We start from the raw sequence: 58,499 nt of genomic DNA on the forward strand, positions 1-58,499 counted from the left end.
AAATTATTGGATACAAAGATGCAGATGATCAAAAATATGCGGAGTCCTTCTCAAATTCCAAAGTCCAAAATTGTCCAAAAGTTAAGCACTTAAAATTTGCCACCAAATGCCCAGAGTGCTCAGCCCCCACAGGTCCCATTGCCATTGGCGCTTCTACGAGTATATAGCATTTCCCTGGGGTTCTTCAGTGTGCTCATGTGTATACTTTCATTTTAATTCAGATGTTGGAAATTCTAAACAATTAATACAAAAAAATATGGCAGAAGGTAGGTACCTACTACAAGGGTACTTAATCCATGACCACAGTATAAATTACAAACAATTGTAGTTATGCTGACTTTTCTAAAACATTGCAGCAGGCAAAGGGTAAGTAACATTTCATGCCCATGTGTGTATAGATCACCATGTCAACAAAAAAGCTGGGGCAAGCTCTTTAAACAGGTCATGTGCTCTGGGCAGCCAATATGCTGTCCTTGGCATGCACTGTTGCCAGAAGCACCTGGGGAAAAACCAGGGGGTCGCTCACACTGCTGCTGGTTTTCCAGCAGAAGTGCCCCAATGAAGATGGCCCACAGCTCCCTTGTGGCAGCAAATAAGGACGGTAACCAGTCCACGTCAAGGCACCTCTCCACTCCACACTCTGAATCCAGAAAGTGGGACCCCGCAGAGCTTAAAAAAACACCTTGCCTATTCACAGGCTTTATTTTAAAACGTCCCAAGGTCACAGATTTCCAGGACTCTGGAAGGTAGACTGCCACCGAGTGAGAAAATACTCCCCTACCCCAAGAAGACACATTCGCATATCTTTCAGGGGGTACCCCAAGTTCTTAATTCCCCTTCAGGAGAGAGCTTGGACACAAAAACCTATAATTCAGTAGCTGACCAGTTGGTCTCAGGCCCAGGCTCCTCTCAGGGCATAGAAATCACATCAGTTGCTTACAACAGTGATTTATTCACAAAACAAGAGACGAGTAAATCATGATGTATGCAGAGAAAAATATTTCTGTGGGATTCAGCTTGGAAGTTACAGGGAGAAAATTACAAGTCAACAATACAAAAGAGAAAAAATAGCAGCCAACAACAAAACAAGATGATAAGCCAATAGTCCATCCCAATTTAAAATAAACAGACACCTGAATGCATCTAACTGTACATTTCCCTTGTACTTACACTCCGATGGCTGATTTTGCGACCGGTAGGATATTTTTGATTTTTATTCCAATTTCCTGGGAGCCATCTCCTGCTGGGTCTTTCTCCCTGCAGTCTGCAGAGAAGAAAAAAGGCCCTGGGAACTGCAATTATTCTCAGTTTAAACAGAATTACTTCACTCCCATTGGCTCACTTGGGATTTAGGTTACCTCAGGAAGATTAAACCCTTCCCTGCACTCATTCATGACAGCCCCCCAGGCTTCCCTCTCCCCCCATACTCTCTCCCACACGCATCCCAGCCTCCTGGCTTGACTCCTGTTCTTCCTCCCCAGCCTCCTGCTTTCCCCCACACGCTCTCAGCCCTGATCCCTGCAGGTCACTCACTCACTTACTCATACACGCACACACACGCACACATGCACGCACACACGAGTCCCCTGTGTTGGCTCCTGAAGCGTGCACACACACAGTCCCGTGTTGGCTCCTGAAGCTGCCCTTCACACTGCCAAGCCTGACGTTACCAGCCCACACAGTGGAAGACAGCAAGAGGAGGACAAGGAAGGCACTTCTAAAGATCAGTAGCCACTTAATTGTAAGTATGTTTTATTTTTTTTATCTGTTTTTGTTATAATAATGCAGTACGCCTCTTTAATGTGTGCTCAGGCATTTTAATGTTATTTGAACATTTATGCTGTATAGTTCTGATGGATTGCTAGTGAATTCACTTACCTCTGAGCAGTTTTACCTGTTGTCCCATATTTGGCATAGGGAAATGTGGTCACCCTCCCACTGGGCAAGCTGGGCCTTGAAGTAGGTCTTCACCCCAGTACTTGCCTGTGTTTGATTTTTTTGCCCAAGTCATAGGAGCTGTAAACCCTGGAGGGAACATGTGACTGAGATACATCATGTGACTGGAGACTGGTAGCTGGGGCTGGTGTGAAAGCAGTAACCTCTGAGGGGGCGGGGGTGAGGGAAGACCTGAGGCTTGACTTGGCCATGTAGAGTGAGCAGAGGAAGGCCTCGATATATTAGGAACCTGGGGCGTTGGGAGGGGACAGAGGTTATCTTGTAAAACAGTAAGCCTCAGATTTTCAGAAGAAGGTAGGCAGCCCTTAATAGCTTTGGGTCCCAGGACTGCAGTCTGTAGCAGGACGATTGTGGTGCCGTTTTGAGGTTTGATGTGGAACCCCTGTAACTCAGAGGACCAAGGATTATGATGCTAGCGCTGAGGAATAAAAGAACAAGGATCTAACCAGGGAAAGGTCAAGCAACTGTTTAGTCTAGTGGAAGCAGATGGTGAAGCCACAGAGATGAAGTTCCGTGGCCTAAGGAGGTTCAGAGATACATTTTGCTTTTGCAACTCTCTTTACCTTGGAAATGGGAGACTTACTACAGCTGAAGAGACAAAGTATTACGATTATCCAATCACCAAGAGCAGAAGGAGGACCCAGGAGTGGATTCATCCTGCTGCTGTGCCAGGTAAGCCACTGCTATTGCTTTTAGTATCTGATGGTGCAGTGTGGACTACGTGGCAGATAAAATGTTTGACTCAAATTCAGATCTCAGTTAAACTGCTGTAAATTTGGACCTATTTCCCGTACTTCAGTAGTTTCTCCTGATTTACATCATTGTAAATGGAATCTATATCAGACCCTTTATCTTAGTTTATTGAACATGAACAATAGTCTTAGTGTTGCTTTTCCATAGTTAAACTATTTTCTCAAGACAGGTAAAAGCTTTAATCCCTAAAAGCTTGACAAATGCTGTATGTGAACTGCCTAGATAAAATGGAATGGTACAAATCCCTTTAAAACAATGTTTGCAAAGCTATTAGTGGAGCTCTCATGCAGGTCATTAACAAGAGGCTTCCAGTAATATCTTTGCTGAACTGGTTGACTTAGAATCAAAATCTGTAATAAATGTGAGCTAAGTGATTATAGAATGTGTGTCAAGAGGCTAAATTGACAAAGTATGGGATTTATTTTCAGTTGAACTGGTTCGTTCCATGAAGATGAGGTACAGGCATACAGCGGTGAAAATGACTATAAAGTGCTTTCTAATACATAATAAGATAGGAGCCACCTATAAATCATTTGACAAGTGCACACAGTTCTTCCATTAAATGAGGCAACAACTTTAATGAACATCACAAATAATCAACTCTGGCAAGTTGCTAATATGCCTTCACCTGCACTTGTTCTCTGCCCTAATCTAAATGAGTACTCTCCATTTCCTTCTTGTAATCTCTACCATATTAAGAAACTTCTATATGTGGTTGTCGCTTTAGTACATTTGTATGCACACTTAGCCAGATACGCCTCCTAATTCTTGCTGCAAGATTAAAGATAACTTCACCTAGTAACACAGATGTGTTAGCTAGATGGTGTGGTCATTAAGCATGGGAAGGAGCTGGACCCAGTCCTATGTCTTGCTCCTACTGCTCTTGTAGTTTAGCTCCCTTGTGCCAGCTACATCAACCATAGTGCAAGCCAGGCAGGATCGTAGGTGTAGCTGGGCAAGCTCTAGCAGGTGGAGAAATGGGGAAGAAAGGATATAGACTCTGTCTCTCTCAAGGATCTTTCCTACCACCCTGATTAAAATGTATATGCAGAATTGGGTGTTTCTTGCAGAAGGGAAGAAAAGGAGAGTTTCCACACTGATTTCTTTGGACTGTATATGTCTGTGTCCACATGGCCACACTGCAGCCCAGACTCCAGTATTACCAAAAATTGGTTAATGTAAAAAGCAAACAGGAATGCTCCTACGTTCTGGAGACAGGTAACAGATAAAACAAGTTTCAGTTAACTGTGAAGCTATTTTTCTTGTCCTGAATTGTGAACATGGTTTGAAATAGTGTGACTGTGGAAAGTTCAAAAGCATTCAAACCAGAATCAGGAAAGTGGTAAACAAACCAGCTGCCAGCATTATGAAGTACGCATGCTGACAATGTTTGATTGAGCCATGGGGCAACAGAGTTTATGTAAATGGTACAGTGCCACATCTACGACACAAGTATCAGTCACATGGCCTATTCACTGTTAAAAAATACCTTGTTATCAGAGAAAATGAGGGCAATTTGCCTTCTGTTCATTGGTTTTTGCAGCTCCTTCTGAGAGGTCACTCTGCATTTTATGAAACACACACATAGCATTACTCAGGTCTTTAACTGAAGTATTTTTTTAAATAAACAAAATATGTATTTTTCAAAAATGAAGGTTAGAGTGAGAGTTTGAAGGGTGGGTAGAACAGAGGGTGAGCGGCTTGGAGCAGAGGGCTGCAAGGAATGAGGAGATTCAAGGCAGTGGGGGACTCAAGGCAGTGGGTATGGGTGTGGAAATAAAGGCATGTGGGAGGTGCAGCACTCGGGACAAAGGACAGGGAGGTGGCAGGGCAGTGCTTACTGGGGCTACCCAGGATGGTGGGGGTGGCACTGCTCCAGTGGCTAGGGCAGTGTTCCTCAGCCCGTGGTTCCTCCTGAGGGGCTGGGGCTGGGGCTGCACTCCCTGGACAACAGCTCCTCCTTGGGGAAGATGGGGGTGGATCCAGGGCTGAGTGCTGTTTGGGTGGTGGTTCAGGCTTTGCAGGCCAGCCACGCTGTCCAGCTACCTGCCCATCCTTCAGCCTGCATGGGGGGCAGTGCTCGGGGGGCAGCCCCCAGTCTTCTGCTGCTCCCCTACCTGCAGCTGCTCCAAGGGAGCCTTGCCTAGGCAATAGTTCACCCCATTCCTGCAGCCAGTTGAGGAGGGTGGCACTCTGCCAGCTGGTCCTGGCTTCCCAGCTGCCCTGCCACCCTGCAGCTCGTCTTGAGAATACAGCACTCCCCCTGGCTTCCAGGGCCCCCCTCCATCCTGCAAGCTGCTGGGGAGCACTCTGGGGGGGCTGGCAAGTCTCTGGAGACTACCTCTGGCTCCAGTGGCCCCCCTGTGGTCTAAGAGCTGTCAGGGGGACAGGATCCAGGAGCTGCCCCCCAGTTGCCCCCCCAAGGCCTGCAGGCTGTCTAGAGGGGGAAGCCAGGCTCCAATGGTGGCCCCACCCTCCAACAGCCCCTCTGCAGCCTGCAGACTGTCTTGGGGAGCAAGATTCCAGAGCTGCCTCCTCTTCCAGCATCTCTCCTACAGTCTGCAGGCTCTCCACAGCAGGGGCAGGCTTTGGGTTTTGGGCAGGAAGGCTACTCATCCAGTCTGGTGGCAGGCAAGATGGTGGTGCCTCAGCCCTGCGAGCTGCTCTCTTGGTGCTGCAGCTGCCCCCAGTGGCCACTCTCAGTATCATGTCTCTCTCTCTGTGCCCCTCTCTGCCCCCTCCCTTTCTAAGTTAAGGAAAACAGTCTCATTCCTGGCACTTCCCATTTTCCAGGCACAACCAGCCTCTGATCTTGATTTAAATTTGGGTAAGAGAAAGCTGCATATCAAATTGGGTGGTCCTAGCTCTTACAGTTTAGGTGGAGTTCTTGAACAAATGGACTCACAGATGCACAGATGGACTCAGACAGCCAGATGCATTCTAATACATATAAAATGCTGGTGATACATAATGCTGTTTTTATGCTTGTGTCTATATAACACCATCTATATTCATATGCTAGTTTGGATTTAATTAGGGGATGAATCACAATGAAATTATATGCACACTTCTGGTGCGATTGGCCATTGATAGTTCTGTTATGTATTTATCAGCTGGCTCCATTATTTACCCTGTTCTTTTAGTCACTGCTTTGGTACTCTGGTTACCAAGTTTTCCCCAGTAACGATTTTCCCAATCAGACCTTCTGAGCAGGTGCCACATAAATGCCTCTTCTTCCCCACCAGTTGTGGAATTCCCATCACAAAAGACGGGTGCCTGTTAGCTAGGGTGGGAAATACTCAGGCTTACACCCATGACAGGTTTAATGGCCTCCTGACCCTGTGAGATTCAGCATTGTCTTCTAGCCAAACTCTGAAATCATGACATTTGAATGTTCAAATAAAATAGTTTAGATTGTGTTTAGAAGCATTTTTTTCCCCTGCCACCTGGAGGAATTGTCAGTCCTGAGTTAGCCACCCAGGCGCCTCATACAATATGTGGAGAGAGTAAGAAAGGATTCTCAGAGGCCAGCAAAGTACAGGGAAGTTGCTGAAGCTGACCAAGGGCAAAATGCTAAGGAGAAGGGAACTGGAGCCTAAGCAACTGACATGGTGCACTTGGTTGATCCCTGTGCTTGAGATCCTTAGCTGCAAACCCTCATCTGGAATTAGGCACCTAAACTCGGTCAGACGCTTAGATAGCATGTGCCCTAGCATCTGAGAGAGAGTCTTTCTCCTGATCACCCTTGATACCATTCTCATGCTTGCCTTACATTTCCCTGTGCCTTTGGGCTTTTGTCTGAGTGCACTGGTGGCCTGCTCCTGTCTTTTGCTTTGGGGTCTGACAGGTCTGGATAGGGCCTATGGGAGAGATAAGTAGTCCCTATCCCAGTTTGAAAAGCCTGCTCAGGTGCTTTCACAGTTTCTGCTTAAGCTAGGGCTATGAGCTGCATGTCAGCTGTGGGGGGCGGTATTAGGACTTTTGTGGCGCTGCAAATGGCAATCACCAGAAATATAGGTGCCTAGAATCCTATTGGGTTAGGTGGTAACAAAAATGTCAGTGGCATCTAAATGGTGAATTCAAGAGGCCGATAGTGTGATAGCATGGTGTGATTCAGGACTGGGCTTCAGGAGACGTGTGATGGTACCGACGCGGTGCACTCTGGGACTGTGAGACTGCTGTACCCCATCTCCAACCTGGGCTGTAACTAAAAATGTTTGTCTCGTGATAAGCAGCAAGCCACTCCATGCCCTGTTATCAGTCAGCACAATAGCATGTGGAGCCCCACACCCAACTAGGTTGCATGAATGCTCTCAGCCATTCATGAATAACAGAGAGCAAAGGCCCCATATGAATCCTTCCATAGCTCCCAGCACTGCACCTCAAAAAAAATCATCTAATTTATTAATTGGTTTACCTCTTCATTATTGGAAGGAGGTATACACCAGCCTTTGTAAACTGGGTAGATACCAACACTTCAGGCAAACTCACTGGTAAAGATAAACAGTTACACAAATGAATTGATTGCAATTTTAACTTTTAAGTGATTATAAATGATAGGCAAAAAATCAAAGTAGTTACCAAATATATAAAAACACAGTCAAAACTTTCAACCATATTAGACTAGGCAACAATGGATTAAGCAGTTTTTGTCAGCCCTCACTGGATACTGCAGTCGTTAATTTACAAGTTTGTCCCTTAAACATGGGCCAGTCTCCCCTTTAGCTGTCTTCAGCCGTCTTCTTAGGGTCCTTGTTGTTTGCATCATAGGTGTGGACGGGAGAAAAGAACAAGCATGAGGCCCCAAGTTCTCTTTTATACCCTCAGTCCCATGTAGCATTGCTGAATCCCCAGGGAAGATTGAGCAATTCCCATGGTATGGTCTCATAGTTACTGCCTTGTAGCTTCTGTCTGTTCAGCACTCTCCTGAGTGTTGGTTATGTTGCTTGTCATGTCTCTGGAGAGTTAGTATTTGGTGCCTCCCACACCCATAACATATTTTAGTGACAACCATACAACACATTTTCATAACTTCATATGCATTAGTCTCATAACTTAACATACATATTTAGATAGAAAAATGACTTTCAGGAGATACCTTTCCCTGATACCTCATGTGGCATGGTTTACATGCAATATCACGATAATATAGAAAATGAGCAATATAGGGGTTACAGGGCACTCCCCGAATGTCACTAGATTGTCACACTATGTTCTAATCCTGTCTCTGCCAAAGGCCTGCTGGGTGGCCTTGAGTAAGTCTCTTCCCTGCTTTAAGCCTCAATTTCTGCCTCCGTAAAATGGGGATGATGACACTGATCTCCTTGGTAAAACATTTTGAGTATGCCTACACAGCAGTTATTCTGAAATAACACCTGCTATTTCAAAATAACTTTGCAAGCATCTACACAACGCAACTGCTGTTTCAAAATAATTTCAAAATAGTGGACAGCTTATTTTGAAATAGGCAAACCTCATTGGCCATGTCTACACTAGCCCCCTCCTTTCAGAGTGGGCATGTTAATGAGGCAGTTCAGAAGGTGCTAATGAGGTGCTGACATGAATATGCAACACCTCATTAACATAATGGCAGCTGCACACAAATTGTAAGTGCCGCTTTCTGAATGCACTCTGCCTCGGCAGACAGGGCCTTTCAAAAGGACCCCCCTGGACTTCAAAAGCTCCTTCTTCCAAAACCAAATAGGAACAAGGGGCTTTTGAAGTCAGGGGGTCCTTTTGAAAGGCCCCGTCTACATGGGTGGCGTCTGTTCCGAAAGCGGCACTTTTGAATTGTGTGTGGCCACCATTATGTTAATGAGGCACTGCATATTCATGTAAGCATCTCATTAGCATCTTCTTAACTGCCTTATTAACATGCCCCCTTTGAGAGGAAGGGACTAGTGTAGACAAGGCCATTGTATGAGGAATAGCTCCTTTTTTTGAAGTAAGTATTTCAAAATAGGGGCTATGTGGGCAGGGAACAGAGCCTATTTCAAAATAAGACATAGTGCATCCAATGGCTCTATTTCGAAATAGGCTAGATTGTGCGTGGATGCTCTATTTTGAGATAGCGCTCAGCTGTTTCAAAATGCCTTTTGTGTGTAGCAGCATTATTTTGAAATAAGTTATTCCAGTCAGAGTTACATGCAAGAGCTGAAACATTATGGTGGGCTGAGTGCTTTGTCCTGGTGCTGGACAGCTGCTGTCTGGGTGTTTTAGCTAGGATTTTGGTGATGCCTCTTGATTTAGAAGCACGGTTTTTAATGTTCTTTGGTTGCCATAGTTCCAAAGGTTTCTCACATTCACTATAAGAGTGATTTCTGAGAGCCTTTTAACTGATAACCTCAGTCTGGTGTTTGGCACACAGCACTCATTGACCGTAGTTCATAAATCTCTGTAGTAACTGAGAAACATTTCCCTCTCAGGAACAAATCCTGATTTACCTATTATTAGCACTGTGTGTTTAACAATAGCAGTTATACATGGGATCATTTCCTGTGTAGGTCAGGAGACTCTTCTTAGTTTGCATTTGTTCTAGACACCTGTCAGAGGTTTTAATTGATCTTTGCTTTATTTGATAAAGACCTTTCTTATCTTTCTGCGTCAAAGACACATACAGGAACTGATTGAGCAAGCAAACACCTCCAATCTCGTTCTCTACCCACCTCATTGAGTTATTTTGCCAGTAGCCTCCTGCTACCAGCAGCTGAGGACTTTGGGATTTTGTATCTCCCAGCACATTGCTGCAGGCAAAGAGAAAAACCTGAATGGAAAGAGGCAAAGTAAAAGATTTGGAAACTGCAGCAGACTGGCGGTGGCTTGACGAACAACATATGGACAGTCCGAAAGAACAGTCTGTCCTTGTGAGAATCAGCCCGGCGGTATAGATACCAGGTACTAATCTTGTTCTTTTCCTGCTGAAATCCCAGAAAGCACTGGGTTCTGCTCTTTCAATCGGACTTCCAGCTTGACTTTTTCTGTGATGGAGTCCATGTAGGCTGTAGAGTCAGTTACACCAATGCATCTCCCATTCTTATCTCCCAAGGAAGATGAGCCACATCTTGTATGCAGTGCTACATTCTCTCCTGGGCTTCTTCATCCCCTCAGCCAACCTGCTGGTAATTGCGGTGGTCTACAAACTAATGAAGAAGAAAGAGGGCAGAAGCTACATCTTCATCCTCAACCTGGCTGCTGCAGACCTGCTGGTGGGAGTGATGTGCATTGCAGAGGCACTGGATGATTTCCTGGACGGGGACTTTGACAAGAACTTAACCTATTGTCTCTTGCGGATCTGCTTGAGCATCACACCTTGCATTGGTTCCATCCTCACCTTGCTCTTGATTTCCCTGGATAGGTACTTGGCAGTGAAGCTCCCTCTCTATTATCCTACCCTCTTGAACAAAAAAACCACGGTCTTCTCCCTCACCCTCCTGTGGGCTGTCTCCATCGTGTTTGGGCATATGCCTTTGATTTCTCCCTCTCTGCAGCAAAGCAACTACTCGGGCTACTGTGGGATCCTGTATGCAGCCAAGAGTGACTACCTGTATGTGACCTGCTTTGGGATCTTCATTCCTTCCTTGTTGGTCATGACCTGCCTGCACATCTCCATGGGGAGGATTGCCTATTTGCAGCACAAGCGAATCTGGCGCACCTGCCTGCAGACAGAACCCCTCACTGCTCACCTTCGCCACTTCAAGGCACTGCGGACAGTACTTATAATGATCATTGGCTTTACCATCTGCTGGGGACCTTATTACCTGGTAGGCTTCGTGCAAGCTACTTGTGACTCCTGCAACCTGGCTGACCTGATGATGGATGCCTTATTTCTACTGGGAGAAATCAACTCCATCTTCAACCCTCTAATCTATTCTCTGTATAACAAAGATATAAGAAGCCAGCTGCCCAAACTGATGACCTGCAAGAAGAAAGACCAAGTAAAGCCTCTGGCTGTGGTTCACTTTAAAATCCAAGCCCTTGATGTTTTTTCCAATGGAGAGGCTAAGAGACCCAATTCATCTGGGCATCAAGTCCCTGATACTACTCTCTTCAGTAGCTCTAGCCAGTGTATAACAGTCTTCTCAGTGTCATGATCCAAGGCGGAAGAGAAGCTCTGGATGAACCACCAGCGAAGTGCAAATTGAGACTGACCGTTTTCTAGTGTAACAACCCAGCCACATGGACCTGAAGCCTACTGACTGGTATCCAGATTGACTACAGATTGATTTGACCTCCTCTGTGTGAAAGGAAGCTGAGCTGGCTGGAAAAAAAATTATAAATTCAAAACTTTGACAAAAAGATAGTGGAGTGATTGACTTTCAAAAATAGCCTGTAAGAGTTCTGTTTGGACAGCTAAACTCTGCAATACTTTACTACCAGTGTTATAAACCTCACATGCCCTGTGCTGTTGTCCACTCTCTCACAGATGAGTAATTCAAGAGCAACTTCTTTTGGTGTTGTATTCATCAGTGGCCACGAGAGTCTATTTGGACTTGTTTAGAAAGCAGGCAGTGAGCTGTAACTTCACTTTGTTTGCTGAAGTTCTTTTGTATCTTCCTGTGTCAGTCACATTTAGTGAATGAGTGAACTTGTCATCCCACCCAGCAGTTCTCTGCCTCACCAGGTGAAAGCGAGATTGGTCGGGCTCTGTGCTTCCTCTGCATCAAAATATATTGTGCATTAGCTTAAACAACACAATTCTGCTTTACCATATGTAAAATTTCTTTCCCCAATCTTTTAAAATATAGCGATGGTTGGAGGGCAGTGGCCAAAAGTTGCGGCCACCTATCAAACAACTGGTGGCTTATGTGACTCCATCTCAGTGGATTGGTGTCCAGATTATACAAGCCACCAAATGAACACCATCTGGCAATCTTTTCTGGCAGCTGCAGCAGAGGCAAGGATCAGGTCAGTATAGAACCTGAACTATCCCTAGAAGATATCCCTCCGAGTTAGGGGTAGGAATCCACAGGAAGGACAAAATGGGAAAGCCTATGCCGGTTACCTAACTATAGGAAACAAGATTAAAACAATGGACTGGAACTTGGGAGAGCTGGATTCAGTTTCTTGCTCTTTCACTGACATTTTGTGTATGAGAGATCTTGGACAAGTCACTTAATCTTTCTATGCCTCATTCCTCAGGGGTAAAATGGGAACATTAATTCTTCCTTTCTGTATATTGGTGGTAGGGTGTGAAGATAAGTACCTAAAATCCTTATGTGGGCTCAGCTATTACAGTGAGGTGAACAGTGGGTACAAAACAAGGCAAATATCTAGTCTCTGGCCAACTTGTCTCTTTGTAATACAAGGCAAGTGTAATTCATACTCAGTGCAGCACGAGTCTGTCAGGAATAGCTACATACTCCCCTCTGTCAGTACTGGTGTTAAACATACACTGTATTATTCACACAGAGCTTTCCAGTGGTGATTAAATGTTAAATATACTATTTATTCTGACAGAGGCTAAACACACTGGAATTTTACATTTCTGAAAAATGGAATAGATTTGAAACAACATGTATGTGGCTGGAGTGTGTTTGTTTTACAAAATGGTTCTATTTTCAATTAGTATTAGAAATGAACAAAGGCAGCACCTCTGACTCACACCTCAACAGTGTATCCTTTGACACAGTTAACAGAAACCAGTGCATCCCTAAAGGCATCGGTCCAAAACCACTTGCCGCTAGTTATAATGCACGAATAATCCCATTCATACTTATGGCACTACATAGCAGCATATGGTAGCAAGCATGGTGTTTGGTGGCAGGTGAGTTACTGGCCTCTCAGATAGGAGTTGGAGTAGCAGAAGGAAAAAAGAAGTGTCCTTAAATTCAACCTATTGTATATGATTCCTTTAAGCTAATTTTTGAATGGGTATAAACAGTGCAATTCTTCAGTACACACACAGGTTTCCCAATAGTTGCAAATATTCTTCAAAATACTTTAATAATTTTCTTTATGCAATGTGCACACACACATACATTGCTAGTCAGACAGGTGCATTTATTGTAGCCCTTATTGAACGTTGTACATCATCACTTATATCGGAACCCTTACAAAGGTACATTAGTTTTAAAGCCTGTGTTGCAAGGTAGGAAGGAGGTTTGATTTTGTCCCAGTGCGCAGTAGAGGAGAAGTTTAAACAGCCACGTAGTCTATCAAACAAACGCTGAATCCTTATTTTGCAGGCAAACAGCAGCAGTTCTTCTTCACATACATGTTTTGGTGGTGGAAGGTGATCAAGCTGCTGTACCTTGGAGGGAAAGAAGGAAGGCAGGAGGGTGGAAGAGAATTATAAAATGTTTCAAACAGCAATTAATAGTTCCTGGAGGGTCAAAACACACAAAAGCAGAGAGATACAGGAGCATAACTTGCCAGACACAGGTGCCAGTCAGTGAAGCAACACCCAGCAATGAGAGCCTGGCTCCCTCATTCAAACCTGTAAGGAAAAGGCTCTCTCTCTCGTCCTCTCTCATGGCAGGTTGCATGTCACAGACTCCTGCTAATTAAAGACTTAAATTGCTGGTCTTCATGTTTTTAATATCACAAGGCAGCAATATGAACCCTGTAAAATGCTCAGGAATTGAAATAAAGTATTTGAAACAAATTAAGATGGAGATGCTCCTCTGTCTGCGTCTTTCCTAACTCCAGTAAACAATAATGCCTGTCATAATTTAATCCATGCCCCATTCTCCATGTCTCTACATTCTCCATACCTCCCAGTGCATACTGGAGATGGGCTGTGCTTCACTGCTGTAGACCAATATATGGACTATTTGGGGATGAGAAGGAGTTAGCAGGTGTGCTTAGCAGGGCCAATTCTGGAAAAGGGAAAAACTTGCAGAAAGACAGTAGTTTCTGCATAAAGGGATAGAATGATCTCTATTTGGAAACATATCGCGTGTTCCTTTGAGTTCAATGTCCTTCTCTGGAATCATAAATTTCCTGATATACATAAAGATGTTTGCTGAAAGTTGTAAGGTTATTTGAAGAAGAGCAGTGCCAACAGAGCCCAGATCCATTACTTCCTGAGAAAACAAAATCTAAAAACGCATGAAAAACTATAAAGGGATCTTACATTGCAGAGCAACACAGAAGGTTTGTAATGGATTTCTGTGTAAAAAGGCTAATGGGGGCACAAGCTGAATTGTGGAGGTTTGTGGGTAGGGAAGATACCCTGAGGCATAAGGATGAGGTTCTATGGAGGAACAAGTTGACCACTATCATACCAAGCAGAGTTGGGAAAACAGCCAAAAATTTTACAGAAAATGCATACGCTGCTCTGTTGCAAACAAAAAGGAGAGAAATTTAATGGCAAGGAGACATGCAGGTGGGTGGTCCCATATTGTGTGTGTACGTACACAAATGCTAATGTACCTGCACTTTTGTTCCCACGTTGAATTTGGCTTGTTGCCCCATGGCAAGAAAAGACACTGCCATCTTGTCTTGTCCAACTATCCTGACGCCAACATGCTGGTTCAAGGATATAAAGATGGGTTTAAAAGAAACACGGGGGGTAGAGTTGATCAAACTACTCGGCCAGGTCCACACTCGCACCCTGTTGCCTACTTGGTCTGAATAATGTCCTCCCTGTATATTTATGTTTATCCTAAACAAAAAGGAGATCAATAAATAAAATGAGTGCTTTGCATAACTGCTCATGCACTGCTTTCACTAGTACGACCTAGGCTGACTCTTGCAAACTTTTACTGTCCTACAGGAACTGTGTTTCACCATAGGCCACAGACTGTGGAATTTGTTCTCTTGCTGAGATAGGCCATATAAAAGGGCCCAAAGCGCTTGACTATGCATGGTGTTGAAAGCGATCAGCTCTTCTGGGAACTGCTCATCTCTTATTGAAGGCAAAAGCAGCTCGGGGAGCTTGGCTCCTTAATACCCAGAAGCAGAAAAATGAGACACTTCCACCCCATTGCACTGTCTTCCCTTTAATCCACTGAACAGTTTCCAGGAAGTTATGTTTACTGACTTCACTGTAGGGTATTTTAGCCCAATATACTGTTTGTCTAGGTGTGTGTGTGAGAGGAGTGGGGGACAAGTAAAAACCAGAACTGATGTTAACAGTTTTCCCTATCCATTATCTCACTCCACGGCTTCTTAGCTTCCAGGAAAGAATCCCCAGTGCACAAAATGCAGAGCTACAAATATGGTGTATTTCAGGGATTGTTACGTAACTAGTTCAGAGGCAGTTACAGTTTTTATCCTAAGTCTTCACTTTTACTTTAGTTTGACTTTGGATGTTTTATACCAATGGGCCTTGATCTTACAAACATTTCATATGTGCTTTCACCTCAAAGGTCTTGCTAATGCACTCAGTTACCTGTCTGCAGAAGCTCGGCCGCAGAACATAAATAAAATTTCAAGTTGGGAAGCCTAAGCAATAGGGTGGCATTTTAATTTACTTAAAAGGAGTTATTAGAATACTCCTTTTTAAACAGGGGAAAATAACCCTTCCCAGCTACAGATGTGTCAAAGAGAAAACAAGGGTGAATTGATTTATATTAACATACCATACAGTTCCATTGGGATGATAGCAAGTACCTTTGCCACTGGACTCAAACACTGCTTGGATTGCTGCATTATTTGGCTTGTCTTCCTGTACTATACAAATATAACCCCTCCTCTTTTGCACAATGATAACTGCCAGATGGCCAGATGGATAGTTGTGTCCAGATAAGGTGTTCAAAGGCTCCTTGTTTGGCTAGCAGAAGCAATCAATAGTTTCAATATGTGCTTTAAAATAGAAAAGTTGTCACATTAGGGTGGAAATAGTTTCAAGCCAGGGAGACTAAGGGCTGCCAATGTTTCAACCAAGGGGCTCTGCTCAGGTTGGCCTTTAAGATAAGCTGGGCTCAGCCTTGCCTGTACTCTGGCCGCTATCCCCCAGGTGAGTGTGATGGTGACAATTACAGTGATTGACCCCAGCTGCAGGGAGGTCAGAGCCAACTGCTTACACAGAATAGGGAATTCAGCAGGGAGGGATCCAGAAGAGGAGTTTTCTCTTGGGAAGGCTTGGGGGAGACAGGATGTGACAGGCCCTCCACAGAAAAGGTAAGACTAATAAGGAGTTCTGTAGGACTTTGCAGACTAGCAGATTTATTAGATCATATGTTTTCATGGGGGGAAAACCCCCACTTGGCATGGCTCCTGTGGGGGCAATCCTGAAACAGAGCCTGAGAGAGTTCGGATGACCTTGATGGAAGCTACCAGGCTCTCCAGCATAGGGAGTGGAGGAGAACATAGAGGGAGGGAGTCAGGTTAAGAAATGCTTATTTAAAACCTGAGAGTAGTGCTGTTGCAAGGGGGGTGGGAGGAGGAGGCGGAGGTGATGGCGGCAGAGCCACAGCCAGGGCTTGGGCCTGGGCCAGGGCCAGGGCCAAGGCCAAGGCCCTCTCCAGTTCCCTAAGCATGGGGAACTTCTCCCCAACTCTGCCCCCTTATCCTCTCCCTGACCAACTGGGTTAGGTAGTATCTGGGGCAGGGTGCAGTGGTAGTGAGCAAAAGCAGGGGGTTGCCTCTCCTTGGCCACCCCCCTGCATACGGTACAAGTGGCAGCCTGCTTTGCTCTACCATACCATGCCCCCTCCATCAGCTGAGCCACACTTCTCTCCAGGTAGTGGGGAGCAGAGAGGCCACTTCCCACTGCTGCAGAGAAGGAAGTGCACAGCGTTGCGGAGAGGAGCAGGCTGCTGCTTGTTGTGCCTGTGGGGCAGCCGGGGGAGGTGACCCCCTGCTGCTGCATCCTGGTTTAGGTAATCCTCTCTCTTCCCATCCATAGGCTAGCTGGGGGGGGCTGTCATGGGGCCCCCTAAAGGCAGGGCCAGGGGTAGCTGCTCTAGTTCATCTCATGGATGGGATGGCTCTGCCTGGGAGTAGGGACTGGGCCAAGGAAAGAGACCTTCTGTGTAGCCCAAGTGTGGCAGAAGAAGTATTAGTTTAAATATTTATTTGGCCTTATAGTTGAACTGTATGTTCCCCATGAAAAGGACTGAACTTTTAAGAGATTTAGTGGTAGTGCCAAGTTACAAAGAAGACTGACAGACTGGCTATTTTGGAGCCAAGGATATGACCACCAGGGGGCATTAGAGGCCAAGTCCCTTGCAACAATGTGCCTTGATGTCAGAGAATGAATGAGGGTAAGAGTAATTGTTCATAGGTTTCCAGAAAAATGTATTAATGCAGCCTATGAAGAACCCTATGCACAGGTAATCTGTATGCAACTAGAAACGAGTGGTGAGGGATGGAGGAATCTATTAATGTGTCTCCACCTCCTCTTTAAACATAAATGACCCCTTGCAGCAGTAACCAAAGAGGCAGGTAATGCCACTTAGCACACTTATGCCCCAGACGCATTGTGGGAAAAATGTTCTGGGTATATTGAATCAACTTGTGTAACTAATGGGAGCAGTGAAACCCTGTAGGAAAGTCAGGGGCAGGATGCAGCCTTCCCACAGAAACCATCATACAAATACAAAAATCCAGCTAACCAAACCCCAAATGACAAAACCCAAATGCTTGGAGCAGTCTGAAAAGCAAAACGTTTTGCCCCAGGAATATCTTTATGAGCCCAGGGATAAGTGATCTCTGGTAGAATTGATTTAATGTGCACATTTATGGCACCTTGTAATTTGACGGTACTAATTAATAGCTCTAGCTGTAGGCGTGGAAGATGCTAGCAAAGGCAGGGAAGTTATCTCAAACTCATATTCTCTTTAGGGGACAGTATTTTAATAAGTCCTCTTTCGTGCATGACTGAGTCAAAAAGCTGTTGCTGCAAAGTAAAAACAACAAATGGATCTTAGAGTGTCACAATAGACAATGGTAAAGATAAGTTTCAGGACTATGGAGTCACTTGGAGATGTTGTGTCTAAACAGTTCTTGATGGCGTGTAAATTCATGGCTTGTAACTGTCTATAGTAGCTTTTGCACACTCCCCCTTAAATAGAGGACTCTTTTTCCGAAAGGTTAATTTTGGTTCTATCACTTAAACATCATTTTCAAGAACAGATACCATGGGTGGGGCTATATCAGCATAGTTGGGGTTATAAAGTCTTATTGTGTTGCCCCGAACACATAGAAATCCAATCTAGTTCTTCAAAGGGACATCCTCCTGCCATGAAATATTGCCAGGCAATCAGAGGCATGCGGGAGTGGGAGGGGAAGGGGTCTGAGCACCCTCCCCTAGGGGTAGGGCCTGATGCAACCTTCTCTACATTTCAGGCCCTGTCCTTCCCCTGCTGCTCCCTCCTGTCACCTCCAGCCCCTCAGGCAATGGGGCCCAGGCCTGGGCATGGTGGAGGCAGCAGGGGTTTGCCTCCCCTTCCACCCACACTCACCACACAGGCAGCAGGAGAGGAAGTCTGCTCCACCATGCCACCCTCCCAGCCTGCTGTGCAGCAGGGCACACCAAGATGTCACTCCCACCACCCATGTGGTGAGTGTATATGCAGGGAGGCAAGATGACCCCTGCTGCCTCCACCATGCTCAGCCCCAGGTAACCCCCATCCCTCCTGTCCATAGGATGGTAGGGGTGTCTGCCATGGGACCTGTTTATCCTATGGATGGGGACAGCTCTGCAGGCAGTGCTTAGATATGAATGTACGGTGTTCAAAGCTTGCACCTATCATAGCAGTAATACTCAGCACTTCTATACCAGCTGTAGGCCCTTGGAGAACACAGGAATTAATCCTCTGCCAGGAACAGTCTTCTCAGATTGAGACTGGCACTGTTAGTAGAACGTGCCTTTGTCGTCATAAAATACTAATTAAGCTCAAAAGCTTAAATTATCAAATGAGCAGTAATCTTTGGGTACCTAACTTGAGACACTGTGAGGGGTCCTGACATAAGTTTGGTCCTTCCTGAAAACCAGGGTCTCTTTAAATTGGTACCAGTTGCTCTTAAAAATCTGAATCAGTTTTTGGTTTTTTTTTTTAAATTAGTGTTTTGTTTGGGCTGGGGTAGCAAATGTGAGTGATGCATCAAGTTATTTGGAGTCAAAAGGAATTAATCTCCTAAGATGTGATCAAACTGCTGGACTGCTGTGGTACATGAGCCTGGTGAAGGATACAATAGTTGTGCTGTGCCATCTGGAAATATGGTAAGGAACTTTCCTCCATGTTTGTAGTATTTTTCCAGGAACTGTCGCTTCACTAACTACATAATAAAACAAAGGAAAAAAATGAGTTAGATTGTGCCTTTAAGAGTGAGGTTTGTGTGAAGATCCATCTCCAAGCTGTTCTTACACTCACTGACTCCCGGAAAGCTTGGCTCTTAACTTGGGAGTTTAAAAAAAATCAATCTTTTTTTTTTCCTTTCCTTCCTTCACACATCACTCGGACCTGTACCCTGAAGACCTTACAATCTAATGCCATGTCTACACTACCCCTTGCATCTTTACAAATTATATTGCTCAGGGGTGTGGAATAAGACACTCTCTTGAGTGACATCAGTTATGCTGATGGATGTGCCAACGTGCACAGTGCTGTTCTGAAGGGAGAGTGTCTCCTGCCAACACACCTGTCCTGGCCAGTGTTCCCTGTAAGCTGGGTGCTTGTGTAGCTGCTCAGCCAAGATTCAAATGGTGTCCAGATGATTAGTAGAGCACCCACACCTAGGTTTTTGTTTCTCCTTGTGGTGCACATTTGCATATGTCTCGGTGCACATAAAAATGTATTCTGCACATGGATGGAACCAGTTAGAGGGAACATAGACCACTACTTGTGGAAGTGGTTTTACTATGTCTACAGGAGAGTTCTCTTCTATCAGTGTAGGCCAGCTACCCATGTGATCTTACAGTGGTGCAGATACATCGATACAGCTGTGCTGCTGTAAGCTTGCTAATGTAGGCATCACGTAAGCCTATAACAGTACTGTGGAAATGGTGGCCACACAATTACTTAGACGCACACAGAGATGCTTGAAGTGCTAGAATTTGAACATAGATCCTAAACCACTGGTCTAGTGCTTTCATCACTAGATCCTGCTTCCCTGCCAAGTGTTAGAGGGCATTTTGTTTTTCAACCAAAGGACTGGGCTGTGTTCCCAGTTCAGGCACAAGCTAAGATGGAGGGGATTGCCAGGGGATGGTAAAAAGGAAAGGATATTAGGAAGACTCTGATTTTAAAGAAACAGCAAGGCCATGTCTACACAGATGCTCCTGCCAGCAGGGTCATGCAAATGAGGGCATGGGAAAATGCAAATGAGGTGCTAATTTACAAATCATGTGCCTCATTTGCATATTCTTGCATGATTGCTGTCCCAGCAGAGGTTTCTGTCACCGCTAAACAAGTTGGGTGGACAAGATTCTGTGGACCACATCTCCTCTTCTTGACAGCCCCTTATCCCTGTCGAGAAGGGCAGTTTTGGTCCACAGAACCCCATCTACCCGGTTTGTTTTGTGACAACAGAAGCCTCTGCTGGGACAGCGATCATGCAAAAGAGGTACACCATTTGTAAATTAGTACCTCCTTTGCATGACCCTGCCAGCAGCAGCACGCTGCGTAGGTGTGGCACAAATATTAATGTTACTAAAATGATATCAACGGCCGCTGGCAAAGCAATGGAGGAAGTTCCTTTGCTGTCCATAGTATCTCTGATCAAGGAGCTGACAGAACATGTGTCAGAATATGGGGAAGATGGTGACAGCAAGCTCTAAAATCAATGTTTGAGTTCCTCGTCTCTTGCGCACTGGGCATGAAAGTCACCCCAGTGACCAGGGCAGTGAAAGACTTAAATTCTTAAGTTGTCCAGGCCCATGGCCAATCAGAGGGGGAGCCAGGTGGGCCATTTGACCTTGGCATCAAGCTCAAAGGGGGCTTCAAATTTAGACACTTGTTACTTTATTGGCATTTGATAACTCTTGCAACTTATTTTTATGCACATCCCTCAATATTTAGTGCACTGGCACAGAAAAAGACTAGAAAAGCATTTATTTATTCGATTCAAATTATGCCTGTCTCTCTCTTTAGTGCCTTACTTTGTTCTCAGGTACCACCCTTTTTTTTATTATGGCGAGTGGCCTCAAGCTGGAAGTGGCCTGGGGCTGTATGGCCCTATGCAAGGAGGTGTATGTCACCCACTCTTGGGAGTCTCCCTTCCATGGTATCGATCACGGGGAAAGTACAAGAGCTGTTACCTTCCCACCAGCAATAGTAAAGTCACAGCAAGTAATGGTGTGGTTAATTTCCTCTTCCTCTACTCGTTCAGCTGCCCCAAAAGGCATGAGCGTCCAGCCTCCATGGGAGGGTGGCTCACGGGAGAGCTGATATGAAATGGTTTTGAGTTGCTTTGAATCTAAGGAGAAAAAGAAGAGTTATAGATGTAGAAGTGGAGTGTTAGCAGCACTATCTATTATTGAGTTTGCCCAGCATTTCCCATTAGAAGACTGTTTTCAATTGCTTATGGACACTTCAACCATTTGGCCTGAAATTTTCCATGCTGGGTATTTGCCTTGACTTGAAATGTTGTGGACTATTTCACAGACAGCAGTTGTGGAAAAATAGAGTTGTTAAATCACAGACATTTTCTCTGAAATTCTCTGGTGCCTACATGCTTTGGGGCAAGAATTTGAAAGTTAGCAGAGAGAGGTGGCCTTTGTGTCAAGGTTGTGCATTTTGCCATCCCTGAGGAAATCTGCCAAAATCTGACTAAGTTATAAGCATTTAAAAAATTCACACAAAATTCTGCAGACTTGCTAAAGCTTGGCAGCTAAAATCTCTGAAAATTGTGTCCTTGGGCACATTCCCTTCTGTCAGAGATGTCCCCTTTCTTATTTACCATTCCCTCAACATCCTGCTCTCTGCAAGTTTTCTCCGTGATGATTTCATGTTTGCTTCCAGATCACTGATTAAAAAATGTTAACTACTGTAAACTCTTTCATGTCTGGCAGCCCTGGGATCTTGCTGGATATTCAAATATTTGGGATAATAGAGAGGTACACCTAGCAATGCATAACACTAAAGAAAAACAAGATTAGATATTAACAAACAAATGTATGCAGAGTACTTTACCAATAGCAGTAGTATTGTGCACTGTAAACTTATACTGTATTTATTTGTATTTACTGTCACTGTACTGTACTCAAGGAAAATGTAATGAAAATTTACCTATGGTTAGAATGCTGGTTGTTTGAGAGTTCTGGATAGTAGAATGTTGGAGATGAAAGAGTTTACCATAGTGTAGGGTCAAGAACAGATCCCTGCAGGATTACACTAGAAACACCCTCATTCAATGACAGTTCATCATTTACAATTACAATTTGAGACCTAACAGTTAGCCAATATTTCATCTGTTTAACGTATGCTGTTTTAATTTTTATATCATTCTAGTTTTTAATCAAATATCATGCAATACTAAGTCAAAAGCCTTACGGAAGTTTGAGTATGTTATATCAATGCTATTCCTTTTAGCAGCCAAATTTGTGATCTCATCAAAAACAGATATTGAACCAGTTTGACAGTATCCATTTTCCATAAATGCACATTAATTTGCATTTACTATGTTATCCTGATGCGTGGGTCCATTTATCTTCCCTGGGATCAATGTTGGGCCTATAATTTCAGTGAAATCTGCTGGCAATGGGTATATTTTGTACCCTTCTGTGCTGCTTTGCATAGAGAATGACAACCTTCTAACGCTATCAGTTATTGAGTTAGCACAAGCAGGAGAGGTCTGTGCAGTGAATCCAAAGGTTCCAACCCTGCTCATGACCCATAAGGGGGACAACAGGGGGACACATGATAATTTTTATTTTTTCAGTTTGCTTTCTTCAAAACCTAGGAAATTTCACACACAACCTACATTATATTAAAAGACTGTTAAGACAGCAAAGTCGTCAAACACTACACAGTTAGGAAATGCCAGAATTAAAGTTACTTTGCTGCCTTAATTTAGCCTCCCTCCTCATGTACGTATATTATGAGAGTCTTTAATTACATGATCACACATGATTTCCCTGCCCCTCCCCTCAGGATGCCTGTTTCACTCAGTGCGCAGGCTAGAACTGCTTTGTGGATAGATTGGGGTTGTGTAGTAAAGGCTGTTCTCTGTAGGACCTCTACTCCCTGCCCTGAAATTGGAAGCTGTCTAGTGAATGAGGCTGGGGATTGCAAGAAGGGGAAGGATGGTCTCACTATTAAGGCAGCTGAATGTGGGCCTGGAGAATAGGATGGTGTGGGGCAAACATGCCTGGCCCTGCACTTTGGGAGGTCCCTGTGAGGTCCAGGCTGGCCTAGGTTCTGGTAGAAGCCTGCTGGCAGCAGGCATCATGCCTACCCCTGCACTCACCAGCCCGCTCCACTCCCCTGACTCCCAGCCATGTCACTGGGGAACAGGGGGTGCCTCGGGGAAAGGTGTGGGACCACCCCTTGAACTCACCCCCAGTGGCAGGAAGGAAAATGATGGGGCTGGGAGTCAGCGGAGTGCAGCAGGGTGGGATGTAATACAGCATGTGCAAAATAAATTTTTACGTGCAACCCTAGTAGAAACAAAAAACCTAGCACTGGGCACTCTGCTAATCAGCTGGGTGATATTTGACTGTCTTCTGAGCGGCTGCACAAGGGCACATCTTACAGCCAGACCACTGCTGTGGGCACCAGGCCTACCCCGTTAGTCCCCTCTTGGCAGCAGGCCTGCCCCTTGCCCCTCTCACCCACAGTGTTTGGGGGGCATGCCCCTTGTACCACCCCAATTGTCTATGATTACAGGAGTCCCTGGAACTCTACTATTACTGAAGATGTCAATATTTGTGAAGCAATCTGTCACAACAGTGATGAGTCCATAAGGGAATTAATAAATTTGTCTTCAGGAGAGACTTTGAATAATGTGCATCAAATAAGGCCCAGGACCACACACCAAACAATGAGGATAAACAAAATGTTTGAATAGTGTTGCCTGAACGGAGCCCCACCCCTCCTGTGCACTGAATGAAGCAAGGTCCCATGAAGAAATTAGTATGTGCTCATAAAATACTAAAACTGGAAGGGACCTCAAGAGGTCATCATCCTGCCGTGAGGGCAGGGGGCTGGACTTGAAGTGCCATCTATATCATATATTGTGTAACTACACATATGAGCGCGAACGGGCCAAAGGGAGGTGGCATAGGCAACCTTATTTCTGGTATTTCCTGACTCTATAGTACTTGACTTTGCACCCATTGTTTTCTGTTAAAGTAACGTGTAAAACTAACTAAAGTGAACAACTCAAGCACATGGCTTTGAAGTCTGAATGAACAAACCCAATTTGTGTAACATGATGGTGCCTATTTCTTTTTCACACTAGGAGACCCATACACCTAAAAGGGATGGCACAGTTGATAATAAATTAGAGAGCACTCATGGAAATCCATGTTCAATGAGAGAGCCATTCTGACTCTGACACACATTTTTGGTCAAAGTTCATTGTAACAGTCAAAAAAACCTCCAACTTACAATCAACGAAGGTGGCCTGCTCTGCTGCCATGAAGGCAATCTGCTTTGCTATTTGTCTTTCCTGTTGCCTAGAAAGCACAAATATACAGAACATCAATTCCAAACATCTTTGAAAAGTACAAGTGCAATTCAGAGGTCCTTGTGGCAGTAATGAACATCAGCTGCTGTTTGACAGATATTTGGATTGGACTCCCCTCTTACTTACAACTGCAAGTAACTCTGTTGGTGACAGTGGAATGATGGCAATATGAAATCTGTGCACAGTAGGAGAACTGAACCTATTTGTAATAGGTTACTGTATGATGCAAAATTTGACTTACTTGATTGATCAGCTAAAAACTAATGTATGCAAATATACATCTTGTATGGAAGAGATCTGGCATCTTGCAAGATTATGGATGGATGGATAGAACATAAGAGAGAGTTCAGAATATGGAGTTATGGTGGCAGAGTTGGAAATTTCCTCTTCTGCTTATGAGGATATTCACTGTGGCGATAAAATGAAAACAATTCTGCCAGTAACACTGATGAGCTGGAAAAAAAAAAGAATTCTTAAGCTCAGAACTCTGATGGGTCAAATAAAAGAAAGTCAGATCTGGTTTTATTTTGTGCTCAATGGCTGAGAAGTCTCATGAGCCCTAAATCAATAGACTGTGTGTCAAATTTTAATTGTGTGAAGACTTCTACACTGCCATGAGTTATCTTGACAAGCCAACCCAACTTCAGAATGTGCAAAGCTTTTGAAACAGCTAGGGCTGGATTTGAAGATGGGATGGCTGGAATTTATCCAGACTGTGCAGATTTTTTAGTACAGAAAATAATGGCTTCCCTCTTGGAGTTTTGAATCTAGCACAGCTTCAGATATGTTATGCTGGCTAAACATACTTCTGAAATCTGCTCAAAAATCTGTCCTAACAGCCTGTGCTGGGCAAGTCACGGCAGGAAGGGATTAGGAGGAAACAAAACAGAAAATTGGGGGTTGTTAACTTAATGCTATTTTCCGATGTTATTCTTTTTATCTAAATTTATAATCTTAAATTTGGTACACAGTGCAGTATACTTACACTATGGGGTAGATAAACTGTAGAAATACATGGAACACCTACTGTAACTGAGTGTTCAGTGATAGAAATGTTCCTAATATTTTTGCCTGGCACTTTATTTTTGTTAAATTCACGGAGTTTGCCTCAGATATTTGCACTGAATTTTGGTTTCCTTTTAAGGGCAGAAAAACTAGACTCGTACAGTAAGAGGAGCAATAACATGGATGACCAGTCCACACTGCAGTGGGGGTACCACTGTCCAATTAATCTCTTTTTATAACAGTTGTGCAGAGGTCTAGAATTCGTTGATCTGGTTATTAGCCTTCACTTTGGACAGGCAAAATTTCTACCAACGTCATCTCAAAGAATTAGATTGTACATTTGAGTAAAGGCATTAGCCTGTTTTCTGTGGTTGCCTGTAGCTACATCCTATTTTGCTTTCCTCCTCCTTCAAGAAAGGAGAGATTTCTATAAAGTCACTAATTCATTTGATAATACTTGATAGTGTTGCAGCCCAAGGTATAGATTTAGCTTGGCAACAACAGACAAACTTTTTACTGTTTTCTCATTATCTTGCAAACTAGCAACCTGTTTTCTTGTCTTGTATAGCTGAAAGATTTGGGGAAGTTTCTGTATGGCTACTCATAGAAATATTATTTGTTGATAAAACCATTCAATACGTCCTTCTAAGCTGACCTTTCTAAATAGCAATACTGTGGGATTGCAGGGCAGTTACCATCGATTTCAAATGCCACCCTGACACCAAGGACCTGACGTGATGTATATTAGGACCACCACTTGAAATTCTCACACAATTAACTCAAAATTAATCCCCATTTACAATTAATAGTGATTAATTACATCATTAAACAATAGCATGCCAATTCAAATTTATTAAATGTTTTGGATGTTTTTCTACAATGTCAAATACATTTATTTCTATTACAAAACAAAATAAAAATGTACATTTCTCACCTAATTTTATTACAAATATTTGCACAGTAAAAATTATAAAGAAATAACATGTTCACCTCATTCAAGTGCAGATTCTTCACTCTGAAAGTGTAATTTACAAATGTAGACTTTTTTTTTGGTGACATAACTGAACTCAAAACCAAAACAATGTAAAACTTCAGAGCCTACAAGTCTACTCAGTCCTATTTCTTGTTCACCTGATCACAGAACCAAACCATCCAAAAATAAAATCAACCTTCTGTTCTGACTCAGGTGATCAAATTGAACATGTGTCAGCCTGCTCTGCTTTGGATCATTATCGAACAGAATCAGTCACCACTATGGACACGTGCTCTGGCATGGTGGTTGATACAAGAAGGGACACAGGAATCTTTAGTGCATGTGGCGCACAAATGCCTGGCAATACCATCTACAACAGGGCCATGCGAACACCTGTTCTCATTCTAGGTGACACTGTAAACAGAGAATGGGCAGCGTTATTTCATACAAATTGTAACCAAACTTGTTTGAGTTACAGGCTGAACAAGAAGATTGCACAACAGTACTTGTATTAAGTCAATTGAAAAATACCATTTGTAATAAATATAAAGTGAGCACTGTACACGTGGGATTTTGGCCGTGTCTACACTAGCCCAAATCTTCGAAATAGCCATGCAAATGGCCATTTCGAAGATTACTAATGATTAAGATCTTTAAGATTACTAATGAAGCGCTGAAATACCTATTCAACGACTCATCAGCATGGCGGCTGCAGCATTTAGAAATTGCTGTGGCTCGCTGCCACATAGCTCATCCAGACGAGGCCCCTTTACGAAAGGGGCCCGGGAACTTCAAAATCCCCTTATTCCTATCTGCTGATATTATTTCTAAACCCAGGGTTGTGAGCTCAATCCCTGAGGGGGCCATTAAGGGATCTGGAGCAAATAGATTTAAAAACAAAAATCTGTCAGAGATGGTGATAGGTCCTGCTGTGAGAAAGGGACTTGACTCAATGACCTCTGAGGGTCCCTTCCCATTCTATGAGCTAGGTATCTCTTCAAACAGTACCTCTGATATGCTTTCTCCCTTGCTTTCTGCCTGTCCACTTCACTGCCATGAGCTGCATGAGGATCAATGGAGATTGACTCTTTTCTAGCATTCTCATAATTCTTTTTTTCAGTAACGACATACTCATAGAGATCCCGATTCTGCTCACAACAGAAATACTGAAAAGCAAAGAGGTGGTGTTAGTGCAGCAGGGGATGATTCAGGGAAAAGCTCCATTAACTCTTTCGTATCCCTTACTGTTTCATAATCTTTAGAGGCTGGGTCAAGCTCTTCATAGGAAGGAAATCCTCTCAGCAAGCTGCCACAGTACTCGCATGCTGCAGTAGATTCCTCTTCTATCTACAATGGGGGTAGGAGAGGAAAACAAGGATCTGTGCGTTGAGGTGATGCCTCCTTTTCTAGAATAGGAGGATTATAAAGCATCTTGAAAATGACATGTTCAAAGTCTTTTACTTCAGTCTATGCATACGCAACTAACCTTCTGAGCTATCACAACAGTTTGAAGACTTGGCTCACTTTGACTTCCTAAGGAGATTGTTAAATATTCTCAGGCTATACCTATACTACTGTGGAAGATTGGCCCTAAGAGGTCTATCTTCTGGGATTTGATTTGGTGCATGCACAAAATGATGCTCAGGTCAAAGTGGACGCCTGTGCTCCTCGTGATAGGCAAGGAATAAGGAAGGCCGAAGGGAGAAATGTTCCCGTTGACCTTACCCTGTGTAGACAGACATGGAAATCAACCACAGATATGCAATTTTGTAGCTAAAATTGACTTATCTGCAGTCTACTTCTATGTCTATTGTAGACTTAGCCTAAGGCCAGGTCTACACTAGACCTTAAAGTCAGTTGTAGATACTCAATTCCACCTACGCAATTGCCGTATCTGTCTGTCCTCACTGAGAAAGGTCAGTGGGAGAAACCTCCCTGACTCCTCACGCAATTAAGGAGTGTAGGGGTCAACTGTCAACCCCTGATTGATTGTTTGATTTCACGTCTCCACTCTAAATTGAACCCTGGAAGATGGACTCTCATCGGGTCCATTTGCCAGGTAGTGGAGGGGTACCCTAAGTTATCCAATTTACTTCATTAGGGATCTTGAAGAGCTGTCTAGCTTCTGCAGAGCTGGTGACAGAGGGATCTGGGCAGTATTGCAAATTTATTACATCAGTTCCTGGCAAAAAGTATTCTCAGGGCCTGTGTTTTCCCCTTCCTCTGTGGTTCCTGATTTATTTATTTCACAGGGTCTTTCTTTGTCCCAGCGCAACGGATAAAATCATTCAGATAAATTATGAGGTATGATTCAAGGACAGTTCTAGTCCATGCATCACCATCTGTTTCTGGCTCCCAGTTCTTACAGCATGATATTTAGATTGGCCATTATCTTCTCTCTGAAATAGTGTTGTCTCTGTTAGATAAACGTCTACCACTTTAGGGTTCCCAGGACTATGTACTGTGCGTGTATCATAATATATTGGGGTGCTAGAACAATATTTATAGCAGGGGTTCTGAGAGCTCTTGAACTCAACTTGAAACTCTTTTTGTAATAGAAACCACTTCAAGCCAGGGGGTGCTGCAGCACCTCCCACGTAACTCACACACTTATGACTGCAGTTCATTGTCCCTTGGCATGGCACCTACACCACTTACTGAGAGAAAGAGTAAGTCTCCTCTACAGCCATAGCTGAGAGCCAGTTGTTTTTTAGCTCAGACTATTGAGGCTCATGCAATAAACTCCAGCATTCCAAGCTTTGAGTCAGTCTGTCAGAGGTTACACCCACACCTCTAGTTCCAGCACATATGTAATATATAAACTAAATTGAAAATGCATCTCTCAGTTTTAGTGAAAGAACTAGGTTTTTGCCCCAGAAATGTATCCTCAGCATGAAATAGTGTGGGGTACTTGTTCACTCTAATATATTTTGGTATGTGGATTACACATTTCAATGCCCTAGCAAATGACAGATGGCAGCATCCTACAGAGATTGAATTTTTGCCTCCTGTAGGTCTTGGGGGTTGGTATAAACACACTACCCTGTAGCAGAAAGAAACATCACCTGTAGCTCCAGGTCTTCCCTCGATGATTCTGGCCTATATGCAAGAATAGTTGGTGGCCCAATATGGGAGAGTGTGCGCAGGGATTCCTCAAACAGCCTTAGAAAGTCTTCATTAAACTTAAATTTGAAAACAGCAAATTCAGGATAGCGTCAGCTCTTTTTCAGAGGGAAAATTAAGAATAAAATGTATAATTGTAGGAACCAGCAGAGCCATACCTCCATGTCACACAAAACATCTAAGCTGCTGAGGTCTTGGGACAGGACTTCATGTATATCTGAGTAGCAGCAATGAGAATTAATTAGGGGAGACACTGTGTTCTAGGAGAGTGTTTCCTCCTAGCATCATCTTGGGAGGAATTCCCCCCACCCCGGCTATTTAACTCCTCACACCCCCTGCCCCCCACTTCCTTAACACATACCACCTACCTGGAACATCTCTGGAGCTTTTCAACACACTGCTCCTCAAACCACTCGTAGGGCTGTTCCCAATCAGTCTGAAGCCCTTCCCCAGTTTGGTGGGGGAGGGGAAATATAGGCTGTGATCCCATACTGTACATAAACATGACCAATACAGTATGGGCTTAATTTTAAATATGGAATAGCCCCCTTGAAGTCAACAGAACTGCTCACTGCTAACGTTAAGCTATCAAGTGAAGTGTTGGATCAGGGTTATTGTGTCTATAGCAGTCACCTCTGCTGTCTTGAGAAGTCAGATCCTGGAAGCTAGAGATGGTGAAGCTGCTATTAAGTCTTCTAATCCATCTCCTGTCATTGAAAGACTAAATATAGGAAACAGTCTACACTTTAATATCCCAAGCAAAGGGGTTTCCACCACTCCCCTCAGACAGCTGTTCCCAGTCCAATAGGTATGGCTGGCAGGGAAGCATTGCTTGACATCCAATCACTATGCATCCTGTTACTCAGTCACATTTCCTTCTTCTCCTTCTATAACTCACCTTTCACCTTACTAGCTGCATCCTTCCTAACTTTGCAACAAGTCATATCCCTCCATTGTGGCTCAAAGAGGCCACGCTCCAAGTTCTTTGAATTCTTTTAAGACCTTCTAACCCCAAACCATTTGTGTCACTCTTTTGAGTTCCCTGCCCTTTGTCAGTATTATATTGGTCAGGGGCAGGCAAGATACAACCCATGGGCTGGATGCAGCCCTCCAAGCCTTTCCAATCCAGCCCATGGCCTGCCCTGCCAGGACCCTCAGGCATGGAGCATCCCCAGGGCGCTCCATGTGGCCTTCTGTGAGAGGGGTGGAGTGGGGAGGGAGGAGAGGCTTTACACACTGCCTCCAGCCCCAGCACAATCTCTCAGCTCCTCAGGGCCACAGACTGGCCCATGGGAGCTGAGATTATACTGAGGGCAGTATGCAAAGCCTCCTCCCCACCTGCACTGTACAGCACAGTGAGCCACATAGCAGCTAGCCATTTTGAGTGGTCAGGGGCTGCAGCAGGCATAGAGCCTGTCTAAGGGTCTTGCTGGGCTCCTAGCTGAGAGCCACAAGCGCCTCCTGCCCAGAGCCTGCCTCTGGCATCCATCCCCTCCTGCACCACACCCCTCCTCGCTCCACTTCACAACCCCTCACAAGCCCTGCACCCCTCTCCTGCATCTCTCCCCCCAACCCAGAATCCTCTCCTGCACTCGTACTGTCTCCTGGACCCTGCACTCCAATCCCAGTCAATGGTGGTTGTCTAGTAAAAGATAGTAGCTCACCCACCATATCTGTATTGTATCCTGGGACCAACAAAGCTTCAGTAACACTGCAGACAACATTTGGGTGCCATAAAAATGTAAGCATTCCTGTAGTACCTTAAAGACTAAGAATTTTATTAGGTAATGAGCTTTCATGGGTAAGACCCACTTCATCAGGTTCTGGAGCAGAAATGAACAATCAGGGTAAATATAAAGGGAGGGGGAAGAGAAAGAAGAAAAGGGGGAGAAAAGAAAAAAAGGGGAGGGGGGAGTCATTAAGAGAACCTCTGGGAAGAGTAAATTAGGAGGGATGGCCACTATTCCTGAGAATATCAAAGGTGGGAAAATTGTCCTTGTGATGCGTAAGATAATTGAGATCCTTGTTGAGCCCAAGGTTAAACGTGTCAAACTTGCAAATGAATTCCAATTCAGATATTGTTAAGAATATTATTACGATATTAATGCCAGATTACAAAGGGAGACAGCTGAATTCCATTCCTGTTTAGAGGCTTTGAAGGTTATCTTCTATAGGGATATGATAACTATGTATTTAGCCTGAGAGGTGTAGCCATGTTAGTCTGTATCTTCACAAAATAAAGCAAGCAGTCCTGTAGCACTGTAAAGACTAACAGTATTATTTATTTGGTGGTGAGCTTTTGTGGGAAAGACCCACTTCTTCAGATGTGGAGAAGTGGGTCTTTCCCCCGAAAGCTCATCACCTAATAAATAATATTGCTGTTATTTAAGGTGCTACAGCACTGCTTGCTTTGTTTTAAGACTTTTTTTTTTTAATCTGCTGAGCCTTACCACCCAGAATGCTGTGCTGGGTATTCTTCTTACTAGCTGAATATGCTGCCATATATGAAATAATAGTTGTATTTAGAAGAAGTGCTATCTAGTAATTGCAACAAGGAGTTCTCTTGGATTTTGTTCCCAACTCTGACATTGACTTGCTTTAAAACCCAAGAGAAAATCACTAGTCTTCTGTCACATTTACACTTGCATAAAATAAGATTGGTTACTAGGCAGCTTAGATGAAAAATGCTATAAATGTGTGATCACTACTACACATGTTGGCTCTCATATAGTAAGCTATAGGTACTTGAATTAGACAAGCCATTTCTTACTTGTTTTCCTACGGATACGTTCATAAATCCAGCTTGTTTCTGTCTGCATTGACACTGAAATTCCTACAGGTTTCTTGTGAATTGAATGATCCACATCAGAGGTTTTTCTTTCACTACATATAAAACAAAATTAAAGTTAATCATGTATGGTAGCTGCAAAGAAGTTGCTTTTGAAAATCTATTTACACAGGAGGGTTTTTTGTCCCCCCAACTTGAGTATTTATTATTAGAATTTAGAGTAACACCTGTATGTAGGAATAAAGGCCTAGAAACATTTTTGCTATCTGTATGATTTATAGACTTACACTCAGCCAAGTCAGTCTCTGAAGGTCTCAAATGAACTAGAAAATAAAAATGTCCTGAAAAGGAGCCTTTGAGATTAAAACATGAAAAACTCAGATCAACTTCTCTCTGTGTTAAGAAGCAAGTGAATGAACACTTTAACACTAATTAAAGATTAATTTTATATCTTTAATGCTTTAAAACAAAAATCTTTGTCTTCCATCGTAAGTGAGAGGAAAGATGTGAAGCCTGGGAAATCAGAATTAGTCAAACCAACATTTAACATTCCTGTGCTTCACTATAAAGATTCCAACATCTTGACCACTTCTACATGTGCAGAATCTTCTGGAAGGCCAGAGCCTTCTTCCAGAATATCCATGGAGCGTCTACACATGTAAGGCACTCTTCTGGAAGGAATCTGGAAGAAGGTGCTTCATCTTCCGCAGCAGAGTAGGAAATCCGGAACCAGGAAGAGCGCCTTCTTCTGGAAGAAAGCATGTGTAGATGCTTGTGGTCCGCTTCATCCAGAAGAAGCGGTCCACCATAGCAGCGGCTCGCTGGAGAGGAGAGACACTCTAGGTGACCCCTGCAGTGCTCTGTGGTCTCCAGGTCCTGCGATTTTTAAAGTTGCAAGGATCCAGAGACCCCCGAGGCAGGAAGCTGAGAGTGAGAGACAGGCAGCATGTGCAAGCCACACTCCACCAAGGCCCAGTAGCAATGACAGGCCCTGAGCAGCAGAGATGGCTAGGAGGCCAGAACCCCAACACCACCCAGGGGGAGCCCTGGGAACCCAGCTGAGGGCAGCCAGGATCCCGACCGGGCTCCCGAACAGAGGGCCCCCTTATGGACTGAGACAGAGCTCCAGGACCTCCTGGGCTCTGGTATGATGAGGAGGTACTCTGCAAGACCGGCGCACAGGGCCTGGCTGCCTACAGCCATCTCTCCCTGACTCCCAAGCAGGTCTAGTATAAAGTTAAGGTGCTGCAGCAGGGTACATGTGGGCCCAGGACAGCACCAGCAGATCTCTCCAGGCCCCACCCAGTTGCCCCTTCTACAGGGAACTGCAGGACCTCCTGGCTGTAGACGATGCACCACCACCCCGGATTACCACGGAGATGGCCATACCCAAGCTCCCTGCCGTACTAGAGGGAAAGGAGGACCCTGCCACTGTGGACATCCTGTCCAGTGGGGAGTCCTCAGACGGCTCCCTGGTCATTGATCTGCCCTCTGCCACCAGCAGTAAAGCCTCCTCCAGTCAGGCATCACCCAACCTGTTCAAGGCAACCTTGGGTAAGTGTGTGCCACTGCAAGGCCCTGGGGAGGTGGAGCACACCCAGCCCCAGTACCAGGCTCCAACCCCCGATGGCCTGTTCCCAGTCAGGGCCCAGGGTGTGCCCATGCCTGTGGGTGACATCTGGCTCCCTCCCTCATGGCGACACCCCCCCCAAGCATGCCAAGGGGCCCTCAGGCACCATGGCTGCACCTAGCCAACCTGCTCCCTGGGTGGGGACCCCCCCCCATGTCTGAGCCCCCACAGTCCGCAAGCCCATTGCCAGAGTGGCCCACCATGGACAGCACCTCTGCCTCGCCAGCATGCGAGTGCTGGGGGCCTGCACAGTGGCATCCCCTGGGACACGGCTGCCCCATAGGTCCAGGGTGGGGGTAACCACCCAGGTGGGTGAGGTCATGCCACCCAGGGTCCAGATGCTGCTCTGACCTCCCCTCTCCCCCAACCCTCTCTCACAGTGGCACCATCCAAGGGCTGAGGGAGCCAGAAGAGGAGCCCAGGGCTCGCCAGCCCCATCTAGGCTGGAGGATCCAGTGGCACACTAGCTGGGCCTGGACCAGTTCCAGCCCCCACGGCACAGCAGCCACGGGTATGAGGATGAGGCCATGGCCTACACTGCAGCCCTCCACCACCAGAACGCCCTGGTCGAGAGCTGGCTGGCCCTCAGTAAGGCCAAACTGAATTGGAGGTGGGACACGGGCGGGGGCGCGGATGTGGTCAGGATGCTCCGCACAGTGTGCAGGGCCCTGGCAGACCTGCCCCCACAGCCCCACCTGCTGCCACCTCCCACTGTCCCCCTGCTGCTCAGGCCCCCCCAGTCCATGGCCCTGGATGCCCTGCAGGACCTTGCAGCTTGTCTCATGGACAGGGTGGGCCCTGGGAAGGGTCCCCTGAGCCACGACCCGTCCCCCTCCACTGCTGAGGCCAGGCTAGCTGTGAACCGTCAGTACCTGCTGGTGCTCCCAGCCCCATCAGTGCCCCATGGGAGACTGTACACCTGGAGCAGAAGAGGCAACCGCAGGTGCTGGGGCTCACAGCCCCCCACCCTCCCTGTTCCCTGACCCCCATGTATACAGTTAGTCAGTGTTTGGTTAATAGATGTTAGTTTTATTATTTCATAGTTATGTTTTACACTATGATTTCTAATGTTCTATGCTGTTTGTCAAATATATATTTACATATTGCAACCCCCCTTGTCCCTGCTGTGGTGTTGTGCGGGAGGGGAGGGGGTTGAGCATGTGTGTGTGGGCAAACATGTGAGGGATGATGAGGGGATTAGTATCTCCCTGGGTGAACACCTCACAGATCCACACCCTGTCCTGGTTGAGCCGCCTGTTGGGGGCCACGGCGGGCTGTTGGTACCAGGGAGCTGGCTCTGCCATCCAGCCCTGGGACAGGGTCCTCTCCGGTGCTTCAACAAGGTGGAGGAGTGTGCAGCAGGCCGCCACAACCTACAGGACATTCTCCACCCCCACATCAAGGTGCGTGAGGAGACATCTGAACTGTGCCTTCAGATGGCTGAAGGCACACTCGACCAGGCTTATATTCAGGGAAGCAGGCTTACAAATGCAGGCTTATATTCAGGGAAAAACAATGAAAGCAACAGAGCTATGTAAGAGGCTTTCCTCACTGGTTCTAAGTTTCCCCGTTTGTGGTCCTGTTTGACCACCACCACCAAGTCATATTAAGTTCTGTGGTAATTTTGCATATGCTCACCTGCTTAAAGAGGGCAAGCAAGTTTCTCTTCTGATTCCACCTAATATTGTAGGAAGGCCTTTTGTACCTGTTGATCATAAAATAGTCTATGCATGAATGCAATAAAACAATACCAACTGATTGAAACACACACTCTCCAGTGTATCTGGGGATTGTACGTACATGAGAAAGAAGTGCAAGTGTTAATGCAAAACAACACAGCTTCTACCTTCAAATGGTAGTTCCACAGCAAGGTGCTTCTTAAGAGCAGAAATGTTACTTTGTTCAAAAAGATAGTGTTCAAAACTAACTCCTGAATCTCTTCTGAGGGCTCATTATTGCTCTGTGCAGTTTAAACCTACAGTAACACTCTCCTCACTTGGCTTCTTCCCAGGCTACTGATCTGACGGTTCCAAACCTAGCAGAATTCAGCTGCTCAGGTGCTCCTTTTGTTTGGCACTGGAGGTCACTAATGACCACCCTTCTCAAAATGCCACAGCTGCCAATATACTACCTTTCTCTAGGGGGATGGATAGCTCAGTGGCTTGAGCATTGGCCTGCTCAACCCAGGGTTGTGAACTCAATCCTTGAGGGGGTGATTTAAGGCAAATAGGTTAAATTTAAAAAAAAAAAGCCGGGGGAGGGTGCTTGGCCCTGCCAAGAGGCAGGGGGACTGGACTCTAACCTCCTGAGGTACCTTCCAGCGCTATGAGATGTGTATCTCAAAACCCATCCAAATCTAGGAGTTAAATAATTCAGTGATCAGTATTTGCCCTATGGGCCTCCTCTCATTTTCTTTTGGTTGATTGATGAGACCTAGTTTCTCAAATACTTGATTATGGAGGTAACTTTTGCAAGTAGTTGGCAAAATTCCTTCTTTGGCCACCTTAGGACACATATTAAGACACATTCCTTGTAGTTGGTTAATACTTGATAGTTTGTTGCCCCCTGTCCCCAGCTCGTTTACTAACCCTTCCCCTCTTGCTCTCTCTTGTTATAATGGTGCTTAAAACTTTATCCTAATTGTGACTTTACTTGTGAAGAGGTACCTGTAAGGTCATTAGATGTTACAACAACCTATAAGAATGTATTTATAGGGAAGGGAAGACAGACTAAATTAATCCCAACAAGAAGGCCTATAGCAATATATGAAGGACCATGTGAAAATTGTGTTTATTAAATAAGAGCTGTGAGGAATTGGAAATTAGGCTTATTTGATGGACAAAATGAGGGGAGGAGCTATTTCAGCCAACCATCCTGTTTTGGGGATGTTAGAACAGACTTTAGGAGGGCAGGGCAGGATTACTGCCACCACTTCTCCAGCCAATGTGGAGGGAGTTTGCATTGAGATACGCAGCGGCAGGCAAATACTGGGGACCATCAGCGCTGCACCAGAGGACCCTCGCCTGCTACATGAGAAATTCTGTTCTGTCTTCCCCTTTCTTGTTGCTCTTTTCATCCCCCACTCACTCAGCTTCTCATGTGATCCTAAAAATGCCTGTGCTGGACTGCACTAGCACAAGGCGATGAGACAGCCCATCCAGTCTGCTCAACCTGAGAAAGCCCAGTGAAGGAGACCAACCAATCTGATATCTGTGATATGGGAGACAAACCAGGCAACAGCTCTGGATGTGCCAGCCCAAAGCAACCTATTTGTAACTGAGTAGCTCTCTATATCCTGAGAACAGCAACCAAAGCCATAGTTTCCCCGTTTTCACTCATCTCTCTTCTCTTCCTTCTGGATCCATCTGTTCTGTCAAAAGCAGGGATGCGACGCTTGTTCCTCACTCAGGATAAAAGAGAGCCAACACTTTCTTCCCAATCAAGGAGGACTGTTTGATGGAATAACATACTGTGATGTCCCAAGCCTTTAAGTTCCCACACAGCTGCCTCCATCCACTATTTGTTGAAACATGATTGTCCAAGAAGCTGGTGGGACTACAGCCTCAGCAAAGGTCCTATTCACAGGCTGGAGCAGTAGCCATGCTATTTAAGCTAGATGGCAGTACAGGAAGTTGTCTCAGCAAATGGGGATTTCCTGTTGAGGTTGCATTGCACCCTGCTTGTGAATGCATCCAGTACCCAATTCTTGTCCCAGTTCTGCTCAGCGCCTGGTTTCTGCTTCATTTCTGTTCACACCAGACTCACACTCCATGGTTGACTTTTGACTCTCTTCCAGTTCCTGTCTTTAATTCACCTCCACCGTCACTTACTTGTCCCATCTCTGGCTTGAATCCTGGCTCTGGATTTTGGTATCTGACCTCGGCTCTGACTCTCAGCTTTGAGTCCTGACTCTGGTAATTAGCAGTTGGCTCTGATACTTATTCTTGTTTTCACTCCTCCAACCTGGGTGCCAGCTCTGTCTGCGAGACCTGACTCCTGCTCTGACTGCCTACATCCCAGTCCACAGCTCTCTAACCAATATTCCATCTCTAAAAGTTCTTCAACTTTGTTTTGCATAATCACTCAGTTTCAATACATTTCTGACCTTTTGGCACAAATTTCCTAATGTATTTTCTATGGTACTAAGCAGGCTGAAGTCTCTTGTTCTAAACCTTGTTTAAAACTGTTTAATATGGAATAGTTACAAGTTATATTAATGCCTTTAACTCCGTCATAATGCAACATCCCTTTTATTTGCATAGGAGGGACACTGATCCCTTCTGCTGATAGGTGCGTGTCTAAAGGTTATTAGATTTCCACTTTGACAGATTCCAAGGCAAGAAGGAACCACTTTCATCATTTAATCTAATTTTGTGAATAACATGGGCTACAGCCCTTGGTAAGATGTTCCAATGGTAAATTACTCTGACCATATGCTTGTCTGATATAGTTAGGGTGAAGTCCAGATGACTTTTAGTTTAGACCTGGTCGACACAAGAAACTTTTGCCAGTACAGTAATATCACTTAGGGATTTCAGTTTTTTAGTAATATTTCTATCAGTACAAACCCTAGTGTGAACATAATTATATTATGTGGAAAATGTTTTTTTGCTGGCATAGCTTGGGTTTTTTGGGTAAAACTATAAAACTCTACCAGTAAAAATGTTGATTTGCTAGTATAAGCTGTACTTACATTTGACTACAATGTGTTTTTCTTCTACATGGAGTAGACACTTTTGTAGAGGACCTTATAAACTAAATAAAATAGAGTTCCTATCAAACTGAATTGCCTAGTTGGTCCTTAAGACAGTCACTGTGGAAGGGAGAAACACTGTTCTTTTTAAGGTTGCAATTGTATCAGATTTTCCAATAATTTAAGGAGACACTATGTTTTGGAGGGCAGATATATAAGCAAGCAGGACACTTCTCTATCAACATAATGTTATAAAAAAGGGGGAAGGAAGGAAGGCAAAGAAGGAAAAACAGATTAAAGATTATAGATAAGATTTAGATATGAGAGAGTATCAATTTTGCAATGCCTGATGAAATTTATCTTAGTGTACTTAATGAAGTAATCTCTGAACCATTAGCAGTTATCTTTGAGAATTCCTTGCAGGATGGGTGAGGACCCTGAAGATTGGAAAAGGACAAACATAGTACCTAGCTTTGAAAAGAGGAACAATGAAGACCCTGGGAATTATAAACCATTCAGCCTAAATTTGATACCTCAAAAGATACTCAGACAAATTATTAAACAATCAGTTCGAAAGTACCTAGGGAACAACAGGGTTATCAGGAATAGCCAAGGTGGATTCGTCAAGAAACAAATTATGCCAAAGCAACCAGTTTTCTTTTCTGAAATGGTTACTGGCAAAGTGGATAGGAAGGAAGTAGTGGGTATGATATCTTGATATTTAGTAAGGCTTTTGACAGAGTCCCACATGGGATTCTGATAAACTAATTCAGGATCTGTTCTGGTCTGGCTATGGTCTGAAGAAGTGGGTCTGTCCCACGCAAGTTCACCTAATAAACTATTTTGCTAGTCTTTAAAGTGCTACTTGACTGCTTTTTGTTTTGATAGTGTATAGACTAGCATGGTTTCCTCTTTGTTACTAACTCAGGATCTGTAGTCTAGATAAAAGTAATAAAAGGTGAGTGAGCAACTAGTTGAAATGCTGTACTCAAAGGATAGTTATCAATGCTTTACTTTCAAAGTGGGAGGGTGCAGGTTGGTCTGATATCTAGTACTAGTCAATCTTTTCATTCATAACTTGGATGATGGATAGGGGAATATATTTGTAAAATTTGTATATAACAAACTAGGAAAAGCAACAAGGGTCCTGTGGCACCTTATAGACTAACAGAAATGAATGAGCTTAAGCCTTCGTGGGCAAAGACCCACTTCAACAGATACAGGTCATTGACTTGTTCTGCCTCAGCACAAGGCCCTGGACTCATTAACTTCTTGTAGTCCCTTCCAGTCCTGCTCTCATTTGCTTCTACAATACCTGTGCTGGGAGCTGGTTGCATTGTGGCCCCCTTCTGAAGGCTGGTCTCTGGTCTGAGATCTGTGCTTCCATCAGGCTTTCCTGCTGAACTCTTCTGGTCCTGAGGCGATCTAAGCAGGTGGAAGACAATATGATCAGAAATAGGGGAATAACTTTTTACCCAGTGGGCATCGATAATAGCCATGGTTAAGTCAGGTGGCTTGCCATTTCCTAAGGAATCTAAATTCCCTATTACCAAAAACAAAATGCTACACTTAGGGCTTGTCTACACTAGCTCCCTACTTCAAAGGGAGCATGCATATGCAGCACTTCATTAAGCAAATTCCACCCCCCCCGCCCAGCAACTTCAAAGTGTTAAACTTAGAAGTGCCAACTTGCCTCGAGCTGCAACTCACCCACTGTTACTCAAAGTGCCCGGGGTGCTTTGAAGTCCCTTTACTCCTCAAAATTTTGAGGAGTAAAGGGACTTCAGAGCACCCCGGGCACTTTAAATACCAGCGGGTGAGCTGCGGCTAGACGTAAGCCAGCACTTTGAAGTTGCCATGGGGCGGGAGTGGAATTTGCTCAATGAAGTGCTGCACATGCAGTGCAGCCCTTCATTAATAAACTCCCAACACCCTACTTACCAGCCTCCCTTCGAAGTTGGGAGCTAGTGTAGACAAGCCCTTAGATGGCTTATATGAAATAAAGCAGTACTTTTAAGCAGAGCCATCTCATCCATAGGGCTGTTTGGGATGACAATCCTGAGCCCTGGGACTATTTGGGATCACCACCCTGAGCCCTGCAGTTTTGGGGACCTTGTAACGGCTCCCCAAATGCCCTAGAGATAGGACAGTCTCCCATAACTGATGTTAGCCTGTGCAACTAAGGGTGACATGGTAGATAGCCTCAGTCCCCCAGGGCTTGTGCCCCCCTACTCACTGTGGTGGCAGGAGCTGCAGAAAATGGAGGGGCACAGCAGCCTACACTGCTATCTCCAAGCCAGACTGCCCTGTTATCCCGAGATGCAGGGAAGGGGAGGGCATAGGCCTGCGGCGGCAGCAGCACGGGGCTGGGGTTGTCATGGGCCCTTGCACCCAACTCAGAACAGCTGTCTTCTTAAGGTGGTTCCTGTTAGACAGGTGCCCATATTATAAAACACTCATAACTGCCCTCATTAGTCAACAAGAACCAAAACCACAGCAGCAGCCTTATAGTAGAGCACAGAAATTGTAAGTTAAATATTAGAAAGAATTCTAGTGTCAGGGCCCAATTCTGCCCTGTGATACACGTGCACAACTTTCATTAAAGGCAATGAAAGTTGCACATAAGTTATCAGTGATTGAATTTCACCATTGGGCAGTTTCACAATGAGATATGCGAGAAAGGAAAGCTCTGAAATCATTATCCCTGAGAATATTAATACGTAGGCATCCCTCTTGATGAATAACCAATTTTTCTGAGAGATTACAGTGAGAAATAGGCATGACTGATCATGGTTCTTTCCACCCAAATGTTCATAACGTAACTAAGGACCAACATTGGGAGGAGTGAAAATAAAGGAGATGGTTAATTGTACTGGCTAGAGACTCTACATTTCCCTTATCAGGAATCGTTACAGCATGTCACAACTCAAGACAATACTGAAATACAAATAAAGTTTTATGTTAAAGTAGTAGTTTAGCTGGAGCCTGATTCAACTCCCACTGAAATCAACACAAATAATTTCACTGAGTTCAAACAGGAGTTGGAGTAGGTCCTTCCTTACCTGCTTAATGTATCTAATGAAGTGGAAATTTCTCTCACTCCTCCTAGTCCTGTAGGATGAAATTTGCAATCTGTTACATACAAAATTCACAAGTACCTATAAGTTAGTAAATGATCACAATTCTGAGCTGTTCTAAAAGACTAAAGATTTGTGTGCTGATATTAACAGAAATTAAAAGCAAAACTTTTTACCAAATTAAACACAGCCAACACAGCAAATGCCATCTTAATAGAATGATAGTAAACTCCTTTTCCTGGCCTGAAATAAGAGGGACCACCTTCAGTGATCAGTGATTTTATGTTCCAAATTACTGAGGCAAAAGTTGTCCAACTAGGGTGTATAGAGGTAGGCACTTAAATCTGTAGTTAGATATCTAAATCAAGTTAATAGGGAATGTGTGTGCTCAGCACCCCTGGAAAAATCAGGCTACATACTAATATTCCTAAATATAGGCTTAAGTGTCAAAGTTGAAGCATCTAACATTGAACATATTGCTCTGACCTTATACCCCATTTCTCAGTGCTCTCTCCTTTTTGTCCCAAGGTATTTACTTTCTCCTCCTTCATGCTCCAGACCCGTCTCCTCCCCTTTTGTGGGTATTGATTTTGCTCATCCCCTGTATGTCTAATGCACTATACAACTCCAGTCTCTGGCAAAGATAGGATTACACTGTGGTACCTGGGCCTGGAGCTGGTTTTAATGTGGCCTCATCCTGGAGGCTGTTCTCTGATTCCATCTCTGTGCTATCATATTTCCGCTGTGAACTCCTGTCTTCAGATGAGCTAAACATTTTGAAAAGACAATTATGTATGGCCTACAAGGGAAAGGCACACCTCTGCGTAGCATCTATTGTTTCATTAATGACCACTCTTACAATAGATGGCCTGAGCGCTAAAGGAAGTCATTTCCCTCTCCTTGAATAAAGAAAATACCACGTTGGGGAGTACATTAGTATATTCGAGGAGTCTGCAACCGAAAGCGTGAGAAGGGACTTTTTTTCAAATTCAGTTACCAAATCAATACTTCATGAGCTGCAATGTATGTGAATATGAGACAGCCCTTAATACATAACATCAAGCCATATTTTTGTAACCCCTATTTTAAGAATAGTGTGCACACAATGATTCGTACCAGATACAAAGTTTGTTACTCTCACCCCACCCCCAGGCTTAAACTATCTCAGTCCTCTCCACCTCCTGAGGCTTAACCCTTCTCTGCCTCAAACTTGCCTCCCCACCCCAGGCTTAACCCCTCACAGCCCCAAACACACCTCCACCTGTCTCAGCCCCAAACACATGATAAACTTGCCTCAACCAATGAGTTCCTCCAGCTGTGCATGCTGCCACTGCTTCCCCCTTTACCTCCTTCTCAGCAGGGCTGCACAGTTCCAGCAGGGGCAGACTCGGCCACCCTCCCCCCAGCTCACCTGCTCACTTCCCCCACCTGCAGTGGGAGAGGCTCCCTGCCCTGCCGCATTGAAATAATGGAACTAAATTTAATTGTTTTAAGGATCAGATCTCTCCCACTGCCCTGCCAACTGTTAAATCAATTAACTTTAGTGCCATTATTTCAGTGCAGCAGCACAGGGAGCTGCAAGAGGAGTCAGCAGCAGCAGAATCATCCAGAGCATCAAGTGACTCCTTAAAGAGTTGCATGCAGCTCTGGATCCACAGGCTACTGATGCCTGGTATACTGTGTCTTGTTCCTAGCAGACACATTGATAGTCTCAGCAGATGTTCAAGGACTAAATACGCTTGAAGACTGAAATAAGGCTCAAGTAGGCTTATTCAGTCTGGGAGTGGGGAACTGGAGGGAAGACTAACTAGAGGTAAGGGGTCTCAGGGGGTAGCTGTGCTAGCCTGTAGCTTCACAAACAGGAAGTGGGTTTTACCCAGGAAAGCTCATCAATTTGTAATCTCTAAGGTGCAACAGGACTGTGTGTTATTTGTAGAGGTAAGGAGACGTTAGTCTAAGTACAGAACGAATGGTAAAAGATGTAAAGTGTTATGCTAAGAAAATTATACAGGCCATTTAGTAAGTTGGAACAAAGGTTACAAAATTATCTTAACTATGTTAAATGCTAGGCATTTGCCTATCAAGGGTGATTTTGGTGGAAAACCTACATAGGAATGATGGACTAGATGACCCCCTGTAGAGCAGCATAAACACCATTGTTTCTAAGTTGATATAAGTAACAATATAAGGAGGGTGATGAGGGGAGACAGTGAAAGCAAAGAAGTTGCCCTGATAGATATTGTGCTGAATATTGTAGTGCTAGTTCTAATATGTATGGCAACTGCATAGCAGTGCTCAACCCAGAATAAAGCAAATCAAAGCTATATTTCCATTTGCTTACCTGCTTCTTCCTTCACAGGATGAAGATGAAGTTTTCTTTCTATTTTCTTTGGTACCTGTTAAAGGCAAATGTATGCAGACTAGTTGGACTACAAGATATGCATCCAAATATGCACACAAAACCCGCAGAATGTGGGCTGGACTAGAGAAGATGTAAAGAATTTTAAGGAAGACATAAAGGGTATACATACAGTGTCTCCCATTCTTTTTAGTGATCCTCACAGCCATAAATGGAAAGCATACATCTCATAAAGGACTCAGAGGGATGTTTTGCCAACAGATCAGGTTCTTATAAATCTTTGGCTTCAGCTATCAACAGAGTGGACCCAACATTGGCTTTCTCCCAATTCACTCTCTAGGCACGCACCATTTACTTTACTCTGGAGCTACTCAGAACATTTCAACGTAAGTGAAATTTCCAACCAGCTCCCTCTTTAGATGTTGTTGTAACTAAGTGATAGAACAAACAAGGAGATGGCAAGACCACCAGAGGCAGAAATTTTTGTTTCAAGTCTGAATAAAAATTATTTTGACATAGTCTGCCATTGCTCTGGGGAAAATTTTTTTTTCTTCACTCCAGCATCAACAGTGTCACACAGCGGGGCTAATCAGGATACATGATAGTTTTGTTAATCTCAGCTGCTATCCCTCAGCTGCAGAGTTATGGTTTTCTTCGCTATGAAGGGAACAGCTTGGATTTGGCCTCAGATGTCAGCCTTGAGGGGACAGAGTGAAGAGACAAACACTGAATGCTCTCTACTTGAGTTTCAGATGATATAGATATGTTTTGGATCACAACCTGTACATGTTCTTCTTGGGCAGAGAAGGCCTGTGGGAAGTACTGTGCTTGTTGGGTGAGACTGCCACTATCATTTTCCAACAGAGGAGTAAAAAGTGCCAGGAGTCCTTATAGAAGCTATTGTGTGAGCACTGCTTAAGAAATCTAAACCTTGCTAACCATTGACCTATATCTCCTAATTCTGTTTGGGACAGATCATTGAAAAGGAGGTGGCAGCGCAGCTCTGGTATTTTCTGCAAGTCTCATCTCTTTCTCATAGTCTGTTGCACTTTAGACCCTATCACAGACTGTAGGAGCCATTTAAGAGGGAACTTCTGCAGCCCACCTATGTCTCATTAACTCTCTTGATGGTGTGTGACAGAGGGGAACTAGTCTCTATAAAAATGAGGCATGAGAAACCTGTGATAGAGGCTGTAAGGAGTTGGAGGCTTCACAGGATACAGCTACAGCAAGTCTACAGGAATTGGCCTACTAAGTCAGGGAAGATGTGAAACACCAGGTAAAAAGAGCAGGAAGGCTTGGCTCCTGAAAAACAATGGGAGATTTGAGACAGTACTATACTCCAAGGGACTGTGTCCAGCATAAGATTATTTTGTTATTTTTATGTCAATAAAAGTGGTCTCTCAGTTACTGAACAGAAACAAGTCTTTCTGTAAGTTACAAATATATGCAAACAGGGAAGCTGGGCCCAGATGTGACAGTCATTTGACCACAAGGGGGTGCTCAGAAAGTTGCTGATGCTGTAACAGGCCCCAAACATGTGACTAGCTGCACTTACTTCTGTGGTTGTCCTAGCAATGAATAAAGACTGAAGAGCCCCCCTGCACACTCTTCAAATCACAGCTTGGTGCTTCTGACCATGAGGTTTTGCTGGCACAGCTGCAGTTACTAATAGGAATGGCTGGAGTTGTGCCCCTCTTCTCTCAGCAAGGCAAGTCCTCAGGGGGAGTTTTAGAAAACTGCTTTTCCAGCCAAAAAACCTCTCTGTGGACCAGGCTAATTAGAAATGCTGACGTTTACAAGGGAAACTCAATGGCTACTGGAAGAGTTAAGGAGGAGATATGGCAGTTAGAGCTCCCTCAAAACCTGCCTGCTCCAGATAATGGAGTCAGGGAGATAACTCATTGGTTTGAGCATCGCCTTGGTAAACTCAGGGTTGTGAGCTCCCCCCCTGCCTTGAACGGGCCACTTAAGGATCTGGGGCAAATACTTTTTTTTTTTTTTTTTTTTTTTTTTAAAAGTCAGGTCCTGCTGTGAGGGCAGGGGACTGGAATGGATGAGCTCTGAAGGCCCCTTCCAGTTCTATGAGAAGTATAGCTCCCTGTAGTTAGTGTATTTAAGAATGAGCCAGGCAGTGGAGACCAGGGTGCAAACCCAGGGAGGCTAGCTGGGGTTCAACCCTACAAGTACAAGGATGGTGGCGAAAGGGGGAGACGCGGCTAGAAAGTGGGAAAAGCAATTCCCCCCGCCCCGGAGCCAGACAAGCGCAGGCTGTCAGGCCTAGCGGTTACTCAATCCGGAGCAGCTGCGGGCAAATGCCTTTAAGAAAACCCGGGAAGGCCCTACGGGCTTGTGCGCCGAGTCCAGCGCCCTAACTCCGCTTCGCGCCCGGCCGGACACAGCCCGCCACCTGTCCCGTGTCACGCGAGTGGCTGATCGCCACCCACTGCCCGGCACCGCTACGGTAAGACCAGTCCCGCGCTGCAGGTCTCCGGGGAGCTGCAGGCACCGTGATGCTATTGCTCCGGGGGCGGGGATGGGCGCATCTCTACGGCTGCTCAGAGTCCCGGCTCAGCGGACCCACCACTCTGCAGCCCTGTGCTGCCGGCTCCTTCCATGGCGCGCCGCTGCCCAGAGGCTGCGGCCCCTTTAACACCTAGCGCGCCCTCTTTCCGGTATCCTTGTGACGCCACTTGTGCGCTCTAATCTCCAGAGAGACGGGAGGGGGCGCGGCGCTCAGAACCCGACCCTTCCTCCGCGCAGATTTAAAGGGACTGGACCGTCCCTGAGCCCTGGGTGCAAGAATGCCCCACCGGCGCGCCGGCTGCACCCGCACGGGTCTGGCTAATGGCGAAGCGGGGGAGCGGGCCGCCTCTCCTCCTTCTCTCTCCCAGCTGATCACCCAAGTGTGAAACGAGGGTCGTTCTAGGTCCCCCGCTCCTAAGCCACAGTCTGAAGCGGTAACGAGCAGCCCCGCTGCACCCTCCTCGCCTCCCAAGGAACTAATACTCAGTACCCCAGGGCCCTTTGCATTTGGTTCATTTGTCGCCTGATTAGCTTCCTAGGGAGGCTGTGCACGTGGAGGAGTGTTTGGGCGTGTCCCCCAGAGCCCAGATTTGCGACACGTGTGGGGCTTTGCAGCTGGCCCAGTGGTGAGGGTGTGGTGAGCTGGATTTCCGGAGGGGAGTGTTGAAAGGCTAATTGAGGGGTTTCTGTAGCACCACAGAGGTCCAATACGGATTTTTACGTTTTGAGAAGCTCCAAAGGTATGAGAAATCTAACCTGTAACTAGTCAAGCCTCAGAAGATGCAGGTGGTAGTTTGTTTGAAGAGAGTCAGGTTTAAAAACTGTTCACGTCAATACGTCAATACTGTTCACGTCAAAAGCTGTTGTAATCTGTACTCATCCTAACAGAAAAGGTAACCCTGAGCAGGTAAACAAGTGAAATTCTGATTCAGATCCTTAAAATAGCTTTGCTTTGTCTCGTTTGAAAATAATAGCGGTAATGAAAGCTGTGGGAATGTTAGTTTGCCACAGGGTGACTATACTATAGGTGGTGACTAGAGGGAGACATGGAAACAATCTTTTGTCAGTATTCTTAAACTAAAATGACTCTTGTTTAAACATTTGTGTATAAATTCAGCCTTGATGTAACTCTATAGGACTCAGGGAAAAAAGCAGCCCAGTAGCCCGTTAAAAACTAACAAAATAATTTATTAGGAGATGTGCTTTTGCAAGACATACCCACTTCTTCCAATCTGGAAAATTCTGATAAATTCCCTTTGTCTGTTTTTATTTAACAGAAAGATTAAAAAATGAAATTGACTATATGCCACCCCACAGAAATACTAATCCTGGAACTTTTCTTTGCAAAAATCCCCTTGCCAACTCTGTCCACATTATTTATGCTAGAGACATCATCACTGGACCCAACCACATCAGTCACATGATCACAGGCTTATATTTCTGCACTTCCACAAATGTGATATATGCCATTGTGTGCCGCTCTGCTACGTGTGTTGGACACTGCTAAAGAAAGAATCAAACATTAGGAATCTGAATACATACAAACCTGTCCCTGAGCATTTCAGTCTTGCAAGTCACAGCATTCAAAACTTAAAGCCTGCATTCTAAAACAAAGAGACTTTAACACCAGATTACAAAGGGAGACATCTGAATTGGAATTAATTATCAAGTTTAACACTTGGACTTAACAAAGCTATCAATTATGTTACTCATTACAAAAATAGTTTCCCCATCTTTGACATTGGTAGTGATCTCAGGCAGCCCACTGAAATTAATAGACACTTGCAGTATTTTTCTCCCCCCTCCCTTCTGTCCTATCTAGATGATTTGTCAGTTTTTATTTCATTTTTTTCACCTTCTGTTTAATGAAAACTGAGATGTAGGAAATTCATCAGAATTTTCCATATCTGAAGAAGTGGGTCTGTCTCATGAAAGGTCATCACCTAATAAATTATTTTGTTAGTCTTTAAAGTGCTACACGACTACTTTTTTTTGTTTTTGTGAAGATGTAGGCTAACACGGCTGCACTCTGTGAGAACTCGGTGGAGTTATGCATCAAGGTGTGAGCTTAGTCATTAGTTCTTTTGCAAGATTGTGTGAGTGTGTGGGCGCATGTGTAAAATGTTGCTCTTTAGATCTTTGCTTAGGTTGGTATTGTTGGGTAATGCTGTAAGCTTCCTGGGGTGTGGACAACTGTGTAGTTTGCACTGCTCGTTTGCACTTGCTTGCAGTCTCTGGGAAGGATGCCTAATTGTTAGTCTTGGAGTAAATTTTAGTTGGCAGATTCTGAAGGAGAGAGAGATGCCTGAGTGATTGAGTGGACCAAGTAAACAGCCTCAGAGGGAGTGCATTACAGTATTGCCACTGGAGCTGGTTGAAAAATTAAGCTTGTCTCAAATGTTCTTGCGAAAAATTTGCCTCCTTTTTCCCTAATCCAAAAATTTAAAGTTTTCAACTGTCTATAGTTACAGCTCTTAGAGGCAGAATGGTCCAATGATTAACACGCGAGCCAGGTTAAAGGGCGATCCCAGTTCAGTTCCCTGCTCGGCCACGTGCTTTGTTTGACCCAGGAAAAATCACTAATTTTTTAAAGGTATCTAAGGGTTTATCTCCCCAGCACACGGCAGCGAGTTGGAGTGTGGGTTGACAACCTCAGTCTTGCAGTATGTGACTAAAAATTGCTGTGTGGATGGTGTGAGTGGGGCTGGACCTTGGTCTTTGATGTTCCCCTTCAGGTTTCAGAGCTGGGGTCTGAAACTGTATATAACTGTTTCAAGCCATAACAAGAGCTCGAATCTATTAGTCCTGGGTCTGCGACTTGCTGAAGACGTACTCTCTGAGTCCATCAGGCAGTGCCTGAATGCTTTTAAAAGCCAGTGCCTTTGAGTCTTTGCCCCTCAGTTCTGCAAAATGGAGCTAACAACATTTCCCTTCCTCACAAGGTTTTGTGGGGATAAAAGCAGTAAAGATTGTGAGCAGCTCAGTCTGTGGGGATAATGGCCATATAAGAATCTGAGCGAGAACTCACTTCATAGATAGGCCAACATTCTCTGTTCTCCCACACGAAGGTTACAACCCTCAATTGTAACTGAATGTGTGTGTGCCTAGATATACACACTCACAAATGTTCTATATTAAAGAATAGATTGGTGACTAAATGCTCGCTGTACATACAGGAAATTAAGCAAGAAATATGTATTCATAGAAAGAATAAATGTAATTGACTTCTTTCCAAACAATTTACCTGAGGCACTTCCTCCAAGTATTAGTGACTGTAATTATCTAGCAGTCATCTTCTAGTCCAGACTGATGGATATTACTGAATCCTATGGTGAACTTTTCAGTGTTACAGGTTGATACTGTTCAGCATCCTTGGGACCTGACCAGTGCCGAATGAGAGAATTTGCTGGACCATGGGAAGTCAACATTGTCTAGCAGCATTACCAACACTTCCACTGCTTACTGGGCTCTTAGAAGACATTTAAGGTTAAATTACAGCTAAATAACAGCACAGAACACTGAGAACCAAGACTGGTAGCTGCAAACAAACTTTATGGGACCATAGGAAACTTGGCCACACCCATGATAATTGGTTGTCCGGCTAACTAAAATAATGCAGGATTACGGATGTTGCCAGACACAAGGGTGCCGGACTACAGAGGTTCAACCTGTATTAGGAATATATATGCATGTTCCATAAAATATGTTTTCACATTATCTTATTTATCCCAATTCCTTTTTTTAAATGGTTAGCTAAGTCTCTTATCTGCTTAAATATCAACATTAGCTATGGGTATTAATGTGTATTTTAAAAAATCAGGATCAGCTTTGAATGATTTGTCTTTTCCTGTATGTCCACAAAGTGGTTGGTCTTACAAAGACATATGGACATGTTACCTGATGCTGGATTCCATCTTGAATCTATTCTTCCATGGTGGCTACATCTACACGAGCCCCAAACTTCAAAATGGCCACGCAAATGGCCATTTCGAAGTTTACTAATGAAGCGCTGAAATGCATATTCAGCACTTCATTAGCATGCGGGCGGCCGTGGCACTTCAAAGTTGACGCGGCTTGCCGCCGCGTGTCTCGTCCAGACGGGGCTCCTTTTCGAAAGGACGCCGCCTACTTCGAAGTCCCCTTATTCCCATGAGCTCATGGGAATAAGGGGACTTCGAAGTAGGCGGCGTCCTTTCGAAAAGGAGCCCCGTCTGGACGAGACGCGCAGCGACGAGGCGCGTCAATTTCGAAGTGCCGCGGCCGCCCGCATGCTAATGAAGCGCTGAATATGCATTTCAGTGCTTCATTAGTAAACTTCAAAATGGCCATTTGTGTGGCCATTTCGAAGTTTGGGGCTCATGTAGACACGGCCGGTGAGTGTTTAAACAAAAGGTTCCCATCTGAGGGCAAGTTCAAAGCGTGAAAAGCAGTCAGTTTTGAGAGATACAGATTAAGAGACAGGGAAACAAAGAACTGTAGCAGGAGAGTGAAGGCAAAGCTGCTGGGCCCAGGTCAAAAAAGGATCAACTCTGACATGGCATAAGAACAATTGTTTAGGATAAGAATTTGCATGTGACAAGTTTCTCAGTGAATTAGAACTAGCTGCCATCTTTTGTTTATTTTGGCTTACTTTGTTCTGTCTGTTTTCACTTGCCATCACTTAAAACCTTCTTTTTATACTTAATAAAACACTTGTTTATTATAGTACAGTGTAAATATCTGTTACCTGATGGGGAGGGAAGCACCCACTGTACATATTTCTCTTTTCCTAATAAAGAGGGCTGACCTTATGAGCTTTCTCTCTGTAAAACTCTTATACAGAATAAGACACAGTTATTTAGGGTTTTCATCCCTTCTTGGGGATTGAAATCCTGGATGTTGCTAAAGGCCTTATAGTTGAGTCCTCCCAGAGCTGAGCTGGTTCCGTATCTGTGTTGCTTTGCTATGGGGCAGTAACCCCAACCTGGTGGTGCACTGGCCAGGGGAGATCAGAGCTGCTGGCCCCGCAGGACAGGGTGGTGCGGAACTCCAGAGGGCGGAAAGGCAGGCATCAGTGGCTTGATCAACACGCTGGGTAACAGCCCCAAAGGGACCCCTATAATCCATCCCATCACAATGGGCAATATGTTCTAGTGTAGATCTGTTCCAGAAAATGTTGTATGTGCCTATTGGATGGACCTGCACACAGCTCAGCATTCTTATATTGATGAATATACTTACTGTGACATCCTGCTGTGACTGGAGATATGATGGCAATGAGGGCTTTTTCATAAATGAGGTTTCTCTATAGTTTCTAGGTAGATCACTGATCCTAATCTGAGTTGCTGTCATCCTGCTCCAGTTCCCTTACAGTAGTGCTAGAACAGTTTTTGCAGTACTGAGCCATTGAATCAAACAGTAGACCCTGTATATAAACAGAAACAACTTGAAGCCAGAGGGTGGAGCAACACCATTAGTACCAGTATCTATGGTTCATTGATCTGAAAGATGGCCTAATTTCTCACATAGTAGTGATGCAGTGGCAGTATATTTCTCTCTTGCACAGACTACCAAAATGACTAGCCACACCAAAAGATTAAGAGATGTGCAGCTTTAAAACTGCTATTGTCTGTGTGTTGGGGCTGTAGCTAGTAACACAAAAGATGTCCACGATATATCCCACTTATACTTCTCTCCATCACAGTCCAGTCCAGCATAGGAATTGAATTACAGTATTGATTACAAAACATGCATCACTGGGACACAAGTATCCCTTGCAATGCAGGCCTGCTTTTTTCACTTGTTCTGTTGCAAGCTCCATTAAACATCACCCTTTACTCATATCAGTGCAATGTATACCGTTACGTTTCATTTAAGAATCCTTTTGCTTCTGCTGTAAGACTATTTTACAGCCCTAGCGGATGAATGTGAATTTAAACAGCAACACACAGTATTATTCTACATTAGCTCATTGCTAGAAAGGAACAACTTCAGTACCTCCAGTCAATGGAGCTGTGGGGCTATTTTGGGGTAACTTCATTACCTTTATTAGGATGGCAATCTACACAAGTGATGTCAAAGTTAAATCAGTATGTGTCTCTATCAGCTGGACAGGTGGTAGAGGTTGTGCCCAGTACATTCCTTACAGTGAAGATCAAAAGGTTATATGTAATGACATATTCTCCCCAGCCAGTTTGCAGTACTCCACTATCTCACCTGCCTACACTCATAACAGCAGGCAAGGTACAAATCCACCCCAGTCAACTCCTCTCCTGCAAGCTACTCTCTTCCTTTGCCTTCATGCTTCTCAGGGTCCTGCTCGTTCCCTGCCTATGGCTTTCTGAGTTTAGCAATTTATAACCTCTTCTTACCCTAATCGCCCCCCTCTTTCCCCCCACAGTCCCACCTTCTCCTACTCTTCAGTTTCCTCACTTTCTCCTGCTCCCTTTATTGCTAAGCAACCAGCAGTACAGTGCCATTATCCATGTGATGAGCTCCACCCCTTTGTTCAGTAAAGCTGCTGGGAATTCCCCATCACCACCACAATCAGAATAAGACATTGGCAATATAGGCCCATATCTAGGGTGGTAGCACCTAGAATCAGGTGATCACACCAGAATCTTAGCTTTAGTATTGAAAAATGAATAAGCCCTCTAGTCCTCATGATTGCGATGAAAATCTTGAAAAGGTAACCAAAAGGGAACTGACACTTGGTTCTAGATAGCATAAAACCTCAGCACAGAGAGAGAGGGAAAAGACCATTGCAAAATTATGCTGTTAATTCTCTGCCCTACTGCAGCAGCAGGTCCTACCAGCAGCACTACAGCAGAGGACTTTGTGCAGCAGGAGGAAAGTGTAGCTATTCAGCATACTCATGCAGCTACTTCCAGCAGCTGGGGTGTAAGTATTTGGAGGCTGCTCTCCTGCTACTCCAACCTCTGCCTTTCTGGGTGGTTGGCTGTCCCTAGCCTCTGTCAGTCCAAGTGGTAGTGAAGCTGTGAGGGGAGGAGACACTTCATGATATGAAAGACTGTGGGTTGCTTTAATGAGACCCCGACCACCACCCCAGGCTTCCCTCTCCACCAAAGAAATACTGAGGAATGAAGAGTTCAGTCTCCCAGGGCTTCTCAGAGAATGAGTTTGGAGCAGGGGGGTGGGAGGGGGGACAGTTCATAACTTATCTTGCTAAAGAGAACTTCAGCAAACTCGCCAGTAGGAAACCAAATATTAGTAAAGGTGACCCACTCCAAGAACAGATGCTTTCCTATTCGTTGGTACGCAACTTGTACTGAGGAAAGTGCTTGGAGCCCCTCCATAGGCTTGTCTGTTATTCTCATCTGTCCAGATGGTTTATATTCCAATCCCTGCATGTTATCACTGAGGAAGGAACAACATTCCTTGCCTATGTGGTAGGCTGACTCAGTTGTCATTAAAGGAGCAACTTCCCTGATAAGGTCAAAAGATAATGTAAGTAATTGACACCTCTTTGTAAGTGACTCCACAGTGATGTAGAAACACCATCCTGGGAACTGACAGAGAAGAGCAGGTGCAAGCTAGAGGGACCAGTTTCTATGCCTTTCTGCATGCCTATGAATGAGGTAGCTTCTGGAATGTTCAATACCATTCTTCGTCAGCCTCACTCTATGGAAACAGCCCTACATGCTATAGAAAATAGATGTTTGTGCCTGGACAATGACAGTCAAGCTACTGCAGAGAAATAATACACAAAAAATGCCAGTGATACACAGGAGTAAAATAATACCTTCAAAGGGGGAAAAATGGCTGACATCAGCAGCTGTTTTGGATTCAGTTGTTATTCAGTCACTGCTATTTGTTTCATGTGAACAATTCAGAACAGAGTTAAGAGCATGAAAAGTATTGTCGGACTATGCAAGTGTATCCACGTTTTCCTATTTTAAAATCATCGTGCTCATTAATAACTTTTTAAGGACTCCATAGCCATCCTGTATTCTAGAAGTCACATTCAAGGCTGTATTTTCCCTCCTCTCCCACCATATGAGGATTGAATTTGGTCTTGGATTGTGAGCTTAGAGATGGCAGTAAGAATGATTTGATGAGAGGCACCTGGAGAATGAAGTGCCACAAAAAGTAACTTAGTACAGTAAACTCTTTGATATCTGGCAATCCTGGGACCGGGAGGTTGCCAGATATTCAAATATGCTGTATATGCAGGAGGTTCCAATATGCTCTGAGCAGCTTGCGCATGGCTGTGTCATGCGGGGAGCCACTGTGGGCAGGAGAGCAGAGAAGGCACCAGCCACGTCGGAATGCTGGTTAACAGAGAAGTCTGGTTATTTGAATATTGGTCAAGAGAGAGTTTACTATATAAAGTCTTCCCCTAGAGCCGGGATAAAAGATAGGATAATTCACACAATCCAGAGCATCAGAACTAAAACATGTATTGACTTAAAAGTATGTGATGGGGTAAAATCACAGAAGTCCACTTGGAGTTGTGCTCTTTGGAACTGTCATGCCACTGATCCTACCTATCTGCTCTGTGGGGCCCTCCACCACCCTGTCCTGCTGGGCCAGATTCTCTGTTCTCCTGGTGTTACCACCCCCTCACTACAGAGCAGCAGAGATGCTAAACCAGTTCCGCTACAAGGGCTCAGCACCCAGGAAACCAACTTCCAAACGGGACTCAAACTCCAAACAAATCTATCTTACTCTGTGTAAACGTTTTGCACAGAAAAAGCTTCTAAGGATTTCTGCTGTTTTATCAGTGGAAGAGAAATATCCATAGAAATTGTTCCCTTCTCCAGATAACAATTATTTACACTGGGCTTGATGATGAGCAAAACTATATTTATTAAGTACACAAAGTAGGAGTTCAGTGGTTGCAAGTGAACACAGTCAGCTAAAAGTAAGATACTAAATTAAAAAGGAACAAAAAAGCTTAGCTAGTTCTAATCCAGTAAGAAACTTGTTACATTCATATTTTCACCCTAAACAATTGATCTAAACATCTTTCATAAGCTGAGCAGTCACCTACCTTGGGTCTGATCCTTCCCACTGTTCAGTCTTAGATGTTTCCAGCAGGCATCTTAGGTGGTAAGGGGGGATGTCAACTGGCATCTAGCAATTCCCTGTTCTTTGTGTGTCCCCCTCCCCAATAACCCTTTTGGCCAAGGCAGAAATTATTTGTGCTTATTACAATTTTTTCTCACCTTGAGTGGAAAGTTATCAGATCCAAAATGGATGTCAGCATCAGGTGGCCTGGCCACATGTCGTTCTAGGTCCAACCAGTTTGGTCTTATAGGACAAACAAGGCTATTCACAGATCATCGACTTAATCACTCGACCATCCATATTCCGGGGCACCAGTAATGACCCTCGTTAGCGCACTTAGAATTACAAACATAGACACGCTTCATATTTCCAACATTATCTACAAGAATGATACATACACAAAAATAGGGTATACACAGTCAGCAGACTGTAACTTTAAAATTCTTATGTTACATAAAGTACTTACTGTAAAGCATCTTTGAGTTTTTTGTTTATTCATACTCAAAGGCCAATGTTAATAAAGTGTGTGTGTGTGTGTGTGTTGTGGGGTGATGTGACAAAGTATATTTAATAATGATCAAGGGCTCCATCCAGAAATTCAGGCCTATAAAGACCATTTTTGTACATGCAGCCAAAACGAGTGTCCCTAAAAGTTAGTGTCAGGTATTTGCATGTTTTCACAGACCATGTAGATGATGCTGGTGCTGTCAGAGGGACATTGGGTTGTTATTTTTTTCTGCTTATGCACGCGTCTTGGGGAGGGTTCTGTACTTTGTTTGCTGCACTTGTTCTTGGGGGCCTTGTTCCTGGCCAAAGGCTCCAGATCAGAGATTCTTAATGTGGGGGGCATAATTCCTCAGGGGGTCATGAGATTATTACATGAGGGACTAGGAGCTGTTAGCTTTCACCCCAAACCTGCTTCACCTCCAGCATTTGTAACAAAGCTAAAATGTATTTAAAAAGTGTTTTTAATTCTAAGGAGAGGTCGCATTCAGAAGTTTGCCAAGTTTGTGGAACAGTTCACCAGTATAAAACTTAGAGAACTATTGCACTGGGTACTATTGTAATGCAAACGAATAGTAGTTAGAAACATGGAACAAGGGAAGGGGTAACAGAGTAACCAAGACAGAGTAAGTCTTCCCTTGCACACTTGAGAGCCTGACTTACAATTTGTGCCAAGTTAATTTAAAAGCTAGGTAAAGACATAGGATGAGATTTTTACAAAGCCCCTAAAATGCGTGGGTGGGGGAGGGAATAATTTTTCATGGGGGGGCACGCCAAGATTTTGATAAGTGGTCAGGAGCCACACTTTTTGTAGAAGGGGTGCAGGGTTGGGGACAGAGGTTGGGTGCAAACGGGAGCTGGAGGTATAGGACTGGGGTGCAGGATAATGTATGGGGTCCAAGAGGTGAAGGAGGGGGTTGTGATCTAGGGCAGGTGTTTGGGAGGCAAGGTCTGGGAGGGGGTATGGGTGCAGGAAAGGATTTTGGCCTGTGGGAGGAGCACAGTAGTGGGTGCAAGGTGAAGAAGTTGTGATCTGGGGCAGGGAAGTGCAGAGGATTTAGGTGGTGACCTGGGGCAGGCAGTTACACACTGTCGCTGACCCTAGCAAAATCTCTCCGCTCCTATTAGCTGGAAATCAGCCATTGGGGAGCCAAGAAATTTTGCTAGAGGGCTGAGGCAGCGTGCAAAGCCTCACCCTGAGGGTCAAGAGCAGAGGGCAACAGGGAGCGGGAAGCCGCTGAGCAGCTTGCAGTTACTCTGTAGCAGCTGGCTGGTCTGTGCCTGAGGGTCGCAATGGGGCTGTCTGCAGGCTGAATCCAGTGGATTGGTGGGCTATACTCCCTGCTCTAGGACGCTAGGTTCCTATTAATTTCAATAGGAGATTTGAAGGTTCAAGTCCTATGTGGTTCTGAAAATCTGTTAGTGTAGACTTAGTTTTAGTGGGCGAGTGGGTTGTCAGGACTCAAAGCCAGTTCAGTATGAAAAGCTCTACACACCAATTCTAACCAACCTTGAGATCTAGGTAGCTGAACCTCAGTTGTTGTTTTTTTTTGTTTTTTTTTTTTGATGATATTTTTCATTGTCTGTCACTTTATGAAAATACAAAACCATAAATAACATACAGCTTGTATATGTTTCCAAATTCCACATGCATCATGGGGTTGCCTTTAGAATTACACAATTTTGCAACTCATCAAAGCTGCAAAACCAGACAATACTACACAAGCATGTTCGGCGGGCTAATAATAATAAGACATATATGCTTTAGGAGGGAAAAAGAGGCAGGGTTGGGTGAAATGGAGATCTAATATGTTTTGAGCCATCGCTTCTTGTTTAGAAATAGTTTTAAACCAGATAGAAAATGTCCCCAAGATAGACCGGTCCTAAGTGACTTCTGTTTCTTCGGTTGGAGAATGTTCAAGGGCATACATTTAAATGAATACCCATATATAAAACCGTGCTTATTTGGGAAACAAGAAAGCAGTGCTGTGGCATCTCAGAAACTAACACTATAATTTATCAGGTGATGAGTTTTCATTGGACAGGCCCACTTCTTCAGAGCTAGAGAATTGCTTATTTAAGGTTAAGGTTGTTAATTTTTTTGCTTTTACATGGGTATGATGTGTAAGGATTTATTTAAAACTGTCTGCAGTACAGTCACTTGTTCCTCTTCTAAAGAGTCACCACACCTCCCTTTCAACCACAGCCTGTGGAGCTCCACCCTTATCATCATGAACAGGCATGCAGCCCTAACTCTGATCAAGCGTACTGGTTGCACGTTACTGTGTTTTGTACTCTTCTATACAGCAATTCATAGTATCAGATTGCAAACAGCAGTTTTTTAGGAAAACTTTTATGAATGGATGATCTGGGTATGCTGTAAATTAGGTAGATGTAGAAATTACAGGCACTGGGGCACACATCAGTAGTAATAATTGGGTAAGGCTATGTGCTAGTTCAAGATGAAGGAGCTGTGCTGTGGGGTGGAGAGACCTGACTGGGAAGAGAGAGTATGGAGGAATATGAGGAAAATTGGTGGTGGTGGTGGGGAAATGGCAGGGATTACGGAGCATGAGGGGAGGTG

At 44.5% G+C, this 58,499-nt stretch overlaps 2 protein-coding genes across 2 annotated transcripts; one reads left to right on the top strand and one right to left on the bottom strand.

Moving 5' to 3' along the window:
- The first annotated feature begins 9,094 nt into the window (after positions 1-9,094).
- Positions 9,095-10,799, top strand: LOC142018582 (glucose-dependent insulinotropic receptor-like). Its single transcript, XM_075004515.1, has 2 exons — positions 9,095-9,603; positions 9,755-10,799. The coding sequence occupies exon 2, from the start codon at positions 9,759-9,761 to the stop codon at positions 10,797-10,799; it is 1,041 nt and encodes a 346-aa protein (XP_074860616.1). The 5' UTR covers positions 9,095-9,603; positions 9,755-9,758.
- Positions 10,800-11,057: 258 nt separating this feature from the next.
- On the bottom strand, positions 11,058-46,515 carry ERICH6 (glutamate rich 6). Its single transcript, XM_075004519.1, has 17 exons — positions 46,461-46,515; positions 43,859-43,913; positions 42,181-42,284; positions 41,503-41,551; positions 39,756-39,865; positions 35,386-35,452; positions 32,100-32,212; positions 29,488-29,546; positions 29,272-29,388; positions 27,452-27,553; positions 27,215-27,372; positions 24,150-24,217; positions 20,858-21,015; positions 18,791-18,876; positions 15,234-15,386; positions 14,083-14,314; positions 11,058-12,958 (listed from the first exon to the last, which is right to left on the bottom strand). Exons 1-17 carry the CDS (start codon positions 46,492-46,494, stop codon positions 12,695-12,697), a joined length of 1,929 nt encoding a protein of 642 aa, XP_074860620.1. The 5' UTR covers positions 46,495-46,515; the 3' UTR covers positions 11,058-12,694.
- Between the last annotated feature and the right edge of the window lie 11,984 nt (positions 46,516-58,499).

Source organism: Carettochelys insculpta, chromosome 10 (assembly GCF_033958435.1).
Source record: "Carettochelys insculpta isolate YL-2023 chromosome 10, ASM3395843v1, whole genome shotgun sequence".
In the NCBI taxonomy this organism is placed as follows: Eukaryota; Metazoa; Chordata; order Testudines; family Carettochelyidae; genus Carettochelys; species Carettochelys insculpta.

Coding starts and splice junctions, on each gene's coding strand:
- LOC142018582 (XM_075004515.1), top strand. CDS start 9,759: ATGAGCCACATCTTGTATGCAGTGCTACATTCTCTCCTGGGCTTCTTC.
- ERICH6 (XM_075004519.1), bottom strand. CDS start 46,494: ATGGAAGGAGCCGGCAGCACAGGGCTGCAGAGTG. Junction 29,547..32,099: donor ACGTATCCGTAGGAAAACAA/GTAAGAAATGGC, acceptor GCTGCTACTCAG/ATATACATGAAGTCCTGTCC. Junction 18,877..20,857: donor TTACTATTGCTGGTGGGAAG/GTAACAGCTCTT, acceptor TTTATTATGTAG/TTAGTGAAGCGACAGTTCCT.